Raw genomic sequence first — 72089 nt, 5'->3', positions numbered from 1 at the left:
CATTTTCTCCTATTCAGAAGCTTCTATTTCGACCAATTTCAGGCATGAAAGTGACTCTAAACACACTTATTTTTGTTCCAAAAGTGATAATTTACATGGAATAGTCATTTACAGTCAAAAAATTAAATATTAAAAAATTTCCATTTCTGACCATCTGGAGAAACTTCGACAGGTCACGGGTCATCGTTTTTCATCAGAAAATTGATTTTTAGGACTGTAGAAAAATTGATTCAAAATGTCATTAAGATTGTGCCTCTTGTTGAATAACTACATTTTAAAGCCTCAATGTGACCAAAATTGCCATTATTACAGACTTTTTCTCCTATTCAGAAGCTTCTATTTCGACCAATTTCAGGCATTAAAGTGAATCTAAACACACTTATTTTTGTTCCAAAAGTGATAATTTACATGGAATAGTCATTTACAGTCAAAAAATTAAACATGAAAAAATTTCCATTTCCGACCATCTGGAGAAATTTCGACATGTCACGGGTCATCGTTTTTCATCAGAAAATTTATTTTTTGGACTGTAGAAAAATTCATTCTAAATGTCATTTGGAATGTGCCTCATGTTGAATGACTACTTTTTAAAGCCTCAATGTGACCAAAATTGCCATTATTACAGACTCTTTCCTCTATTCAGAAGCTTTTGTTTCAACCAATTTCAGGCATTAAAGTGACTCTAAACACACTTATTTTTGTTCCAAAAGTGATAATTTACATGGAATAGTAATTTGCAGTCAAAAAATTAAACATTAAAAAATTTCAATTGCTGACCATCTGGAGAAATTTCGACAGGTCACGGGTCATCGTTTTTCATCAGAAAATTGATTTTTTGGACTGTAGAAAAATTGATTCAAAATGTCATTTGGATTGTGCCTCATGTTGAATAACTACTTTTTAAAGCCTCAATGTGACCAAAATTTCCATTTTTACAGGCATTTTCTCCTATTAAGGCTTCTATTTTGACCAATTTCAGGCATTAAAGTGACTCTAAACACACTTATTTTTGTTCCAAAAGTGATAATTTACATGGAGTAATCATTTGCAGTCAAAAAATTAAACATTACAAATTTTCCATTTCTGACCATCTGGAGAAATTTCGACAGGTCATCGTTTTTAATCAGAAAATTGATTTTTTGGACTGTAGAAAAATTGATTCAAAATGTCATTTGGAATGTGCCTCATGTTGAATAGCTACTTTTTAAAGCCTCAATGTGACCAAAATTGCCATTATTACAGACTTTTTCTCCTATTCAGAAACTTCTATTTCAACCAATTTCAGGCATTAAAGTGACTCTAAACACACTTATTTTTGTTCCAAAAGTGGTAATTTACATGGAATAGTCATTTACAGTCAAAAAAGTTAAACATTAAAAAATCTCCATTTCTGACCATCTGGAGAAATTTCGACAGGTCACGGGTCATCGTTTTTCATCAGAAAATGGATTTTTTTTGGACTGTAGAAAAATTGATTCAAAATGTCATTTGGATTGTGCCTCATGTTGAATAACTCTTTTTTAAAGCCTCAATGTGACCAAAATTGCCATTTTTACATGCATTTTCTCCTATTCAGAAGCTTCTATTTCGACCAATTTCAGGCATGAAAGTGACTCTAAACACACTTATTTTTGTTCCAAAAGTGATAATTTACATGGAATAGTCATTTGCAGTCAAAAAATTAAGCATTAAAAAATTTCCATTTCTGACCATCTGGAGAAATTTCGACAGGTCACGGGTCATCGTTTTTCATCTTAAAATTGATTTTTTGGACTGTAGAAAAATTGATTCAAAATGTCATTTGGATTGTGCCTCATGTTGAATAACTACTTTTTGAAGATTCAATGTGACCTAAATTGCCATTTCTACAGATATTTTCTCTGATTCAGAAGCTTCTATTTCGACCAATTTCAGGCATTAAAGTGACTCTAAACACACTTATTTTGTTCCAAAAGTGATAATTTACATGGAATAGTCATTTGCAGTCAAAAAATTAAATATTAAAAAATTTCCATTTCTGACCATCTGGAGAAATTTCGACAAGTTACGGGTCATCGTTTTTCATCAGAAAATTGATTTTTAGGACTGTAGAAAAATTGATTCAAAATGTCATTAAGATTGTGCCTCTTGTTGAATAACTACATTTTAAAGCCTCAATGTGACCAAAATTGCCATTATTACAGACTTTTTCTCCTATTCAGAAGCTTCTATTTCGACCAATTTCAGGCATTAAAGTGAATCTAAACACACTTATTTTTGTTCCAAAAGTGATAATTTACATGGAATAGTCATTTACAGTCAAAAAATTAAACATGAAAAAATGTCCATTTCTGACCATCTGGAGAAATTTCGACATGTCACGGGTCATCGTTTTTCATCAGAAAATTTATTTTTTGGACTGTAGAAAAATTCATTCTAAATGTCATTTGGAATGTGCCTCATGTTGAATGACTACTTTTTAAAGCCTCAATGTGACCAAAATTGCCATTATTACAGACTCTTTCCTCTATTCAGAAGCTTTTGTTTCAACCAATTTCAGGCATTAAAGTGACTCTAAACACACTTATTTTTGTTCCAAAAGTGATAATTTACATGGAATAGTAATTTGCAGTCAAAAAATTAAACATTAAAAAATTTCAATTGCTGACCATCTGGAGAAATTTCGACAGGTCACGGGTCATCGTTTTTCATCAGAAAATTGATTTTTTGGACTGTAGAAAAATTGATTCAAAATGTCATTTGGATTGTGCCTCATGTTGAATAACTACTTTTTAAAGCCTCAATGTGACCAAAATTGCCATTTTTACAGGCATTTTCTCCTATTAAGGCTTCTATTTTGACCAATTTCAGGCATTAAAGTGACTCTAAACACACTTATTTTTGTTCCAAAAGTGATAATTTACATGGAGTAATCATTTACAGTCAAAAAATTAAACATGAAAAAATGTCCATTTCTGACCATCTGGAGAAATTTCGACATGTCACGGGTCATCGTTTTTCATCAGAAAATTTATTTTTTGGACTGAAGAAAAATTCATTCTAAATGTCATTTGGAATGTGCCTCATGTTGAATGACTACTTTTTAAAGCCTCAATGTGACCAAAATTGCCATTATTACAGACTTTTTCTCCTATTCAGAAACTTCTATTTCAACCAATTTCAGGCATTAAAGTGACTCTAAACACACTTATTTTTGTTCCAAAAGTGGTAATTTACATGGAATAGTCATTTGCAGTCAAAAAATTAAACATTAAAAAATTTCCATTTCTGACCATCTGGAGAAATTTCGACAGGTCACGGGTCATCGTTTTTCATCAGAAAATTGATTTTTTGGACTGTAGAAAAATTGATTCAAAATGTCATTTGGATTGTGCCTCATGTTGAATAACTACTTTTTAAAGCCTCAATGTGACCTAAATTTCAATTTTTACAGACATTTTCTCCTATTCAGAAGCTTCTATTTCGACCAATTTCAGGCATTAAAGTGACTCTAAACACACTTATTTTTCTTCCATAAGTGATAATTTACATGGAATAGTCATTTGCAGTCAAAAAATTAAACATTAAAAAATTTCCATTTCTGACCATCTGGAGAAATTTCGACAGGTCACGGGTCATCGTTTTTCATCGGAAAATTGATTTTTTGGACTGTAGAAAAATTGATTCAAAATGTCATTTGGATTGTGCATCATGTTGAATAACTACTTTTTGAAGCCTCAATGTGACCAAAATTGCCATTTTTACAGACATTTTCTCCTACTCAGAAGTTTCTTTTTCGACCAATTTCAGTCATTAAAATTACTCTAAACACACTTATTTTTGTTCCTAAAATGATAATTTACATGGAATAGTCATTTACAGTCAAAAAATTAAATATCAAAAAATTTCCACTTCTGACGATCTGGAGAAATTTCGACGGGTCATCGTTTTTCATCAGACAATTGATTTTTTGGACTGTAGAAAAATTGATTCAAAATGTCATTAAGATTGTGCCTCTTGTTGAATAACTACATTTTAAAGCCTCAATGTGACCAAAATTGCCATTATTACAGACTTTTTCTCCTATTCAGAAGCTTCTATTTCGACCAATTTCAGGCATTAAGGTGAATCTAAACACACTTATTTTTGTTCCAAAAGTGATAATTTACATGGAATAGTCATTTACAGTCAAAAAATTAAACATGAAAAAATGTCCATTTCTGACCATCTGGAGAAATTTCGACATGTCACGGGTCATCGTTTTTCATCAGAAAATTTATTTTTTGGACTGTAGAAAAATTCATTCTAAATGTCATTTGGAATGTGCCTCATGTTGAATGACTACTTTTTAAAGCCTCAATGTGACCAAAATTGCCATTATTACAGACTCTTTCCTCTATTCAGAAGCTTTTGTTTCAACCAATTTCAGGCTTTAAAGTGACTCTAAACACACTTATTTTTGTTCCAAAATTGATAATTTACATGGAATAGTAATTTGCAGTCAAAAAATTAAACATTAAAAAATTTCAATTGCTGACCATCTGGAGAAATTTCGACAGGTCACGGGTCATCGTTTTTCATCAGAAAATTGATTTTTTGGACTGTAGAAAAATTGATTTAAAATGTCGTTTCGAATGGTCCTCATGTTGAATAACTACTTTTTAAAGCCTCAATGTGACCAAAATTGCCATTATTACAGACATTTTCTCCTATTCAGAAGCTTCTATTTCGACCAATTTCAGGCATTAAAGTGACTCTAAACACAATTATTTTGTTCCAAAAGTGATAATTTACATGGAATAGTCATTTGCAGTCAAAAAATTAAACATTAAAAAATTTCCATTTCTGACCATCTGGAGAAATTTCGACAGGTCACGGGTCATCATTTTTCATCAGAAAATTGATTTTTTGGACTGTAGAAAAATTGATTCAAAATGTCATTTGGATTGTGCCTCATGTTGAATAACTCTTTTTTAAAGCCTCAATGTGACCAAAATTGCCATTTTTACATGCATTTTCTCCTATTCAGAAGCTTCTATTTCGACCAATTTCAGGCATGAAAGTGACTCTAAACACACTTATTTTTGTTCCTAAAATGATAATTTACATGGAATAGTCATTTACAGTCAAAAAATTAAATATCAAAAAATTTCCACTTCTGACGATCTGGAGAAATTTCGACAGGTCACGGGTCATCGTTTTTCATCAGACAATTGATTTTTTGGACTGTAGAAAAATTGATTCAAAATGTCATTAAGATTGTGCCTCTTGTTGAATAACTACATTTTAAAGCCTCAATGTGACCAAAATTGCCATTATTACAGACTTTTTCTCCTATTCAGAAGCTTCTATTTCGACCAATTTCAGGCATTAAAGTGAATCTAAACACACTTATTTTTGTTCCAAAAGTGATAATTTACATGGAATAGTCATTTACAGTCAAAAAATTAAACATGAAAAAATGTCCATTTCTGACCATCTGGAGAAATTTCGACATGTCACGGGTCATCGTTTTTCATCAGAAAATTGATTTTTTGGACTGTAGAAAAATTCATTCTAAATGTCATTTGGAATGTGCCTCATGTTGAATGACTACTTTTTAAAGCCTCAATGTGACCAAAATTGCCATTATTACAGACTCTTTCCTCTATTCAGAAGCTTTTGTTTCAACCAATTTCAGGCATTAAAGTGACTCTAAACACACTTATTTTTGTTCCAAAAGTGATAATTTACATGGAATAGTAATTTGCAGTCAAAAAATTAAACATTAAAAAATTTCAATTGCTGACCATCTGGAGAAATTTCGACAGGTCACGGGTCATCGTTTTTCATCAGAAAATTGATTTTTTGGACTGTAGAAAAATTGATTCAAAATGTCATTTGGATTGTGCCTCATGTTGAATAACTACTTTTTAAAGCCTCAATGTGACCAAAATTTCCATTTTTACAGGCATTTTCTCCTATTAAGGCTTCTATTTTGACCAATTTCTGGCATTAAAGTGACTCTAAACACACTTATTTTTGTTCCAAAAGTGATAATTTACATGGAGTAATCATTTGCAGTCAAAAAATTAAACATTACAAATTTTCCATTTCTGACCATCTGGAGAAATTTCGACAGGTCACGGGTCATCGTTTTTCATCAGAAAATTGATTTTTTGGACTGTAGAAAAATTGATTCAAAATGTCATTTGGAATGTGCCTCATGTTGAATAGCTACTTTTTAAAGCCTCAATGTGACCAAAATTGCCATTATTACAGACTTTTTCTCCTATTCAGAAACTTCTATTTCAACCAATTTCAGGCATTAAAGTGACTCTAAACACACTTATTTTTCTTCCATAAGTGATAATTTACATGGAATAGTCATTTACAGTCAAAAAAGTTAAACATTAAAAAATCTCCATTTCTGACTATCTGGAGAAATTTCGACAGGTCACGGGTCATCGTTTTTCATCAGAAAATGGATTTTTTTTGGACTGTAGAAAAATTGATTCAAAATGTCATTTGGATTGTGCCTCATGTTGAATAACTCTTTTTTAAAGCCTCAATGTGACCAAAATTGCCATTTTTACATGCATTTTCTCCTATTCAGAAGCTTCTATTTCGACCAATTTCAGGCATGAAAGTGACTCTAAACACACTTATTTTTGTTCCAAAAGTGATAATTTACATGGAATAGTCATTTGCAGTCAAAAAATTAAACATTAAAAAATTTCCATTTCTGACCATCTGGAGAAATTTCGACAGGTCACGGGTCATCGTTTTTCATCTTAAAATTGATTTTTTGGACTGTAGAAAAATTGATTCAAAATGTCATTTGGATTGTGCCTCATGTTGAATAACTACTTTTTGAAGACTCAATGTGACCTAAATTGCCATTTCTACAGATATTTTCTCTGATTCAGAAGCTTCTATTTCGACCAATTTCAGGCATTAAAGTGACTCTAAACACACTTATTTTGTTCCAAAAGTGATAATTTACATGGAATAGTCATTTGCAGTCAAAAAATTAAATATTAAAAAATTTCCATTTCTGACCATCTGGAGAAATTTCGACAAGTTACGGGTCATCGTTTTTCATCAGAAAATTGATTTTTAGGACTGTAGAAAAATTGATTCAAAATGTCATTAAGATTGTGCCTCTTGTTGAATAACTACATTTTAAAGCCTCAATGTGACCAAAATTGCCATTATTACAGACTTTTTCTCCTATTCAGAAGCTTCTATTTCGACCAATTTCAGGCATTAAAGTGAATCTAAACACACTTATTTTTGTTCCAAAAGTGATAATTTACATGGAATAGTCATTTACAGTCAAAAAATTAAACATGAAAAAATGTCCATTTCTGACCATCTGGAGAAATTTCGACATGTCACGGGTCATCGTTTTTCATCAGAAAATTTATTTTTTGGACTGTAGAAAAATTCATTCTAAATGTCATTTGGAATGTGCCTCATGTTGAATGACTACTTTTTAAAGCCTCAATGTGACCAAAATTGCCATTATTACAGACTCTTTCCTCTATTCAGAAGCTTTTGTTTCAACCAATTTCAGGCATTAAAGTAACTCTAAACACACTTATTTTTGTTCCAAAAGTGATAATTTACATGGAATAGTAATTTGCAGTCAAAAAATTAAACATTAAAAAATTTCAATTGCTGACCATCTGGAGAAATTTCGACAGGTCACGGGTCATCGTTTTTCATCAGAAAATTGATTTTTTGGACTGTAGAAAAATTGATTCAAAATGTCATTTGGATTGTGCCTCATGTTGAATAACTACTTTTTAAAGCCTCAATGTGACCTAAATTTCAATTTTTACAGACATTTTCTCCTATTCAGAAGCTTCTATTTCGACCAATTTCAGGCATTAAAGTGACTCTAAACACACTTATTTTTGTTCCAAAAGTGATAATTTACATGGAATAGTCATTTGCAGTCAAAAAATTAAACATTAAAAAATTTCCATTTCTGACCATCTGGAGAAATTTCGACAGGTCACGGGTCATCGTTTTTCATCGGAAAATTGATTTTTTGGACTGTAGAAAAATTGATTCAAAATGTCATTTGGATTGTGCATCATGTTTAATAACTACTTTTTGAAGCCTCAATGTGACCAAAATTGCCATTTTTACAGACATTTTCTCCTACTCAGAAGTTTCTTTTTCGACCAATTTCAGTCATTAAAATTACTCTAAACACACTTATTTTTGTTCCTAAAATGATAATTTACATGGAATAGTCATTTACAGTCAAAAAATTAAATATCAAAAAATTTCCACTTCTGACGATCTGGAGAAATTTCGACAGGTCACGGGTCATCGTTTTTCATCAGACAATTGATTTTTTGGACTGTAGAAAAATTGATTCAAAATGTCATTAAGATTGTGCCTCTTGTTGAATAACTACATTTTAAAGCCTCAATGTGACCAAAATTGCCATTATTACAGACTTTTTCTCCTATTCAGAAGCTTCTATTTCGACCAATTTCAGGCATTAAAGTGAATCTAAACACACTTATTTTTGTTCCAAAAGTGATAATTTACATGGAATAGTCATTTGCAGTCAAAAAATTAAACATTAAAAAATTTCCATTTCTGACCATCTGGAGAAATTTCGACAGGTCACGGGTCATCGTTTTTCATCGGAAAATTGATTTTTTGGACTGTAGAAAAATTGATTCAAAATGTCATTTGGATTGTGCATCATGTTGAATAACTACTTTTTGAAGCCTCAATGTGACCAAAATTGCCATTTTTACAGACATTTTCTCCTACTCAGAAGTTTCTTTTTCGACCAATTTCAGTCATTAAAATTACTCTAAACACACTTATTTTTGTTCCTAAAATGATAATTTACATGGAATAGTCATTTACAGTCAAAAAATTAAATATCAAAAAATTTCCACTTCTGACGATCTGGAGAAATTTCGACAGGTCACGGGTCATCGTTTTTCATCAGACAATTGATTTTTTGGACTGTAGAAAAATTGATTCAAAATGTCATTAAGATTGTGCCTCTTGTTGAATAACTACATTTTAAAGCCTCAATGTGACCAAAATTGCCATTATTACAGACTTTTTCTCCTATTCAGAAGCTTCTATTTCGACCAATTTCAGGCATTAAAGTGAATCTAAACACACTTATTTTTGTTCCAAAAGTGATAATTTACATGGAATAGTCATTTACAGTCAAAAAATTAAACATGAAAAAATGTCCATTTCTGACCATCTGGAGAAATTTCGACATGTCACGGGTCATCGTTTTTCATCAGAAAATTTATTTTTTGGACTGTAGAAAAATTCATTCTAAATGTCATTTGGAATGTGCCTCATGTTGAATGACTACTTTTTAAAGCCTCAATGTGACCAAAATTGCCATTATTACAGACTCTTTCCTCTATTCAGAAGCTTTTGTTTCAACCAATTTCAGGCATTAAAGTGACTCTAAACACACTTATTTTTGTTCCAAAAGTGATAATTTACATGGAATAGTAATTTGCAGTCAAAAAATTAAACATTAAAAAATTTCAATTGCTGACCATCTGGAGAAATTTCGACAGGTCACGGGTCATCGTTTTTCATCAGAAAATTGATTTTTTGGACTGTAGAAAAATTGATTCAAAATGTCATTTGGATTGTGCCTCATGTTGAATAACTACTTTTTAAAGCCTCAATGTGACCAAAATTGCCATTTTTACAGGCATTTTCTCCTATTAAGGCTTCTATTTTGACCAATTTCAGGCATTAAAGTGACTCTAAACACACTTATTTTTGTTCCAAAAGTGATAATTTACATGGAGTAATCATTTACAGTCAAAAAATTAAACATGAAAAAATGTCCATTTCTGACCATCTGGAGAAATTTCGACATGTCACGGGTCATCGTTTTTCATCAGAAAATTTATTTTTTGGACTGTAGAAAAATTCATTCTAAATGTCATTTGGAATGTGCCTCATGTTGAATGACTACTTTTTAAAGCCTCAATGTGACCAAAATTGCCATTATTACAGACTTTTTCTCCTATTCAGAAACTTCTATTTCAACCAATTTCAGGCATTAAAGTGACTCTAAACACACTTATTTTTGTTCCAAAAGTGGTAATTTACATGGAATAGTCATTTGCAGTCAAAAAATTAAACATTAAAAAATTTCCATTTCTGACCATCTGGAGAAATTTCGACAGGTCACGGGTCATCGTTTTTCATCAGAAAATTGATTTTTTGGACTGTAGAAAAATTGATTCAAAATGTCATTTAGATTGTGCCTCATGTTGAATAACTACTTTTTAAAGCCTCAATGTGACCTAAATTTCAATTTTTACAGACATTTTCTCCTATTCAGAAGCTTCTATTTCGACCAATTTCAGGCATTAAAGTGACTCTAAACACACTTATTTTTGTTCCAAAAGTGATAATTTACATGGAATAGTCATTTGCAGTCAAAAAATTAAACATTAAAAAATTTCCATTTCTGACCATCTGGAGAAATTTCGACAGGTCACGGGTCATCGTTTTTCATCGGAAAATTGATTTTTTGGACTGTAGAAAAATTGATTCAAACTGTCATTTGGATTGTGCATCATGTTGAATAACTACTTTTTGAAGCCTCAATGTGACCAAAATTGCCATTTTTACAGACATTTTCTCCTACTCCGAAGTTTCTTTTTCGACCAATTTCAGTCATTAAAATTACTCTAAACACACTTATTTTTGTTCCTAAAATGATAATTTACATGGAATAGTCATTTACAGTCAAAAAATTAAATATCAAAAAATTTCCACTTCTGACGATCTGGAGAAATTTCGACAGGTCACGGGTCATCGTTTTTCATCAGACAATTGATTTTTTGGACTGTAGAAAAATTGATTCAAAATGTCATTAAGATTGTGCCTCTTGTTGAATAACTACATTTTAAAGCCTCAATGTGACCAAAATTGCCATTATTACAGACTTTTTCTCCTATTCAGAAGCTTCTATTTCGACCAATTTCAGGCATTAAAGTGAATCTAAACACACTTATTTTTGTTCCAAAAGTGATAATTTACATGGAATAGTCATTTACAGTCAAAAAATTAAACATGAAAAAATGTCCATTTCTGACCATCTGGAGAAATTTCGACATGTCACGGGTCATCGTTTTTCATCAGAAAATTTATTTTTTGGACTGTAGAAAAATTCATTCTAAATGTCATTTGGAATGTGCCTCATGTTGAATGACTACTTTTTAAAGCCTCAATGTGACCAAAATTGACATTATTACAGACTCTTTCCTCTATTCAGAAGCTTTTGTTTCAACCAATTTCATACATTAAAGTGACTCTAAACACACTTATTTTTGTTCCAAAAGTGATAATTTACATGGAATAGTAATTTGCAGTCAAAAAATTAAACATTAAAAAATTTCAATTGCTGACCATCTGGAGAAATTTCGACAGGTCACGGGTCATCGTTTTTCATCAGAAAATTGATTTTTTGGACTGTAGAAAAATTGATTCAAAATGTCATTTGGATTGTGCCTCATGTTGAATAACTACTTTTTAAAGCCTCAATGTGACCAAAATTGCCATTTTTACAGACATTTTCTCCTACTCAGAAGTTTCTTTTTCGACCAATTTCAGTCATTAAAATTACTCTAAACACACTTATTTTTGTTCCTAAAATGATAATTTACATGGAATAGTCATTTACAGTCAAAAAATTAAATATCAAAAAATTTCCACTTCTGACGATCTGGAGAAATTTCGACAGGTCACGGGTCATCGTTTTTCATCAGACAATTGATTTTTTGGACTGTAGAAAAATTGATTCAAAATGTCATTTGGATTGTGCCTCATGTTGAATAACTACTTTTTAAAGCCTCTATGTGACCAAAATTGCCATTTTTACAGACTTTTTTGCCTATTCAGAAGCTTCTATTTCGACCAATTTCAGGCATTAAAGTGACTCTAAACACACTTATTTTTCTTCCAAAAGTGATAATTTACATGGAATAGTCATTTGCAGTCAAAAAATTAAACATTAAATAATTTCCATTTTTGACCATCTGGAGAAATTTCGACAGGCCACGGGTCATCGTTTTTCATCAGAAAATGGATTTTTTGGACTGTAGAAAAATTGATTCAAAATGTCATCTCGAATGTGCCTGCCTCATGTTGAATAACTACTTTTTAAAGCCTCAATGTGACCAAAATTGCCATTATTACAAACATTTTCTCCTATTCAGAAGCTTCTATTTCGACCAATTTCAGGCATTAAAGTGACTCTAAACACACTTATTTTTGTTCCAAAATTGATAATTCACATGGAATAGTCATTTGCAGTCAAAAACCTTAAACATTAAAAAAATTCCATTTCTGACCATCCGGAGAAATTTCGACAGGTCACGGGTCATCGTTTTTCATCAGAAAATTGATTTTTTGGACTGTAGAAAAATTGATTTAAAATGTCGTTTCGAATGGTCCTCATGTTGAATAACTACTTTTTAAAGCCTCAATGTGACCAAAATTGCCATTATTACAGACATTTTCTCCTATTCAGAAGCTTCTATTTCGACCAATTTCAGGCATTAAAGTGACTCTAAACACAATTATTTTGTTCCAAAAGTGATAATTTACATGGAATAGTCATTTGCAGTCAAAAAATGAAACATTAAAAAAAAACTCCATTTCTGACCATCTGGAGAAATTTCGACAAGTCACGGGTCATCGTTTTTCATCAGAAAATTGATTTTTTGGACTGTAGAAAAATTGATTCAAAATGTCATTTGGAATGTGCCTCATGTTGAATGACTACTTTTTAAAGCCTCAATGTGACCAAAATTGGCATTATTACAGACTTTTTCTCCTATTCAGAGCTTTTGTTTCAACCAATTTCAGGCATTAAAGTGACTCTAAACACACTTATTTTTCTTCCATAAGTGATAATTTACATGGAATAGTCATTTACAGTCAAAAAATTAAACATTAAAAAATTTCCATTTCTGACCATGTGGAGAAATTTCGACAGGTCACGGGTCATCATTTTTCATCAGAAAATTGATTTTTTGGACTGTAGAAAAATTGATTCAAAATGTCATTTGGATTGTGCCTCATGTTGAATAACTCTTTTTTAAAGCCTCAATGTGACCAAAATTGCCATTTTTACATGCATTTTCTCCTATTCAGAAGCTTCTATTTCGACCAATTTCAGGCATGAAAGTGACTCTAAACACACTTATTTTTGTTCCAAAAGTGATAATTTACATGGAATAGTCATTTACAGTCAAAAAATTAAATATTAAAAAATTTCCATTTCTGACCATCTGGAGAAACTTCGACAGGTCACGGGTCATCGTTTTTCATCAGAAAATTGATTTTTAGGACTGTAGAAAAATTGATTCAAAATGTCATTAAGATTGTGCCTCTTGTTGAATAACTACATTTTAAAGCCTCAATGTGACCAAAATTGCCATTATTACAGACTTTTTCTCCTATTCAGAAGCTTCTATTTCGACCAATTTCAGGCATTAAAGTGAATCTAAACACACTTATTTTTGTTCCAAAAGTGATAATTTACATGGAATAGTCATTTACAGTCAAAAAATTAAACATGAAAAAATTTCCATTTCCGACCATCTGGAGAAATTTCGACATGTCACGGGTCATCGTTTTTCATCAGAAAATTTATTTTTTGGACTGTAGAAAAATTCATTCTAAATGTCATTTGGAATGTGCCTCATGTTGAATGACTACTTTTTAAAGCCTCAATGTGACCAAAATTGCCATTATTACAGACTCTTTCCTCTATTCAGAAGCTTTTGTTTCAACCAATTTCAGGCATTAAAGTGACTCTAAACACACTTATTTTTGTTCCAAAAGTGATAATTTACATGGAATAGTAATTTGCAGTCAAAAAATTAAACATTAAAAAATTTCAATTGCTGACCATCTGGAGAAATTTCGACAGGTCACGGGTCATCGTTTTTCATCAGAAAATTGATTTTTTGGACTGTAGAAAAATTGATTCAAAATGTCATTTGGATTGTGCCTCATGTTGAATAACTACTTTTTAAAGCCTCAATGTGACCAAAATTTCCATTTTTACAGGCATTTTCTCCTATTAAGGCTTCTATTTTGACCAATTTCAGGCATTAAAGTGACTCTAAACACACTTATTTTTGTTCCAAAAGTGATAATTTACATGGAGTAATCATTTGCAGTCAAAAAATTAAACATTACAAATTTTCCATTTCTGACCATCTGGAGAAATTTCGACAGGTCATCGTTTTTCATCAGAAAATTGATTTTTTGGACTGTAGAAAAATTGATTCAAAATGTCATTTGGAATGTGCCTCATGTTGAATAGCTACTTTTTAAAGCCTCAATGTGACCAAAATTGCCATTATTACAGACTTTTTCTCCTATTCAGAAACTTCTATTTCAACCAATTTCAGGCATTAAAGTGACTCTAAACACACTTATTTTTGTTCCAAAAGTGGTAATTTACATGGAATAGTCATTTACAGTCAAAAAAGTTAAACATTAAAAAATCTCCATTTCTGACCATCTGGAGAAATTTCGACAGGTCACGGGTCATCGTTTTTCATCAGAAAATGGATTTTTTTTGGACTGTAGAAAAATTGATTCAAAATGTCATTTGGATTGTGCCTCATGTTGAATAACTCTTTTTTAAAGCCTCAATGTGACCAAAATTGCCATTTTTACATGCATTTTCTCCTATTCAGAAGCTTCTATTTCGACCAATTTCAGGCATGAAAGTGACTCTAAACACACTTATTTTTGTTCCAAAAGTGATAATTTACATGGAATAGTCATTTGCAGTCAAAAAATTAAGCATTAAAAAATTTCCATTTCTGACCATCTGGAGAAATTTCGACAGGTCACGGGTCATCGTTTTTCATCTTAAAATTGATTTTTTGGACTGTAGAAAAATTGATTCAAAATGTCATTTGGATTGTGCCTCATGTTGAATAACTACTTTTTGAAGATTCAATGTGACCTAAATTGCCATTTCTACAGATATTTTCTCTGATTCAGAAGCTTCTATTTCGACCAATTTCAGGCATTAAAGTGACTCTAAACACACTTATTTTGTTCCAAAAGTGATAATTTACATGGAATAGTCATTTGCAGTCAAAAAATTAAATATTAAAAAATTTCCATTTCTGACCATCTGGAGAAATTTCGACAAGTTACGGGTCATCGTTTTTCATCAGAAAATTGATTTTTAGGACTGTAGAAAAATTGATTCAAAATGTCATTAAGATTGTGCCTCTTGTTGAATAACTACATTTTAAAGCCTCAATGTGACCAAAATTGCCATTATTACAGACTTTTTCTCCTATTCAGAAGCTTCTATTTCGACCAATTTCAGGCATTAAAGTGAATCTAAACACACTTATTTTTGTTCCAAAAGTGATAATTTACATGGAATAGTCATTTACAGTCAAAAAATTAAACATGAAAAAATGTCCATTTCTGACCATCTGGAGAAATTTCGACATGTCACGGGTCATCGTTTTTCATCAGAAAATTTATTTTTTGGACTGTAGAAAAATTCATTCTAAATGTCATTTGGAATGTGCCTCATGTTGAATGACTACTTTTTAAAGCCTCAATGTGACCAAAATTGCCATTATTACAGACTCTTTCCTCTATTCAGAAGCTTTTGTTTCAACCAATTTCAGGCATTAAAGTGACTCTAAACACACTTATTTTTGTTCCAAAAGTGATAATTTACATGGAATAGTAATTTGCAGTCAAAAAATTAAACATTAAAAAATTTCAATTGCTGACCATCTGGAGAAATTTCGACAGGTCACGGGTCATCGTTTTTCATCAGAAAATTGATTTTTTGGACTGTAGAAAAATTGATTCAAAATGTCATTTGGATTGTGCCTCATGTTGAATAACTACTTTTTAAAGCCTCAATGTGACCAAAATTGCCATTTTTACAGGCATTTTCTCCTATTAAGGCTTCTATTTTGACCAATTTCAGGCATTAAAGTGACTCTAAACACACTTATTTTTGTTCCAAAAGTGATAATTTACATGGAGTAATCATTTACAGTCAAAAAATTAAACATGAAAAAATGTCCATTTCTGACCATCTGGAGAAATTTCGACATGTCACGGGTCATCGTTTTTCATCAGAAAATTTATTTTTTGGACTGAAGAAAAATTCATTCTAAATGTCATTTGGAATGTGCCTCATGTTGAATGACTACTTTTTAAAGCCTCAATGTGACCAAAATTGCCATTATTACAGACTTTTTCTCCTATTCAGAAACTTCTATTTCAACCAATTTCAGGCATTAAAGTGACTCTAAACACACTTATTTTTGTTCCAAAAGTGGTAATTTACATGGAATAGTCATTTGCAGTCAAAAAATTAAACATTAAAAAATTTCCATTTCTGACCATCTGGAGAAATTTCGACAGGTCACGGGTCATCGTTTTTCATCAGAAAATTGATTTTTTGGACTGTAGAAAAATTGATTCAAAATGTCATTTGGATTGTGCCTCATGTTGAATAACTACTTTTTAAAGCCTCAATGTGACCTAAATTTCAATTTTTACAGACATTTTCTCCTATTCAGAAGCTTCTATTTCGACCAATTTCAGGCATTAAAGTGACTCTAAACACACTTATTTTTCTTCCATAAGTGATAATTTACATGGAATAGTCATTTGCAGTCAAAAAATTAAACATTAAAAAATTTCCATTTCTGACCATCTGGAGAAATTTCGACAGGTCACGGGTCATCGTTTTTCATCGGAAAATTGATTTTTTGGACTGTAGAAAAATTGATTCAAAATGTCATTTGGATTGTGCATCATGTTGAATAACTACTTTTTGAAGCCTCAATGTGACCAAAATTGCCATTTTTACAGACATTTTCTCCTACTCAGAAGTTTCTTTTTCGACCAATTTCAGTCATTAAAATTACTCTAAACACACTTATTTTTGTTCCTAAAATGATAATTTACATGGAATAGTCATTTACAGTCAAAAAATTAAATATCAAAAAATTTCCACTTCTGACGATCTGGAGAAATTTCGACGGGTCATCGTTTTTCATCAGACAATTGATTTTTTGGACTGTAGAAAAATTGATTCAAAATGTCATTAAGATTGTGCCTCTTGTTGAATAACTACATTTTAAAGCCTCAATGTGACCAAAATTGCCATTATTACAGACTTTTTCTCCTATTCAGAAGCTTCTATTTCGACCAATTTCAGGCATTAAGGTGAATCTAAACACACTTATTTTTGTTCCAAAAGTGATAATTTACATGGAATAGTCATTTACAGTCAAAAAATTAAACATGAAAAAATGTCCATTTCTGACCATCTGGAGAAATTTCGACATGTCACGGGTCATCGTTTTTCATCAGAAAATTTATTTTTTGGACTGTAGAAAAATTCATTCTAAATGTCATTTGGAATGTGCCTCATGTTGAATGACTACTTTTTAAAGCCTCAATGTGACCAAAATTGCCATTATTACAGACTCTTTCCTCTATTCAGAAGCTTTTGTTTCAACCAATTTCAGGCATTAAAGTGACTCTAAACACACTTATTTTTGTTCCAAAATTGATAATTTACATGGAATAGTAATTTGCAGTCAAAAAATTAAACATTAAAAAATTTCAATTGCTGACCATCTGGAGAAATTTCGACAGGTCACGGGTCATCGTTTTTCATCAGAAAATTGATTTTTTGGACTGTAGAAAAATTGATTTAAAATGTCGTTTCGAATGGTCCTCATGTTGAATAACTACTTTTTAAAGCCTCAATGTGACCAAAATTGCCATTATTACAGACATTTTCTCCTATTCAGAAGCTTCTATTTCGACCAATTTCAGGCATTAAAGTGACTCTAAACACAATTATTTTGTTCCAAAAGTGATAATTTACATGGAATAGTCATTTGCAGTCAAAAAATTAAACATTAAAAAATTTCCATTTCTGACCATCTGGAGAAATTTCGACAGGTCACGGGTCATCATTTTTCATCAGAAAATTGATTTTTTGGACTGTAGAAAAATTGATTCAAAATGTCATTTGGATTGTGCCTCATGTTGAATAACTCTTTTTTAAAGCCTCAATGTGACCAAAATTGCCATTATTACAGACTCTTTCCTCTATTCAGAAGCTTTTGTTTCAACCAATTTCAGGCATTAAAGTGACTCTAAACACACTTATTTTTGTTCCAAAAGTGATAATTTACATGGAATAGTAATTTGCAGTCAAAAAATTAAACATTAAAAAATTTCAATTGCTGACCATCTGGAGAAATTTCGACAGGTCACGGGTCATCGTTTTTCATCAGAAAATTGATTTTTTGGACTGTAGAAAAATTGATTCAAAATGTCATTTGGATTGTGCCTCATGTTGAATAACTACTTTTTAAAGCCTCAATGTGACCAAAATTTCCATTTTTACAGGCATTTTCTCCTATTAAGGCTTCTATTTTGACCAATTTCTGGCATTAAAGTGACTCTAAACACACTTATTTTTGTTCCAAAAGTGATAATTTACATGGAGTAATCATTTGCAGTCAAAAAATTAAACATTACAAATTTTCCATTTCTGACCATCTGGAGAAATTTCGACAGGTCACGGGTCATCGTTTTTCATCAGAAAATTGATTTTTTGGACTGTAGAAAAATTGATTCAAAATGTCATTTGGAATGTGCCTCATGTTGAATAGCTACTTTTTAAAGCCTCAATGTGACCAAAATTGCCATTATTACAGACTTTTTCTCCTATTCAGAAACTTCTATTTCAACCAATTTCAGGCATTAAAGTGACTCTAAACACACTTATTTTTCTTCCATAAGTGATAATTTACATGGAATAGTCATTTACAGTCAAAAAAGTTAAACATTAAAAAATCTCCATTTCTGACCATCTGGAGAAATTTCGACAGGTCACGGGTCATCGTTTTTCATCAGAAAATGGATTTTTTTTGGACTGTAGAAAAATTGATTCAAAATGTCATTTGGATTGTGCCTCATGTTGAATAACTCTTTTTTAAAGCCTCAATGTGACCAAAATTGCCATTTTTACATGCATTTTCTCCTATTCAGAAGCTTCTATTTCGACCAATTTCAGGCATGAAAGTGACTCTAAACACACTTATTTTTGTTCCAAAAGTGATAATTTACATGGAATAGTCATTTGCAGTCAAAAAATTAAACATTAAAAAATTTCCATTTCTGACCATCTGGAGAAATTTCGACAGGTCACGGGTCATCGTTTTTCATCTTAAAATTGATTTTTTGGACTGTAGAAAAATTGATTCAAAATGTCATTTGGATTGTGCCTCATGTTGAATAACTACTTTTTGAAGACTCAATGTGACCTAAATTGCCATTTCTACAGATATTTTCTCTGATTCAGAAGCTTCTATTTCGACCAATTTCAGGCATTAAAGTGACTCTAAACACACTTATTTTGTTCCAAAAGTGATAATTTACATGGAATAGTCATTTGCAGTCAAAAAATTAAATATTAAAAAATTTCCATTTCTGACCATCTGGAGAAATTTTGACAAGTTACGGGTCATCGTTTTTCATCAGAAAATTGATTTTTAGGACTGTAGAAAAATTGATTCAAAATGTCATTAAGATTGTGCCTCTTGTTGAATAACTACATTTTAAAGCCTCAATGTGACCAAAATTGCCATTATTACAGACTTTTTCTCCTATTCAGAAGCTTCTATTTCGACCAATTTCAGGCATTAAAGTGAATCTAAACACACTTATTTTTGTTCCAAAAGTGATAATTTACATGGAATAGTCATTTACAGTCAAAAAATTAAACATGAAAAAATGTCCATTTCTGACCATCTGGAGAAATTTCGACATGTCACGGGTCATCGTTTTTCATCAGAAAATTTATTTTTTGGACTGTAGAAAAATTCATTCTAAATGTCATTTGGAATGTGCCTCATGTTGAATGACTACTTTTTAAAGCCTCAATGTGACCAAAATTGCCATTATTACAGACTCTTTCCTCTATTCAGAAGCTTTTGTTTCAACCAATTTCAGGCATTAAAGTAACTCTAAACACACTTATTTTTGTTCCAAAAGTGATAATTTACATGGAATAGTAATTTGCAGTCAAAAAATTAAACATTAAAAAATTTCAATTGCTGACCATCTGGAGAAATTTCGACAGGTCACGGGTCATCGTTTTTCATCAGAAAATTGATTTTTTGGACTGTAGAAAAATTGATTCAAAATGTCATTTGGATTGTGCCTCATGTTGAATAACTACTTTTTAAAGCCTCAATGTGACCAAAATTGCCATTTTTACAGGCATTTTCTCCTATTAAGGCTTCTATTTTGACCAATTTCAGGCATTAAAGTGACTCTAAACACACTTATTTTTGTTCCAAAAGTGATAATTTACATGGAGTAATCATTTACAGTCAAAAAATTAAACATGAAAAAATGTCCATTTCTGACCATCTGGAGAAATTTCGACATGTCACGGGTCATCGTTTTTCATCAGGAAATTTATTTTTTGGACTGTAGAAAAATTCATTCTAAATGTCATTTGGAATGTGCCTCATGTTGAATGACTACTTTTTAAAGCCTCAATGTGACCAAAATTGCCATTATTACAGACTTTTTCTCCTATTCAGAAACTTCTATTTCAACCAATTTCAGGCATTAAAGTGACTCTAAACACACTTATTTTTGTTCCAAAAGTGGTAATTTACATGGAATAGTCATTTGCAGTCAAAAAATTAAACATTAAAAAATTTCCATTTCTGACCATCTGGAGAAATTTCGACAGGTCACGGGTCATCGTTTTTCATCAGAAAATTGATTTTTTGGACTGTAGAAAAATTGATTCAAAATGTCATTTGGATTGTGCCTCATGTTGAATAACTACTTTTTAAAGCCTCAATGTGACCTAAATTTCAATTTTTACAGACATTTTCTCCTATTCAGAAGCTTCTATTTCGACCAATTTCAGGCATTAAAGTGACTCTAAACACACTTATTTTTGTTCCAAAAGTGATAATTTACATGGAATAGTCATTTGCAGTCAAAAAATTAAACATTAAAAAATTTCCATTTCTGACCATCTGGAGAAATTTCGACAGGTCACGGGTCATCGTTTTTCATCGGAAAATTGATTTTTTGGACTGTAGAAAAATTGATTCAAAATGTCATTTGGATTGTGCATCATGTTGAATAACTACTTTTTGAAGCCTCAAAGTGACCAAAATTGCCATTTTTACAGACATTTTCTCCTACTCAGAAGTTTCTTTTTCGACCAATTTCAGTCATTAAAATTACTCTAAACACACTTATTTTTGTTCCTAAAATGATAATTTACATGGAATAGTCATTTACAGTCAAAAAATTAAATATCAAAAAATTTCCACTTCTGACGATCTGGAGAAATTTCGACAGGTCACGGGTCATCGTTTTTCATCAGACAATTGATTTTTTGGACTGTAGAAAAATTGATTCAAAATGTCATTAAGATTGTGCCTCTTGTTGAATAACTACATTTTAAAGCCTCAATGTGACCAAAATTGCCATTATTACAGACTTTTTCTCCTATTCAGAAGCTTCTATTTCGACCAATTTCAGGCATTAAGGTGAATCTAAACACACTTATTTTTGTTCCAAAAGTGATAATTTACATGGAATAGTCATTTACAGTCAAAAAATTAAACATGAAAAAATGTCCATTTCTGACCATCTGGAGAAATTTCGACATGTCACGGGTCATCGTTTTTCATCAGAAAATTTATTTTTTGGACTGTAGAAAAATTCATTCTAAATGTCATTTGGAATGTGCCTCATGTTGAATGACTACTTTTTAAAGCCTCAATGTGACCAAAATTGCCATTATTACAGACTCTTTCCTCTATTCAGAAGCTTTTGTTTCAACCAATTTCAGGCATTAAAGTGACTCTAAACACACTTATTTTTGTTCCAAAAGTGATAATTTACATGGAATAGTAATTTGCAGTCAAAAAATTAAACATTAAAAAATTTCAATTGCTGACCATCTGGAGAAATTTCGACAGGTCACGGGTCATCGTTTTTCATCAGAAAATTGATTTTTTGGACTGTAGAAAAATTGATTCAAAATGTCATCTCGAATGTGCCTGCCTCATGTTGAATAACTACTTTTTAAAGCCTCAATGTGACCAAAATTGCCATTATTACAAACATTTTCTCCTATTCAGAAGCTTCTATTTCGACCAATTTCAGGCATTAAAGTGACTCTAAACACACTTATTTTTGTTCCAAAATTGATAATTCACATGGAATAGTCATTTGCAGTCAAAAACCTTAAACATTAAAAAAATTCCATTTCTGACCATCCGGAGAAATTTCGACAGGTCACGGGTCATCGTTTTTCATCAGAAAATTGATTTTTTGGACTGTAGAAAAATTGATTTAAAATGTCGTTTCGAATGGTCCTCATGTTGAATAACTACTTTTTAAAGCCTCAATGTGACCAAAATTGCCATTATTACAGACATTTTCTCCTATTCAGAAGCTTCTATTTCGACCAATTTCAGGCATTAAAGTGACTCTAAACACAATTATTTTGTTCCAAAAGTGATAATTTACATGGAATAGTCATTTGCAGTCAAAAAATGAAACATTAAAAAAAAACTCCATTTCTGACCATCTGGAGAAATTTCGACAAGTCACGGGTCATCGTTTTTCATCAGAAAATTGATTTTTTGGACTGTAGAAAAATTGATTCAAAATGTCATTTGGAATGTGCCTCATGTTGAATGACTACTTTTTAAAGCCTCAATGTGACCAAAATTGGCATTATTACAGACTTTTTCTCCTATTCAGAGCTTTTGTTTCAACCAATTTCAGGCATTAAAGTGACTCTAAACACACTTATTTTTCTTCCATAAGTGATAATTTACATGGAATAGTCATTTACAGTCAAAAAATTAAACATTAAAAAATTTCCATTTCTGACCATCTGGAGAAATTTCGACAGGTCACGGGTCATCATTTTTCATCAGAAAATTGATTTTTTGGACTGTAGAAAAATTGATTCAAAATGTCATTTGGATTGTGCCTCATGTTGAATAACTCTTTTTTAAAGCCTCAATGTGACCAAAATTGCCATTTTTACAGACTTTTTCTCCTATTCAGAAGCTTCTATTTCGACCAATTTCAGGCATTAAAGTGAATCTAAACACACTTATTTTTGTTCCAAAAGTGATAATTTACATGGAATAGTCATTTACAGTCAAAAAATTAAACATGAAAAAATTTCCATTTCTGACCATCTGGAGAAATTTCGACATGTCACGGGTCATCGTTTTTCATCAGAAAATTTATTTTTTGGACTGTAGAAAAATTCATTCTAAATGTCATTTGGAATGTGCCTCATCTTGAATGACTACTTTTTAAAGCCTCAATGTGACCAAAATTGCCATTATTACAGACTCTTTCCTCTATTCAGAAGCTTTTGTTTCAACCAATTTCAGGCATTAAAGTGACTCTAAACACACTTATTTTTGTTCCAAAAGTGATAATTTACATGGAATAGTAATTTGCAGTCAAAAAATTAAACATTAAAAAATTTCAATTGCTGACCATCTGGAGAAATTTCGACAGGTCACGGGTCATCGTTTTTCATCAGAAAATTGATTTTTTGGACTGTAGAAAAATTGATTCAAAATGTCATTTGGATTGTGCCTCATGTTGAATAACTACTTTTTAAAGCCTCAATGTGACCAAAATTTCCATTTTTACAGGCATTTTCTCCTATTAAGGCTTCTATTTTGACCAATTTCAGGCATTAAAGTGACTCTAAACACACTTATTTTTGTTCCAAAAGTGATAATTTACATGGAGTAATCATTTGCAGTCAAAAAATTAAACATTACAAATTTTCCATTTCTGACCATCTGGAGAAATTTCGACAGGTCACGGGTCATCGTTTTTCATCAGAAAATTGATTTTTTGGACTGTAGAAAAATTGATTCAAAATGTCATTTGGATTGTGCCTCATGTTGAATAACTACTTTTTAAAGCCTCAATGTGACCAAAATTTCCATTTTTACAGGCATTTTCTCCTATTAAGGCTTCTATTTTGACCAATTTCAGGCATTAAAGTGACTCTAAACACACTTATTTTTGTTCCAAAAGTGATAATTTACATGGAGTAATCATTTGCAGTCAAAAAATTAAACATTACAAATTTTCCATTTCTGACCATCTGGAGAAATTTCGACAGGTCACGGGTCATCGTTTTTCATCAGAAAATTGATTTTTTGGACTGTAGAAAAATTCATTCTAAATGTCATTTGGAATGTGCCTCATCTTGAATGACTACTTTTTAAAGCCTCAATGTGACCAAAATTGCCATTATTACAGACTCTTTCCTCTATTCAGAAGCTTTTGTTTCAACCAATTTCAGGCATTAAAGTGACTCTAAACACACTTATTTTTGTTCCAAAAGTGATAATTTACATGGAATAGTAATTTGCAGTCAAAAAATTAAACATTAAAAAATTTCAATTGCTGACCATCTGGAGAAATTTCGACAGGTCACGGGTCATCGTTTTTCATCAGAAAATTGATTTTTTGGACTGTAGAAAAATTGATTCAAAATGTCATTTGGATTGTGCCTCATGTTGAATAACTACTTTTTAAAGCCTCAATGTGACCAAAATTTCCATTTTTACAGGCATTTTCTCCTATTAAGGCTTCTATTTTGACCAATTTCAGGCATTAAAGTGACTCTAAACACACTTATTTTTGTTCCAAAAGTGATAATTTACATGGAGTAATCATTTGCAGTCAAAAAATTAAACATTACAAATTTTCCATTTCTGACCATCTGGAGAAATTTCGACAGGTCACGGGTCATCGTTTTTCATCAGAAAATTGATTTTTTGGACTGTAGAAAAATTGATTCAAAATGTCATTTGGATTGTGCCTCATGTTGAATAACTACTTTTTAAAGCCTCAATGTGACCAAAATTTCCATTTTTACAGGCATTTTCTCCTATTAAGGCTTCTATTTTGACCAATTTCAGGCATTAAAGTGACTCTAAACACACTTATTTTTGTTCCAAAAGTGATAATTTACATGGAGTAATCATTTGCAGTCAAAAAATTAAACATTACAAATTTTCCATTTCTGACCATCTGGAGAAATTTCGACAGGTCACGGGTCATCGTTTTTCATCAGAAAATTGATTTTTTGGACTGTAGAAAAATTGATTCAAAATGTCATTTGGAATGTGCCTCATGTTGAATAGCTACTTTTTAAAGCCTCAATGTGACCAAAATTGCCATTATTACAGACTTTTTCTCCTATTCAGAAACTTCTATTTCAACCAATTTCAGGCATTAAAGTGACTCTAAACACACTTATTTTTGTTCCAAAAGTGGTAATTTACATGGAATAGTCATTTACAGTCAAAAAAGTTAAACATTAAAAAATCTCCATTCCTGACCATCTGGAGAAATTTCGACAGGTCACGGGTCATCGTTTTTCATCAGAAAATGGATTTTTTTTGGACTGTAGAAAAATTGATTCAAAATGTTATTTGGAATGTGCCTCATGTTGAATAACTACTTTTTGAAGACTCAATGTGACCTAAATTGCCATTTTTACAGGCATTTTCTCCTATTCAGAAGCTTCTATTTCGACCAATTTCAGGCATTAAAGTGACTCTAAACACACTTATTTTTGTTCCAAAAGTGATAATTTACATGGAATAGTCATTTACAGTCAAGAAATTAAACATTAAATAATTTCCATTTTTGACCATCTGGAGAAATTTCGACAGGCCACGGGTCATCGTTTTTCATCAGAAAATTGATTTTTTGGACTGTAGAAAAATTGATTCAAAATGTCATCTCGAATGTGCCTGCCTCATGTTGAATAACTACTTTTTAAAGCCTCAATGTGACCAAAATTGCCATTATTACAAACATTTTCTCCTATTCAGAAGCTTCTATTTCGACCAATTTCAGGCATTAAAGTGACTCTAAACACACTTATTTTTGTTCCAAAATTGATAATTCACATGGAATAGTCATTTGCAGTCAAAAAATGAAACATTAAAAAAAAACTCCATTTCTGACCATCTGGAGAAATTTCGACAAGTCACGGGTCATCGTTTTTCATCAGAAAATTGATTTTTTGGACTGTAGAAAAATTGATTCAAAATGTCATTTGGAATGTGCCTCATGTTGAATGACTACTTTTTAAAGCCTCAATGTGACCAAAATTGGCATTATTACAGACTTTTTCTCCTATTCAGAGCTTTTGTTTCAACCAATTTCAGGCATTAAAGTGACTCTAAACACACTTATTTTTCTTCCATAAGTGATAATTTACATGGAATAGTCATTTACAGTCAAAAAATTAAACATTAAAAAATTTCCATTTCTGACCATCTGGAGAAATTTCGACAGGTCACGGGTCATCATTTTTCATCAGAAAATTGATTTTTTGGACTGTAGAAAAATTGATTCAAAATGTCATTTGGAATGTGCCTCATGTTGAATGACTATTTTTTAAAGCCTCAATGTGACCAAAGTTGGCATTATTGCAGACTTTTTCTCCTATTCAGAGCTTTTGTTTCAACCAATTTCAGGCATTAAAGTGACTCTAAACACACTTATTTTTCTTCCATAAGTGATAATTTACATGGAAAAGTCATTTACAGTCAAAAAATTAAACATTAAAAAATTTCCATTTCTGACCATCTGGAGAAATTTCGACAGGTCACGGGTCATCGTTTTTCATCGGAAAATTGATTTTTTGGACTGTAGAAAAATTGATTCAAAATGTCATTTGGATTGTGCCTCATGTTGAATAACTCTTTTTTAAAGCCTCAATGTGACCAAAATTGCCATTTTTACATGCATTTTCTCCTATTCAGAAGCTTCTATTTCGACCAATTTCAGGCATGAAAGTGACTCTAAACACACTTATTTTTGTTCCAAAAGTGATAATTTACATGGAATAGTCATTTGCAGTCAAAAAATTAAACATTAAAAAATTTCCATTTCTGACCATCTGGAGAAATTTCGACAGGTCACGGGTCATCGTTTTTCATCTTAAAATTGATTTTTTGGACTGTAGAAAAATTGATTCAAAATGTCATTTGGATTGTGCCTCATGTTGAATAACTACTTTTTGAAGACTCAATGTGACCTAAATTGCCATTTCTACAGATATTTTCTCTGATTCAGAAGCTTCTATTTCGACCAATTTCAGGCATGAAAGTGACTCTAAACACACTTATTTTGTTCCAAAAGTGATAATTTACATGGAATAGTCATTTGCAGTCAAAAAATTAAATATTAAAAAATTTCCATTTCTGACCATCTGGAGAAATTTCGACAAGTTACGGGTCATCGTTTTTCATCAGAAAATTGATTTTTAGGACTGTAGAAAAATTGATTCAAAATGTCATTAAGATTGTGCCTCTTGTTGAATAACTACATTTTAAAGCCTCAATGTGACCAAAATTGCCATTATTAGAGACTTTTTCTCCTATTCAGAAGCTTCTATTTCGACCAATTTCAGGCATTAAAGTGAATCTAAACACACTTATTTTTGTTCCAAAAGTGATAATTTACATGGAATAGTCATTTACAGTCAAAAAATTAAACATGAAAAAATGTCCATTTCTGACCATCTGGAGAAATTTCGACATGTCACGGGTCATCGTTTTTCATCAGAAAATTTATTTTTTGGACTGTAGAAAAATTCATTCTAAATGTCATTTGGAATGTGCCTCATGTTGAATGACTACTTTTTAAAGCCTCAATGTGACCAAAATTGCCATTATTACAGACTCTTTCCTCTATTCAGAAGCTTTTGTTTCAACCAATTTCAGGCATTAAAGTGACTCTAAACACACTTATTTATGTTCCAAAAGTGATAATTTACATGGAATAGTAATTTGCAGTCAAAAAATTAAACATTAAAAAATTTCAATTGCTGACCATCTGGAGAAATTTCGACAGGTCACGGGTCATCGTTTTTCATCAGAAAATTGATTTTTTGGACTGTAGAAAAATTGATTCAAAATGTCATTTGGATTGTGCCTCATGTTGAATAACTACTTTTTAAAGCCTCAATGTGACCAAAATTGCCATTTTTACAGGCATTTTCTCCTATTAAGGCTTCTATTTTGACCAATTTCAGGCATTAAAGTGACTCTAAACACACTTATTTTTGTTCCAAAAGTGATAATTTACATGGAGTAATCATTTACAGTCAAAAAATTAAACATGAAAAAATGTCCATTTCTGACCATCTGGAGAAATTTCGACATGTCACGGGTCATCGTTTTTCATCAGAAAATTCATTTTTTGGACTGTAGAAAAATTCATTCTAAATGTCATTTGGAATGTGCCTCATGTTGAATGACTACTTTTTAAAGCCTCAATGTGACCAAAATTGCCATTATTACAGACTTTTTCTCCTATTCAGAAACTTCTATTTCAACCAATTTCAGGCATTAAAGTGACTCTAAACACACTTATTTTTGTTCCAAAAGTGGTAATTTACATGGAATAGTCATTTACAGTCAAAAAAGTTAAACATTAAAAAATCTCCATTTCTGACCATCTGGAGAAATTTCGACAGGTCACGGGTCATCGTTTTTCATCAGAAAATGGATTTTTTTTGGACTGTAGAAAAATTGATTCAAAATGTTATTTGGAATGTGCCTCATGTTGAATAACTACTTTTTGAAGACTCAATGTGACCTAAATTGCCATTTTTACAGACATTTTCTCTGATTCAGAAGCTTCTATTTCGACCAATTTCAGGCATTAAAGTGACTCTAAACACACTTATTTTGTTCCAAAAGTGATAATTTACATGGAATAGTCATTTGCAGTCAAAAAATTAAACATTAAAAAATTTCCATTTCTGACCATCTGGAGAAATTTCGACAGGTCACGGGTCATCGTTTTTCATCAGAAAATTGATTTTTTGGACTGTAGAAAAATTGATTCAAAATGTCATTTGGATTGTGCCTCATGTTGAATAACTACTTTTTAAAGCCTCAATGTGACCTAAATTTCAATTTTTACAGACATTTTCTCCTATTCAGAAGCTTCTATTTCGACCAATTTCAGGCATTAAAGTGACTCTAAACACACTTATTTTTGTTCCAAAAGTGATAATTTACATGGAATAGTCATTTGCAGTCAAAAAATTAAACATTAAAAAATTTCCATTTCTGACTATCTGGAGAAATTTCGACAGGTCACGGGTCATCGTTTTTCATCGGAAAATTGATTTTTTTGGACTGTAGAAAAATTGATTCAAAATGTCATTTGGATTGTGCATCATGTTGAATAACTACTTTTTGAAGCCTCAATGTGACCAAAATTGCCATTTTTACAGACATTTTCTCCTACTCAGAAGTTTCTTTTTCGACCAATTTCAGTCATTAAAATTACTCTAAACACACTTATTTTTGTTCCTAAAATGATAATTTACATGGAATAGTCATTTACAGTCAAAAAACTTAAATATCAAAAAATTTCCACTTCTGACGATCTGGAGAAATTTCGACAGGTCACGGGTCATCGTTTTTCATCAGACAATTGATTTTTTGGACTGTAGAAAAATTGATTCAAAATGTCATTAAGATTGTGCCTCTTGTTGAATAACTACATTTTAAAGCCTCAATGTGACCAAAATTGCCATTATTACAGACTTTTTCTCCTATTCAGAAGCTTCTATTTCGACCAATTTCAGGCATTAAAGTGAATCTAAACACACTTATTTTTGTTCCAAAAGTGATAATTTACATGGAATAGTCATTTACAGTCAAAAAATTAAACATGAAAAAATGTCCATTTCTGACCATCTGGAGAAATTTCGACATGTCACGGGTCATCGTTTTTCATCAGAAAATTTATTTTGTGGACTGTAGAAAAATTCATTCTAAATGTCATTTGGAATGTGCCTCATGTTGAATGACTACTTTTTAAAGCCTCAATGTGACCAAAATTGCCATTATTACAGACTCTTTCCTCTATTCAGAAGCTTTTGTTTCAACCAATTTCAGGCATTAAAGTGACTCTAAACACACTTATTTTTGTTCCAAAAGTGATAATTTACATGGAATAGTAATTTGCAGTCAAAAAATTAAACATTAAAAAATTTCTATTGCTGACCATCTGGAGAAATTTCGACAGGTCACGGGTCATCATTTTTCATCAGAAAATTGATTTTTTGGACTGTAGAAAAATTGATTCAAAATATCATCTCGAATGTGCCTGCCTCATGTTGAATAACTACTTTTTAAAGCCTCAATGTGACCAAAATTGCCATTATTACAAACATTTTCTCCTATTCAGAAGCTTCTATTTCGACCAATTTCAGGCATTAAAGTGACTCTAAACACACTTATTTTTGTTCCAAAATTGATAATTCACATGGAATAGTCATTTGCAGTCAAAAACCTTAAACATTAAAAAAATTCCATTTCTGACCATCCGGAGAAATTTCGACAGGTCACGGGTCATCGTTTTTCATCAGAAAATTGATTTTTTGGACTGTAGAAAAATTGATTTAAAATGTCGTTTCGAATGGTCCTCATGTTGAATAACTACTTTTTAAAGCCTCAATGTGACCAAAATTGCCATTATTACAGACATTTTCTCCTATTCAGAAGCTTCTATTTCGACCAATTTCAGGCATTAAAGTGACTCTAAACACAATTATTTTGTTCCAAAAGTGATAATTTACATGGAATAGTCATTTGCAGTCAAAAAATGAAACATTAAAAAAAACCTCCATTTCTGACCATCTGGAGAAATTTCGACAAGTCACGGGTCATCGTTTTTCATCAGAAAATTGATTTTTTGGACTGTAGAAAAATTGATTCAAAATGTCATTTGGAATGTGCCTCATGTTGAATGACTACTTTTTAAAGCCTCAATGTGACCAAAATTGGCATTATTACAGACTTTTTCTCCTATTCAGAGCTTTTGTTTCAACCAATTTCAGGCATTAAAGTGACTCTAAACACACTTATTTTTCTTCCATAAGTGATAATTTACATGGAATAGTCATTTACAGTCAAAAAATTAAACATTAAAAAATTTCCATTTCTGACCATCTGGAGAAATTTCGACAGGTCACGGGTCATCATTTTTCATCAGAAAATTGATTTTTTGGACTGTAGAAAAATTGATTCAAAATGTCATTTGGATTGTGCCTCATGTTGAATAACTCTTTTTTAAAGCCTCAATGTGACCAAAATTGCCATTTTTACATGCATTTTCTCCTATTCAGAAGCTTCTATTTCGACCAATTTCAGGCATGAAAGTGACTCTAAACACACTTATTTTTGTTCCAAAAGTGATAATTTACATGGAATAGTCATTTACAGTCAAAAAATTAAATATTAAAAAATTTCCATTTCTGACCATCTGGAGAAACTTCGACAGGTCACGGGTCATCGTTTTTCATCAGAAAATTGATTTTTAGGACTGTAGAAAAATTGATTCAAAATGTCATTAAGATTGTGCCTCTTGTTGAATAACTACATTTTAAAGCCTCAATGTGACCAAAATTGCCATTATTACAGACTTTTTCTCCTATTCAGAAGCTTCTATTTCGACCAATTTCAGGCATTAAAGTGAATCTAAACACACTTATTTTTGTTCCAAAAGTGATAATTTACATGGAATAGTCATTTACAGTCAAAAAATTAAACATGAAAAAATTTCCATTTCTGACCATCTGGAGAAATTTCGACATGTCACGGGTCATCGTTTTTCATCAGAAAATTTATTTTTTGGACTGTAGAAAAATTCATTCTAAATGTCATTTGGAATGTGCCTCATGTTGAATGACTACTTTTTAAAGCCTCAATGTGACCAAAATTGCCATTATTACAGACTCTTTCCTCTATTCAGAAGCTTTTGTTTCAACCAATTTCAGGCATTAAAGTGACTCTAAACACACTTATTTTTGTTCCAAAAGTGATAATTTACATGGAATAGTAATTTGCAGTCAAAAAATTAAACATTAAAAAATTTCAATTGCTGACCATCTGGAGAAATTTCGACAGGTCACGGGTCATCGTTTTTCATCAGAAAATTGATTTTTTGGACTGTAGAAAAATTGATTCAAAATGTCATTTGGATTGTGCCTCATGTTGAATAACTACTTTTTAAAGCCTCAATGTGACCAAAATTTCCATTTTTACAGGCATTTTCTCCTATTAAGGCTTCTATTTTGACCAATTTCAGGCATTAAAGTGACTCTAAACACACTTATTTTTGTTCCAAAAGTGATAATTTACATGGAGTAATCATTTGCAGTCAAAAAATTAAACATTACAAATTTTCCATTTCTGACCATCTGGAGAAATTTCGACAGGTCACGGGTCATCGTTTTTCATCAGAAAATTGATTTTTTGGACTGTAGAAAAATTGATTCAAAATGTCATTTGGAATGTGCCTCATGTTGAATAGCTACTTTTTAAAGCCTCAATGTGACCAAAATTGCCATTATTACAGACTTTTTCTCCTATTCAGAAACTTCTATTTCAACCAATTTCAGGCATTAAAGTGACTCTAAACACACTTATTTTTGTTCCAAAAGTGGTAATTTACATGGAATAGTCATTTACAGTCAAAAAAGTTAAACATTAAAAAATCTCCATTTCTGACCATCTGGAGAAATTTCGACAGGTCACGGGTCATCGTTTTTCATCAGAAAATGGATTTTTTTTGGACTGTAGAAAAATTGATTCAAAATGTTATTTGGAATGTGCCTCATGTTGAATAACTACTTTTTGAAGACTCAATGTGACCTAAATTGCCATTTTTACAGGCATTTTCTCCTATTCAGAAGCTTCTATTTCGACCAATTTCAGGCATTAAAGTGACTCTAAACACACTTATTTTTGTTCCAAAAGTGATAATTTACATGGAATAGTCATTTACAGTCAAGAAATTAAACATTAAATAATTTCCATTTTTGACCATCTGGAGAAATTTCGACAGGCCACGGGTCATCGTTTTTCATCAGAAAATTGATTTTTTGGACTGTAGAAAAATTGATTCAAAATGTCATCTCGAATGTGCCTGCCTCATGTTGAATAACTACTTTTTAAAGCCTCAATGTGACCAAAATTGCCATTATTACAAACATTTTCTCCTATTCAGAAGCTTCTATTTCGACCAATTTCAGGCATTAAAGTGACTCTAAACACACTTATTTTTGTTCCAAAATTGATAATTCACATGGAATAGTCATTTGCAGTCAAAAAATGAAACATTAAAAAAAAACTCCATTTCTGACCATCTGGAGAAATTTCGACAAGTCACGGGTCATCGTTTTTCATCAGAAAATTGATTTTTTGGACTGTAGAAAAATTGATTCAAAATGTCATTTGGAATGTGCCTCATGTTGAATGACTACTTTTAAAAGCCTCAATGTGACCAAAATTGGCATTATTACAGACTTTTTCTCCTATTCAGAGCTTTTGTTTCAACCAATTTCAGGCATTAAAGTGACTCTAAACACACTTATTTTTCTTCCATAAGTGATAATTTACATGGAATAGTCATTTACAGTCAAAAAATTAAACATTAAAAAATTTCCATTTCTGACCATCTGGAGAAATTTCGACAGGTCACGGGTCATCATTTTTCTTCAGAAAATTGATTTTTTGGACTGTAGAAAAATTGATTCAAAATGTCATTTGGAATGTGCCTCATGTTGAATGACTATTTTTTAAAGCCTCAATGTGACCAAAGTTGGCATTATTGCAGACTTTTTCTCCTATTCAGAGCTTTTGTTTCAACCAATTTCAGGCATTAAAGTGACTCTAAACACACTTATTTTTCTTCCATAAGTGATAATTTACATGGAAAAGTCATTTACAGTCAAAAAATTAAACATTAAAAAATTTCCATTTCTGACCATCTGGAGAAATTTCGACAGGTCACGGGTCATCGTTTTTCATCAGAAAATTGATTTTTTGGACTGTAGAAAAATTGATTCAAAATGTCATTTGGATTGTGCCTCATGTTGAATAACTCTTTTTTAAAGCCTCAATGTGACCAAAATTGCCATTTTTACATGCATTTTCTCCTATTCAGAAGCTTCTATTTCGACCAATTTCAGGCATGAAAGTGACTCTAAACACACTTATTTTTGTTCCAAAAGTGATAATTTACATGGAATAGTCATTTGCAGTCAAAAAATTAAACATTAAAAAATTTCCATTTCTGACCATCTGGAGAAATTTCGACAGGTCACGGGTCATCGTTTTTCATCTTAAAATTGATTTTTTGGACTGTAGAAAAATTGATTCAAAATGTCATTTGGATTGTGCCTCATGTTGAATAACTACTTTTTGAAGACTCAATGTGACCTAAATTGCCATTTCTACAGATATTTTCTCTGATTCAGAAGCTTCTATTTCGACCAATTTCAGGCATTAAAGTGACTCTAAACACACTTATTTTGTTCCAAAAGTGATAATTTACATGGAATAGTCATTTGCAGTCAAAAAATTAAATATTAAAAAATTTCCATTTCTGACCATCTGGAGAAATTTCGACAAGTTACGGGTCATCGTTTTTCATCAGAAAATTGATTTTTAGGACTGTAGAAAAATTGATTCAAAATGTCATTAAGATTGTGCCTCTTGTTGAATAACTACATTTTAAAGCCTCAATGTGACCAAAATTGCCATTATTACAGACTTTTTCTCCTATTCAGAAGCTTCTATTTCGACCAATTTCAGGCATTAAAGTGAATCTAAACACACTTATTTTTGTTCCAAAAGTGATAATTTACATGGAATAGTCATTTACAGTCAAAAAATGAAACATGAAAAAATGTCCATTTCTGACCATCTGGAGAAATTTCGACATGTCACGGGTCATCGTTTTTCATCAGAAAATTTATTTTTTGGACTGTAGAAAAATTCATTCTAAATGTCATTTGGAATGTGCCTCATGTTGAATGACTACTTTTTAAAGCCTCAATGTGACCAAAATTGCCATTATTACAGACTCTTTCCTCTATTCAGAAGCTTTTGTTTCAACCAATTTCAGGCATTAAAGTGACTCTAAACACACCTATTTTTGTTCCAAAAGTGATAATTTACATGGAATAGTAATTTGCAGTCAAAAAATTAAACATTAAAAAATTTCAATTGCTGACCATCTGGAGAAATTTCGACAGGTCACGGGTCATCGTTTTTCATCAGAAAATTGATTTTTTGGACTGTAGAAAAATTCATTCAAAATGTCATTTGGATTGTGCCTCATGTTGAATAACTACTTTTTAAAGCCTCAATGTGACCAAAATTGCCATTTTTACAGGCATTTTCTCCTATTAAGGCTTCTATTTTGACCAATTTCAGGCATTAAAGTGACTCTAAACACACTTATTTTTGTTCCAAAAGTGATAATTTACATGGAGTAATCATTTGCAGTCAAAAAATTAAACATGAAAAAATGTCCATTTCTGACCATCTGGAGAAATTTCGACATGTCACGGGTCATCGTTTTTCATCAGAAAATTTATTTTTTGGACTGTAGAAAAATTCATTCTAAATGTCATTTGGAATGTGCCTCATGTTGAATGACTACTTTTTAAAGCCTCAATGTGACCAAAATTGCCATTATTACAGACTTTTTCTCCTATTCAGAAACTTCTATTTCAACCAATTTCAGGCATTAAAGTGACTCTAAACACACTTATTTTTGTTCCAAAAGTGGTAATTTACATGGAATAGTCATTTACAGTCAAAAAAGTTAAACATTAAAAAATCTCCATTTCTGACCATCTGGAGAAATTTCGACAGGTCACGGGTCATCGTTTTTCATCAGAAAATAGATTTTTTGGACTGTAGAAAAATTGATTCAAAATGTCATTTGGATTGTGCCTCATGTTGAATAACTACTTTTTAAAGCCTCAATGTGACCTAAATTTCAATTTTTACAGACATTTTCTCCTATTCAGAAGCTTCTATTTCGACCAATTTCAGGCATTAAAGTGACTCTAAACACACTTATTTTTGTTCCAAAAGTGATAATTTACATGGAATAGTCATTTGCAGTCAAAAAATTAAACATTAAAAAATTTCCATTTCTGACCATCTGGAGAAATTTCGACAGGTCACGGGTCATCGTTTTTCATCGGAAAATTGATTTTTTGGACTGTAGAAAAATTGATTCAAAATGTCATTTGGATTGTGCATCATGTTGAATAACTACTTTTTGAAGCCTCAATGTGACCAAAATTGCCATTTTTACAGACATTTTCTCCTACTCAGAAGTTTCTTTTTCGACCAATTTCAGTCATTAAAATTACTCTAAACACACTTATTTTTGTTCCTAAAATGATAATTTACATGGAATAGTCATTTACAGTCAAAAAATTAAATATCAAAAAATTTCCACTTCTGACGATCTGGAGAAATTTCGACAGGTCACGGGTCATCGTTTTTCATCAGACAATTGATTTTTTGGACTGTAGAAAAATTGATTCAAAATGTCATTAAGATTGTGCCTCTTGTTGAATAACTACATTTTAAAGCCTCAATGTGACCAAAATTGCCATTATTACAGACTTTTTCTCCTATTCAGAAGCTTCTATTTCGACCAATTTCAGGCATTAAAGTGAATCTAAACACACTTATTTTTGTTCCAAAAGTGATAATTTACATGGAATAGTCATTTACAGTCAAAAAATTAAACATGAAAAAATGTCCATTTCTGACCATCTGGAGAAATTTCGACATGTCACGGGTCATCGTTTTTCATCAGAAAATTTATTTTTTGGACTGTAGAAAAATTCATTCTAAATGTCATTTGGAATGTGCCTCATGTTGAATGACTACTTTTTAAAGCCTCAATGTGACCAAAATTGCCATTATTACAGACTCTTTCCTCTATTCAGAAGCTTTTGTTTCAACCAATTTCAGGCATTAAAGTGACTCTAAACACACTTATTTTTGTTCCAAAAGTGATAATTTACATGGAATAGTAATTTGCAGTCAAAAAATTAAACATTAAAAAATTTCAATTGCTGACCATCTGGAGAAATTTCGACAGGTCACGGGTCATCATTTTTCATCAGAAAATTGATTTTTTGGACTGTAGAAAAATTGATTCAAAATGTCATCTCGAATGTGCCTGCCTCATGTTGAATAACTACTTTTTAAAGCCTCAATGTGACCAAAATTGCCATTATTACAAACATTTTCTCCTATTCAGAAGCTTCTATTTCGACCAATTTCAGGCATTAAAGTGACTCTAAACACACTTATTTTTGTTCCAAAATTGATAATTCACATGGAATAGTCATTTGCAGTCAAAAACCTTAAACATTAAAAAAATTCCATTTCTGACCATCCGGAGATATTTCGACAGGTCACGGGTCATCGTTTTTCATCAGAAAATTGATTTTTTGGACTGTAGAAAAATTGATTTAAAATGTCGTTTCGAATGGTCCTCATGTTGAATAACTACTTTTTAAAGCCTCAATGTGACCAAAATTGCCATTATTACAGACATTTTCTCCTATTCAGAAGCTTCTATTTCGACCAATTTCAGGCATTAAAGTGACTCTAAACACAATTATTTTGTTCCAAAAGTGATAATTTACATGGAATAGTCATTTGCAGTCAAAAAATGAAACATTAAAAAAAAACTCCATTTCTGACCATCTGGAGAAATTTCGACAAGTCACGGGTCATCGTTTTTCATCAGAAAATTGATTTTTTGGACTGTAGAAAAATTGATTCAAAATGTCATTTGGAATGTGCCTCATGTTGAATGACTACTTTTTAAAGCCTCAATGTGACCAAAATTGGCATTATTACAGACTTTTTCTCCTATTCAGAGCTTTTGTTTCAACCAATTTCAGGCATAAAGTGACTCTAAACACACTTATTTTTCTTCCATAAGTGATAATTTACATGGAATAGTCATTTACAGTCAAAAAATTAAACATTAAAAAATTGCCATTTCTGACCATCTGGAGAAATTTCGACAGGTCACGGGTCATCATTTTTCATCAGAAAATTGATTTTTTTGGACTGTAGAAAAATTGATTCAAAATGTCATTTGGAATGTGCCTCATGTTGAATGACTATTTTTTAAAGCCTCAATGTGACCAAAGTTGGCATTATTGCAGACTTTTTCTCCTATTCAGAGCTTTTGTTTCAACCAATTTCAGGCATTAAAGTGACTCTAAACACACTTATTTTTCTTCCATAAGTGATAATTTACATGGAAAAGTCATTTACAGTCAAAAAATTAAACATTAAAAAATTTCCATTTCTGACCATCTGGAGAAATTTCGACAGGTCACGGGTCATCATTTATCATCAGAAAATTGATGTTTTGGACTGTAGAAAAATTGATTCAAAATGTCATTTGGATTGTGCCTCATGTTGAATAACTCTTTTTTAAAGCCTCAATGTGACCAAAATTGCCATTTTTACATGCATTTTCTCCTATTCAGAAGCTTCTATTTCGACCAATTTCAGGCATGAAAGTGACTCTAAACACACTTATTTTTGTTCCAAAAGTGATAATTTACATGGAATAGTCATTTACAGTCAAAAAATTAAATATTAAAAAATTTCCATTTCTGACCATCTGGAGAAACTTCGACAGGTCACGTTTTTCATCAGAAAATTGATTTTTAGGACTGTAGAAAAATTGATTCAAAATGTCATTAAGATTGTGCCTCTTGTTGAATAACTACATTTTAAAGCCTCAATGTGACCAAAATTGCCATTATTACAGACTTTTTCTCCTATTCAGAAGCTTCTATTTCGACCAATTTCAGGCATTAAAGTGAATCTAAACACACTTATTTTTGTTCCAAAAGTGATAATTTACATGGAATAGTCATTTACAGTCAAAAAATTAAACATGAAAAAATTTCCATTTCTGACCATCTGGAGAAATTTCGACATGTCACGGGTCATCGTTTTTCATCAGAAAATTAATTTTTTGGACTGTAGAAAAATTCATTCTAAATGTCATTTGGAATGTGCCTCATGTTGAATGACTACTTTTTAAAGCCTCAATGTGACCAAAATTGCCATTATTACAGACTCTTTCCTCTATTCAGAAGCTTTTGTTTCAACCAATTTCAGGCATTAAAGTGACTCTAAACACACTTATTTTTGTTCCAAAAGTGATAATTTACATGGAATAGTAATTTGCAGTCAAAAAATTAAACATTAAAAAATTTCAATTGCTGACCATCTGGAGAAATTTCGACAGGTCACGGGTCATCGTTTTTCATCAGAAAATTGATTTTTTGGACTGTAGAAAAATTGATTCAAAATGTCATTTGGATTGTGCCTCATGTTGAATAACTACTTTTTAAAGCCTCAATGTGACCAAAATTGCCATTTTTACAGGCATTTTCTCCTATTAAGGCTTCTATTTCGACCAATTTCAGGCATTAAAGTGACTCTAAACACACTTATTTTTGTTCCAAAAGTGATAATTTACATGGAGTAATCATTTGCAGTCAAAAAATTAAACATTAAAAAATTTCAATTGCTGACCATCTGGAGAAATTTCGACAGGTCACGGGTCATCGTTTTTCATCAGAAAATTGATTTTTTGGACTGTAGAAAAATTGATTCAAAATGTCATTTGGAATGTGCCTCATGTTGAATAGCTACTTTTTTAAAGCCTCAATGTGACCAAAATTGCCATTATTACAGACTTTTTCTCCTATTCAGAAACTTCTATTTCAACCAATTTCAGGCATTAAAGTGACACTAAACACACTTATTTTTGTTCCAAAAGTGGTAATTTACATGGAATAGTCATTTACAGTCAAAAAAGTTAAACATTAAAAAATCTCCATTTCTGACCATCTGGAGAAATTTCGACAGGTCACGGGTCATCGTTTTTCATCAGAAAATAGATTTTATTTGGACTGTAGAAAAATTGATTCAAAATGTTATTTGGAATGTGCCTCATGTTGAATAACTACTTTTTGAAGACTCAATGTGACCTAAATTGCCATTTTTACAGACATTTTCTCTGATTCAGAAGCTTCTATTTCGACCAATTTCAGGCATTAAAGTGACTCTAAACACAATTATTTTGTTCCAAAAGTGATAATATGGAATAGTCATTTGCAGTCAAAAAATTAAACATTAAAAAATTTCCATTTCTGACCATCTGGAGAAATTTCGACAGGTCACGGGTCATAGTTTTTCATCAGAAAATTGATTTTTTGGACTGTAGAAAAATTGATTCAAAATGACATTTGGATTGTGCCTCATGTTGAATAACTTCTTTTTAAAGCCTCAATGTGACCAAAATTGCCATTTTTACAGGCATTTTCTCCTATTAAGAAGCTTCTATTTCGACCAATTTCAGGCATTAAAGTGACTCTAAACACACTTATTTTTGTTCCAAAAGTGATAATTTACATGGAGTAATCATTTGCAGTCAAAAAATTAAACATTACAAATTTTCCATTTCTGACCATCTGGAGAAATTTCGACAGGTCACGGGTCATCGTTTTTCATCAGAAAATTGATTTTTTGGACTGTAGAAAAATTGATTCAAAATGTCATTTGGAATGTGCCTCATGTTGAATAGCTACTTTTTAAAGCCTCAATGTGACCAAAATTGCCATTATTACAGACTTTTTCTCCTATTCAGAAACTTCTATTTCAACCAATTTCAGGCATTAAAGTGACTCTAAACACACTTATTTTTGTTCCAAAAGTGGTAATTTACATGGAATAGTCATTTACAGTCAAAAAACTTAAACATTAAAAAATCTCCATTTCTGACCATCTGGAGAAATTTTGACAGGTCACGGGTCATCGTTTTTCATCAGAAAAGGAATTTTTTTGGACTGTAGAAAAATTGATTCAAAATGTTATTTGGAATGTGCCTCATGTTGAATAACTACTTTTTGAAGACTCAATGTGACCAAAATTGCCATTATTACAGACTTTTTCTCCTATTCAGAAACTTCTATTTCAACCAATTTCAGGCATTAAAGTGACTCTAAACACACTTATTTTGTTCCAAAAGTGATAATTTACATGGAATAGTCATTTGCAGTCAAAAAATTAAACATTAAAAAATTTCCATTTCTGACCATCTGGAGAAATTTCGACAGGTCACGGGTCATCGTTTTTCATCAGAAAATTGATTTTTTGGACTGTAGGAAAATTGATTTAAAATGTCATTTGGAATGTTCCTCATGTTGAATAACTACATTTTAAAGCCTCACTGTGACCAAAATTGCCATTATTACAGACGTTTTCTCTTATTCAGAAGCTTCTATTTCGACTAATTTCAGGCATTAAAGTGACTCTAAACACACTTATTTTTGTTCCAAAAGTGAAAATTTACATGGAATAGTCATTTGAAGCCCAAAAATTAAACATTAAAAAATTTCCATTTCTGACCATCTGGAGAAATTTCGACAGGTCACGGGTCATTGTTTTTCATCAGACAATTGATTTTTTGGACTGTAGAAAAATTGATTCAAAATGTCATTTGGATTGTGCCTCATGTTGAATAACTACTTTTTAAAGCCTCTATGTGACCAAAATTGCCATTTTTACAGACTTTTTTGCCTATTCAGAAGCTTCTATTTCGACCAATTTCAGGCATTAAAGTGACTCTAAACACACTTATTTTTCTTCCAAAAGTGATAATTTATATGGAATATTCATTTGCAGTCAAAAAATTAAACATTAAAAAATTTCCATTTCTGACCATCTGGAGAAATTTCGACAGGTCACGGGTCATCGTTTTTCATCAGAAAATTGATTTTTTGGACTGTAGAAAAATTGATTCAAAATGTCATTTGGATTGTGCCTCATGTTGAATAACTACTTTTTAAAGCATCAATGTGACCAAAATTGCCATTTTTACAGGCATTTTCTCCTATTCAGAAGCTTCTATTTCGACCAATTTCAGGCATTAAAGTGACTCTAAACACACTTATTTTTGTTCCAAAATTGATAATTCACATGGAATAGTCATTTGCAGTCAAAAAATTAAACATTAAAAAATTTCCATTTCTGACCATCTGGAGAAATTTCGACAGGTCACGGGTCATCGTTTTTCATCAGAAAATTGATTTTTTGGACTGTAGAAAAATTGATTTAAAATGTCGTTTCGAATGGTCCTCATGTTGAATAACTACTTTTTAAAGCCTCAATGTGACCAAAATTGCCATTATTACAGACTTTTTCTCCTATTCAGAAGCTTCTATTTCGACCAATTTCAGGCATTAAAGTGACTCTAAACACACTTATTTTGTTCCAAAAGTGATAATTTACATGGAATAGTCATTTGCAGTCAAAAAAGTGAAACATTAAAAAAAAACTCCATTTCTGACCATCTGGAGAAATTTCAACAAGTCACGGGTCATCGTTTTTCATCAGAAAATTGATTTTTTGGACTGTAGAAAAATTGATTCAAAATGTCATTTGGAATGTGCCTCATGTTGAATGACTACTTTTTAAAGCCTCAATGTGACCAAAATTGGCATTATTACAGACTTTTTCTCCTATTCAGAGCTTTTGTTTCAACCAATTTCAGGCATTAAAGGGACTCTAAACACACTTATTTTTCTTCCATAAGTGATAATTTACATGGAATAGTCATTTACAGTCAAAAAATTAAACATTAAAAAATTTCCATTTCTGACCATCTGGAGAAATTTCGACAGGTCACGGGTCATCGTTTTTCATCAGAAAATTGATTTTTTGGACTGTAGAAAAATTGATTCAAAATGTCATTTGGAATGTGCCTCATGTTGAATGACTACTTTTTAAAGCCTCAATGTGACCAAAGTTGGCATTATTGCAGACTTTTTCTCCTATTCAGAGCTTTTGTTTCAACCAATTTCAGGCATTAAAGGGACTCTAAACACACTTATTTTTCTTCCATAAGTGATAATTTACATGGAAAAGTCATTTACAGTCAAAAAATTAAACATTAAAAAATTTCCATTTCTGACCATCTGGAGAAATTTCGACAGGTCACGGGTCATCATTTATCATCAGAAAATTGATGTTTTGGACTGTAGAAAAATTGATTCAAAATGTCATTTGGATTGTGCCTCATGTTGAATAACTCTTTTTTAAAGCCTCAATGTGACCAAAATTGCCATTTTTACATGCATTTTCTCCTATTCAGAAGCTTCTATTTCGACCAATTTCAGGCATGAAAGTGACTCTAAACACACTTATTTTTGTTCCCAAAGTGATAATTTACATGGAATAGTCATTTACAGTCAAAAAATTAAATATTAAAAAATTTCCATTTCTGACCATCTGGAGAAACTTCGACAGGTCACGGGTCATCGTTTTTCATCAGAAAATTGATTTTTAGGACTGTAGAAAAATTGATTCAAAATGTCATTAAGATTGTGCCTCTTGTTGAATAACTACATTTTAAAGCCTCAATGTGACCAAAATTGCCATTATTACAGACTTTTTCTCCTATTCAGAAGCTTCTATTTCGACCAATTTCAGGCATTAAAGTGAATCTAAACACACTTATTTTTGTTCCAAAAGTGATAATTTACATGGAATAGTCATTTACAGTCAAAAAATTAAACATGAAAAAATTTCCATTTCTGACCATCTGGAGAAATTTCGACATGTCACGGGTCATCGTTTTTCATCAGAAAATGTATTTTTTGGACTGTAGAAAAATTCATTCTAAATGTCATTTGGAATGTGCCTCATGTTGAATGACTACTTTTTAAAGCCTCAATGTGACCAAAATTGCCATTATTACAGACCCTTTCCTCTATTCAGAAGCTTTTGTTTCAACCAATTTCAGGCATTAAAGTGACTCTAAACACACTTATTTTTGTTCCAAAAGTGATAATTTACATGGAATAGTAATTTGCAGTCAAAAAATTAAACATTAAAAAATTTCAATTGCTGACCATCTGGAGAAATTTCGACAGGTCACGGGTCATCGTTTTTCATCAGAAAATTGATTTTTTGGACTGTAGAAAAATTGATTCAAAATGTCATTTGGATTGTGCCTCATGTTGAATAACTACTTTTTAAAGCCTCAATGTGACCAAAATTGCCATTTTTACAGGCATTTTCTCCTATTACGGCTTCTATTTCGACCAATTTCAGGCATTAAAGTGACTCTAAACACACTTATTTTTGTTCCAAAAGTGATAATTTACATGGAGTAATCATTTGCAGTCAAAAAATTAAACATTACAAATTTTCCATTTCTGACCATCTGGAGAAATTTCGACAGGTCACGGGTCATCGTTTTTCATCAGAAAATTGATTTTTTGGACTGTAGAAAAATTGATTCAAAATGTCATTTGGAATGTGCCTCATGTTGAATAGCTACTTTTTTAAAGCCTCAATGTGACCAAAATTGCCATTATTACAGACTTTTTCTCCTATTCAGAAACTTCTATTTCAACCAATTTCAGGCATTAAAGTGACTCTAAACACACTTATTTTTGTTCCAAAAGTGGTAATTTACATGGAATAGTCATTTACAGTCAAAAAAGTTAAACATTAAAAAATCTCCATTTCTGACCATCTGGAGAAATTTCGACAGGTCACGGGTCATCGTTTTTCATCAGAAAATGGATTTTTTTGGACTGTAGAAAAATTGATTCAAAATGTTATTTGGAATGTGCCTCATGTTGAATAACTACTTTTTGAAGACTCAATGTGACCTAAATTGCCATTTTTACAGACATTTTCTCTGATTCAGAAGCTTCTATTTCGACCAATTTCAGGCATTAAAGTGACTCTAAACACACTTATTTTTGTTCCAAAAGTGATAATTTACATGGAATAGTTTTTTGCAGTCAAAAAATTAAACATTAAAAAATTTCCATTTCTGACCATCTGGAGAAATTTCGACAGGTCACGGGTCATCGTTTTTCAGCGGAAAATTGATTTTTTGGACTGTAGAAAAATTGATTCAAAATGTCATTTGGATTGTGCCTCATGTTGAATAACTACTTTTTGAAGCCTCAATGTGACCAAAATTGCCATTTTTACAGACATTTTCTCCTACTCAGAAGTTTCTTTTTCGACCAATTTCAGTCATTAAAATTACTCTAAACACACTTATTTTTGTTCCTAAAATGATAATTTACATGGAATAGTCATTTACAGTCAAAAAATTAAATATCAAAAAATTTCCACTTCTGACGATCTGGAGAAATTTCGACAGGTCACGGGTCATCGTTTTTCATCAGACAATTGATTTTTTGGACTGTAGAAAAATTGATTCAAAATGTCATTTGGATTGTGCCTCATGTTGAATAACTACTTTTTAAAGCCTCTATGTGACCAAAATTGCCATTTTTACAGACTTTTTTGCCTATTCAGAAGCTTCTATTTCGACCAATTTCAGGCATTAAAGTGACTCTAAACACACTTATTTTTGTTCCAAAAGTGTTAATTTACATGGAATAGTCATTTACAGTCAAGAAATTAAACATTAAATAATTTCCATTTTTGACCATCTGGAGAAATTTCGACAGGAACACGGGTCATCGTTTTTCATCAGAAAATTGATTTTTTGGACTGTAGAAAAATTGATTCAAAATGTCGTTTCGAATGGTCCTCATGTTGAATAACTACTTTTTAAAGCCTCAATGTGACCAAAATTGCCATTATTACAGACATTTTCTCCTATTCAGAAGCTTCTATTTCGACCAATTTCAGGCATTAAAGTGACTCTAAACACAATTATTTTGTTCCAAAAGTGATAATTTACATGGAATAGTCATTTGCAGTCAAAAAATGAAACATTAAAAAAAACTCTATTTCTGACCATCTGGAGAAATTTCGACAAGTCACGGGTCATCGTTTTTCATCAGAAAATTGATTTTTTGGACTGTAGAAAAATTGATTCAAAATGTCATTTGGAATGTGCCTCATGTTGAATGACTACTTTTTAAAGCCTCAATGTGACCAAAATTGGCATTATTACAGACTTTTTCTCCTATTCAGAGCTTTTGTTTCAACCAATTTCAGGCATTAAAGTGACTCTAAACACACTTATTTTTCTTCCATAAGTGATAATTTACATGGAATAGTCATTTACAGTCAAAAAATTAAACATTAAAAAATTTCCATTTCTGACCATCTGGAGAAATTTCGACAGGTCACGGGTCATCATTTTTCATCAGAAAATTGATTTTTTGGACTGTAGAAAAATTGATTCAAAATGCCATTTGGAATGTGCCTCATGTTGAATGACTACTTTTTAAAGCCTCAATGTGACCAAAGTTGGCATTATTGCAGACTTTTTCTCCTATTCAGAGCTTTTGTTTCAACCAATTTCAGGCATTAAAGTGACTCTAAACACAATTATTTTTCTTCCATAAGTGATAATTTACATGGAAAAGTCATTTACAGTCAGAAAATTAAACATTAAAAAATTTCCATTTCTGACCATCTGGAGAAATTTCGACAGGTCACGGGTCATCGTTTTTCATCTTAAAATTGATTTTTTGGACTGTAGAAAAATTGATTCAAAATGTCATTTGGATTGTGCCTCATGTTGAATAACTACTTTTTGAAGACTCAATGTGACCTAAATTGCCATTTCTACAGATATTTTCTCTGATTCAGAAGCTTCTATTTCGACCAATTTCAGGCATTAAAGTGACTCTAAACACACTTATTTTGTTCCAAAAGTGATAATTTACATGGAATAGTCATTTGCAGTCAAAAAATTAAACATTAAAAAATTTCCATTTCTGACCATCTGGAGAAATTTCGACAAGTTACGGGTCATCGTTTTTCATCAGAAAATTGATTTTTTGGACTGTAGAAAAATTGATTCAAAATGTCATTTGGATTGTGCCTCATGTTGAGTAACTAATTTTTGAAGCCTCAACGTGACCAAAATTGCCATTTTTACAGACATTTTCTCCTACTCAGAAGTTTCTTTTTCGACCAATTTCAGTCATTAAAATTACTCTAAACACACTTATTTTAGTTCCAAAAGTGATAATTCACATTGAATAGTCATTTACAGTAAAAAAACGTAAACATTAAAAAATTTCCATTTCTGACCATCTGGAGAAACTTCGACAGGTCACGGGCCATCGTTTTTCATCAGAAAATTGATTTTTTGGACTGTAGAAAAATTGATTCAAAATGTGATTTGGAATGTGCCTCATGTTGAATAACTAGTCTTTAAAGCCTCAATGTGACCTAAATTGCCATTATTACAGACTTTTTACCCAATTCAGAAGCTTTTATTTCGACCAATTTCAGGCATTAAAGTGACTCTCAACACACTTATTTTTGTTCCTAAAATGATAATTTACATGGAATAGTCATTTACAGTCAAAAAATTAAATATTAAAAAATTTCCACTTCTGACGATCTGGAGAAATTTCGACAGGTCACGGGTCATCGTTTTTCATCAGACAATTGATTTTTTGGACTGTAGAAAAATTGATTCAAAATGTCATTTGGATTGTGCCTCATGTTGAATAACTACTTTTTAAAGCCTCTATGTGACCAAAATTGCCATTTTTACAGACTTTTTTGCCTATTCAGAAGCTCCTATTTCGACCAATTTCAGGCATTAAAGTGACTCTAAACGCACTTATTTTTGTTCCAAAAGTGATAATTTACATGGAATAGTCATTTGCAGTCAAAAAATTAAACATTAAAAAATTTCCATTTCTGACCATCTGGAGAAATTTCGACAGGTCACGGGTCATCGTTTTTCATCAGAAAATTGATTTTTTGGACTGTAGAAAAATTGATTTAAAATGTCGTTTCGAATGGTCCTCATGTTGAATAACTACTTTTTAAAGCCTCAATGTGACCAAAATTGCCATTATTACAGACTTTTTCTCCTATTCAGAAGCTTCTATTTCGACCAATTTCAGGCATTAAAGTGACTCTAAACACACTTATTTTGTTCCAAAAGTGATAATTTACATGGAATAGTCATTTGCAGTCAAAAAAGTGAAACATTAAAAAAAAACTCCATTTCTGACCATCTGGAGAAATTTCAACAAGTCACGGGTCATCGTTTTTCATCAGAAAATTGATTTTTTGGACTGTAGAAAAATTGATTCAAAATGTCATTTGGAATGTGCCTCATGTTGAATGACTACTTTTTAAAGCCTCAATGTGACCAAAATTGGCATTATTACAGACTTTTTCTCCTATTCAGAGCTTTTGTTTCAACCAATTTCAGGCATTAAAGGGACTCTAAACACACTTATTTTTCTTCCATAAGTGATAATTTACATGGAATAGTCATTTACAGTCAAAAAATTAAACATTAAAAAATTTCCATTTCTGACCATCTGGAGAAATTTCGACAGGTCACGGGTCATCGTTTTTCATCAGAAAATTGATTTTTTGGACTGTAGAAAAATTGATTCAAAATGTCATTTGGAATGTGCCTCATGTTGAATGACTACTTTTTAAAGCCTCAATGTGACCAAAGTTGGCATTATTGCAGACTTTTTCTCCTATTCAGAGCTTTTGTTTCAACCAATTTCAGGCATTAAAGGGACTCTAAACACACTTATTTTTCTTCCATAAGTGATAATTTACATGGAAAAGTCATTTACAGTCAAAAAATTAAACATTAAAAAATTTCCATTTCTGACCATCTGGAGAAATTTCGACAGGTCACGGGTCATCATTTATCATCAGAAAATTGATGTTTTGGACTGTAGAAAAATTGATTCAAAATGTCATTTGGATTGTGCCTCATGTTGAATAACTCTTTTTTAAAGCCTCAATGTGACCAAAATTGCCATTTTTACATGCATTTTCTCCTATTCAGAAGCTTCTATTTCGACCAATTTCAGGCATGAAAGTGACTCTAAACACACTTATTTTTGTTCCCAAAGTGATAATTTACATGGAATAGTCATTTACAGTCAAAAAATTAAATATTAAAAAATTTCCATTTCTGACCATCTGGAGAAACTTCGACAGGTCACGGGTCATCGTTTTTCATCAGAAAATTGATTTTTAGGACTGTAGAAAAATTGATTCAAAATGTCATTAAGATTGTGCCTCTTGTTGAATAACTACATTTTAAAGCCTCAATGTGACCAAAATTGCCATTATTACAGACTTTTTCTCCTATTCAGAAGCTTCTATTTCGACCAATTTCAGGCATTAAAGTGAATCTAAACACACTTATTTTTGTTCCAAAAGTGATAATTTACATGGAATAGTCATTTACAGTCAAAAAATTAAACATGAAAAAATTTCCATTTCTGACCATCTGGAGAAATTTCGACATGTCACGGGTCATCGTTTTTCATCAGAAAATTTATTTTTTGGACTGTAGAAAAATTCATTCTAAATGTCATTTGGAATGTGCCTCATGTTGAATGACTACTTTTTAAAGCCTCAATGTGACCAAAATTGCCATTATTACAGACCCTTTCCTCTATTCAGAAGCTTTTGTTTCAACCAATTTCAGGCATTAAAGTGACTCTAAACACACTTATTTTTGTTCCAAAAGTGATAATTTACATGGAATAGTAATTTGCAGTCAAAAAATTAAACATTAAAAAATTTCAATTGCTGACCATCTGGAGAAATTTCGACAGGTCACGGGTCATCGTTTTTCATCAGAAAATTGATTTTTTGGACTGTAGAAAAATTGATTCAAAATGTCATTTGGATTGTGCCTCATGTTGAATAACTACTTTTTAAAGCCTCAATGTGACCAAAATTGCCATTTTTACAGGCATTTTCTCCTATTACGGCTTCTATTTCGACCAATTTCAGGCATTAAAGTGACTCTAAACACACTTATTTTTGTTCCAAAAGTGATAATTTACATGGAGTAATCATTTGCAGTCAAAAAATTAAACATTACAAATTTTCCATTTCTGACCATCTGGAGAAATTTCGACAGGTCACGGGTCATCGTTTTTCATCAGAAAATTGATTTTTTGGACTGTAGAAAAATTGATTCAAAATGTCATTTGGAATGTGCCTCATGTTGAATAGCTACTTTTTTAAAGCCTCAATGTGACCAAAATTGCCATTATTACAGACTTTTTCTCCTATTCAGAAACTTCTATTTCAACCAATTTCAGGCATTAAAGTGACTCTAAACACACTTATTTTTGTTCCAAAAGTGGTAATTTACATGGAATAGTCATTTACAGTCAAAAAAGTTAAACATTAAAAAATCTCCATTTCTGACCATCTGGAGAAATTTCGACAGGTCACGGGTCATCGTTTTTCATCAGAAAATGGATTTTTTTTGGACTGTAGAAAAATTGATTCAAAATGTTATTTGGAATGTGCCTCATGTTGAATAACTACTTTTTGAAGACTCAATGTGACCTAAATTGCCATTTTTACAGACATTTTCTCTGATTCAGAAGCTTCTATTTCGACCAATTTCAGGCATTAAAGTGACTCTAAACACACTTATTTTTGTTCCAAAAGTGATAATTTACATGGAATAGTTTTTTGCAGTCAAAAAATTAAACATTAAAAAATTTCCATTTCTGACCATCTGGAGAAATTTCGACAGGTCACGGGTCATCGTTTTTCAGCGGAAAATTGATTTTTTGGACTGTAGAAAAATTGATTCAAAATGTCATTTGGATTGTGCCTCATGTTGAATAACTACTTTTTGAAGCCTCAATGTGACCAAAATTGCCATTTTTACAGACATTTTCTCCTACTCAGAAGTTTCTTTTTCGACCAATTTCAGTCATTAAAATTACTCTAAACACAATTATTTTTGTTCCTAAAATGATAATTTACATGGAATAGTCATTTACAGTCAAAAAATTAAATATCAAAAAATTTCCACTTCTGACGATCTGGAGAAATTTCGACAGGTCACGGGTCATCGTTTTTCATCAGACAATTGATTTTTTGGACTGTAGAAAAATTGATTCAAAATGTCATTTGGATTGTGCCTCATGTTGAATAACTACTTTTTAAAGCCTCTATGTGACCAAAATTGCCATTTTTACAGACTTTTTTGCCTATTCAGAAGCTTCTATTTCGACCAATTTCAGGCATTAAAGTGACTCTAAACACACTTATTTTTGTTCCAAAAGTGTTAATTTACATGGAATAGTCATTTACAGTCAAGAAATTAAACATTAAATAATTTCCATTTTTGACCATCTGGAGAAATTTCGACAGGAACACGGGTCATCGTTTTTCATCAGAAAATTGATTTTTTGGACTGTAGAAAAATTGATTCAAAATGTCGTTTCGAATGGTCCTCATGTTGAATAACTACTTTTTAAAGCCTCAATGTGACCAAAATTGCCATTATTACAGACATTTTCTCCTATTCAGAAGCTTCTATTTCGACCAATTTCAGGCATTAAAGTGACTCTAAACACAATTATTTTGTTCCAAAAGTGATAATTTACATGGAATAGTCATTTGCAGTCAAAAAATGAAACATTAAAAAAAAACTCTATTTCTGACCATCTGGAGAAATTTCGACAAGTCACGGGTCATCGTTTTTCATCAGAAAATTGATTTTTTGGACTGTAGAAAAATTGATTCAAAATGTCATTTGGAATGTGCCTCATGTTGAATGACTACTTTTTAAAGCCTCAATGTGACCAAAATTGGCATTATTACAGACTTTTTCTCCTATTCAGAGCTTTTGTTTCAACCAATTTCAGGCATTAAAGTGACTCTAAACACACTTATTTTTCTTCCATAAGTGATAATTTACATGGAATAGTCATTTACAGTCAAAAAATTAAACATTAAAAAATTTCCATTTCTGACCATCTGGAGAAATTTCGACAGGTCACGGGTCATCATTTTTCATCAGAAAATTGATTTTTTGGACTGTAGAAAAATTGATTCAAAATGCCATTTGGAATGTGCCTCATGTTGAATGACTACTTTTTAAAGCCTCAATGTGACCAAAGTTGGCATTATTGCAGACTTTTTCTCCTATTCAGAGCTTTTGTTTCAACCAATTTCAGGCATTAAAGTGACTCTAAACACAATTATTTTTCTTCCATAAGTGATAATTTACATGGAAAAGTCATTTACAGTCAGAAAATTAAACATTAAAAAATTTCCATTTCTGACCATCTGGAGAAATTTCGACAGGTCACGGGTCATCGTTTTTCATCTTAAAATTGATTTTTTGGACTGTAGAAAAATTGATTCAAAATGTCATTTGGATTGTGCCTCATGTTGAATAACTACTTTTTGAAGACTCAATGTGACCTAAATTGCCATTTCTACAGATATTTTCTCTGATTCAGAAGCTTCTATTTCGACCAATTTCAGGCATTAAAGTGACTCTAAACACACTTATTTTGTTCCAAAAGTGATAATTTACATGGAATAGTCATTTGCAGTCAAAAAATTAAACATTAAAAAATTTCCATTTCTGACCATCTGGAGAAATTTCGACAAGTTACGGGTCATCGTTTTTCATCAGAAAATTGATTTTTTGGACTGTAGAAAAATTGATTCAAAATGTCATTTGGATTGTGCCTCATGTTGAGTAACTAATTTTTGAAGCCTCAACGTGACCAAAATTGCCATTTTTACAGACATTTTCTCCTACTCAGAAGTTTCTTTTTCGACCAATTTCAGTCATTAAAATTACTCTAAACACACTTATTTTAGTTCCAAAAGTGATAATTCACATTGAATAGTCATTTACAGTAAAAAAACGTAAACATTAAAAAATTTCCATTTCTGACCATCTGGAGAAACTTCGACAGGTCACGGGCCATCGTTTTTCATCAGAAAATTGATTTTTTGGACTGTAGAAAAATTGATTCAAAATGTGATTTGGAATGTGCCTCATGTTGAATAACTAGTCTTTAAAGCCTCAATGTGACCTAAATTGCCATTATTACAGACTTTTTACCCAATTCAGAAGCTTTTATTTCGACCAATTTCAGGCATTAAAGTGACTCTCAACACACTTATTTTTGTTCCTAAAATGATAATTTACATGGAATAGTCATTTACAGTCAAAAAATTAAATATTAAAAAATTTCCACTTCTGACGATCTGGAGAAATTTCGACAGGTCACGGGTCATCGTTTTTCATCAGACAATTGATTTTTTGGACTGTAGAAAAATTGATTCAAAATGTCATTTGGATTGTGCCTCATGTTGAATAACTACTTTTTAAAGCCTCTATGTGACCAAAATTGCCATTTTTACAGACTTTTTTGCCTATTCAGAAGCTCCTATTTCGACCAATTTCAGGCATTAAAGTGACTCTAAACGCACTTATTTTTGTTCCAAAAGTGATAATTTACATGGAATAGTCATTTGCAGTCAAAAAATTAAACATTAAAAAATTTCCATTTCTGACCATCTGGAGAAATTTCGACAGGTCACGGGTCATCGTTTTTCATCAGAAAATTGATTTTTAGGACTGTAGAAAAATTGATTCAAAATGTCATTAAGATTGTGCCTCTTGTTGAATAACTACATTTTAAAGCCTCAATGTGACCAAAATTGCCATTATTACAGACTTTTTCTCCTATTCAGAAGCTTCTATTTCGACCAATTTCAGGCATTAAAGTGAATCTAAACACACTTATTTTTGTTCCAAAAGTGATAATTTACATGGAATAGTCATTTACAGTCAAAAAATTAAACATGAAAAAATTTCCATTTCTGACCATCTGGAGAAATTTCGACATGTCACGGGTCATCGTTTTTCATCAGAAAATTTATTTTTTGGACTGTAGAAAAATTGATTCAAAATGTCATTTGGAATGTGCCTCATGTTGAATGACTACTTTTTAAAGCCTCAATATGACCAAAATTGCCATTATTACAGACTCTTTCTTCTATTCAGAAGCTTTTGTTTCAACCAATTTCAGGCATTAAAGTGACTCTAAACACACTTATTTTTGTTGCAAAAGTGATAATTTACATGGAATAGTAATTTGCAGTCAAAAAATTAAACATTAAAAAATTTCAATTGCTGACCATCTGGAGAAATTTCGACAGGTCACGGGTCATCGTTTTTCATCAGAAAATTGATTTTTTGGACTGTAGAAAAATGTATTCAAAATGTCATTTGGATTGTGCCTCATGTTGAATAACTACTTTTTAAAGCCTCAATGTGACCAAAATTGCCATTTTTACAGGCATTTTCTCCTATTAAGAAGCTTCTATTTCGACCAATTTCAGGCATTAAAGTGACTCTAAACACACTTATTTTTGTTCCAAAAGTGATAATTTACATGGAATAGTCATTTACAGTCAAAAAATTAAACATTACAAATTTTCCATTTCTGACCATCTGGAGAAATTTCGACAGGTCACGGGTCATCGTTTTTCATCAGAAAATTGATTTTTTGGACTGTAGAAAAATTGATTCAAAATGTCATTTGGAATGTGCCTCATGTTGAATAGCTACTTTTTTAAAGCCTCAATGTGACCAAAATTGCCATTATTACAGACTTTTTCTCCTATTCAGAAACTTCTATTTCAACCAATTTCAGGCATTAAAGTGACTCTAAACACACTTATTTTGTTCCAAAAGTGATAATTTACATGGAATAGTCATTTGCAGTCAAAAAATTAAACTTTAAAAAATTTCCATTTCTGACCATCTGGAGAAATTTCGACAGGTCACGGGTCATCGTTTTTCATCAGAAAATTGATTTTTTGGACTGTAGAAAAATTGATTCAAAATGTCATTTGGATTGTGCCTCATGTTGAAAAACTACTTTTTAAAGCCTCAATGTGACCTAAATTTCAATTTTTACAGACATTTTCTCCTATTCAGAAGCTTCTATTTCGACCAATTTCAGGCATTAAAGTGACTCTAAACACACTTATTTTTGTTCCAAAAGTGATAATGTACATGGAATAGTCATTTGCAGTCAAAAAATTAAACATTAAAAAATTTCCATTTCTGACCATCTGGAGAAATTTCGACAGGTCACGGGTCATCGTTTTTCATCGGAAAATTGATTTTTTGGACTGTAGAAAAATTGATTCAAAATGTCATTTGGATTGTGCCTCATGTTGAATAACTACTTTTTGAAGCCTCAATGTGACCAAAATTGCCATTTTTACAGATATTTTCTCCTACTCAGAAGTTTCTTTTTTGACCAATTTCAGGCATTAAAGTGACTCTAAACACACTTATTTTTGTTCCAAAAGTGGTAATTTACATGGAATAGTCATTTACAGTCAAAAAATTAAACATTACAAATTTTCCATTTCTGACCATCTGGAGAAATTTCGACAGGTCACGGGTCATCGTTTTTCATCAGAAAATTGATTTTTTGGACTGTAGAAAAATTGATTCAAAATGTCATTTGGATTGTGCCTCATGTTGAATAGCTACTTTTTTAAAGCCTCAATGTGACCAAAATTGCCATTATTACAGACTTTTTCTCCTATTCAGAAACTTCTATTTCAACCAATTTCAGGCATTAAAGTGACTCTAAACACACTTATTTTTGTTCCAAAAGTGGTAATTTACATGGAATAGTCATTTACAGTCAAAAAAGTTAAACATTAAAAAATCTCCATTTCTGACCATCTGGAGAAATTTCGACAGGTCACGGGTCATCGTTTTTCATCAGAAAATGGATTTTTTTTGGACTGTAGAAAAATTGATTCAAAATGTTATTTGGAATGTGCCTCATGTTGAATAACTACTTTTTGAAGACTCAATGTGACCTAAATTGCCATTTTTACAGACATTTTCTCTGATTCAGAAGCTTCTATTTCGACCAATTTCAGGCATTAAAGTGACTCTAAACACACTTATTTTGTTCCAAAAGTGATAATTTACATGGAATAGTCATTTGCAGTCAAAAAATTAAACATTAAAAAATTTCCATTTCTGACCATCTGGAGAAATTTCGACAGGTCACGGGTCATCGTTTTTCATCAGAAAATTGATTTTTTGGACTGTAGAAAAATTGATTCAAAATGTCATTTGGATTGTGCCCCATGTTGAATAACTACTTTTTAAAGCCTCAATGTGACCTAAATTTCAATTTTTACAGACATTTTCTCCTATTCAGAAGCTTCTATTTCGACCAATTTCAGGCATTAAAGTGACTCTAAACACACTTATTTTTGTTCCAAAAGTGATAATTTACATGGAATAGTCATTTGCAGTCAAAAAATTAAACATTAAAAAATTTCCATTTCTGACCATCTGGAGAAATTTCGACAGGTCACGGGTCATCGTTTTTCATCGGAAAATTGATTTTTTGGACTGTAGAAAAATTGATTCAAAATGTCATTTGGATTGTGCCTCATGTTGAATAACTACTTTTTGAAGCCTCAATGTGACCAAAATTGCCATTTTTACAGACATTTTCTCCTACTCAGAAGTTTCTTTTTCGACCAATTTCAGTCATTAAAATTACTCTAAACACACTTATTTTTGTTCCTAAAATGATAATTTACATGGAATAGTCATTTACAGTCAAAAAATTAAATATCAAAAAATTTCCACTTCTGACGATCTGGAGAAATTTCGACAGGTCACGGGTCATCGTTTTTCATCAGACAATTGATTTTTTGGACTGTAGAAAAATTGATTCAAAATGTCATTTGGATTGTGCCTCATGTTGAATAACTACTTTTTAAAGCCTCTATGTGACCAAAATTGCCATTTTTACAGACATTTTCTCCTATTCAGAAGCTTCTATTTCGACCAATTTCAGGCATTAAAGTGACTCTAAACACAATTATTTTGTTCCAAAAGTGATAATTTACATGGAATAGTCATTTGCAGTCAAAAAATGAAACATTAAAAAAAAACTCCATTTCTGACCATCTGGAGAAATTTCGACAAGTCACGGGTCATCGTTTTTCATCAGAAAATTGATTTTTTGGACTGTAGAAAAATTGATTCAAAATGTCATTTGGAATGTGCCTCATGTTGAATGACTACTTTTTAAAGCCTCAATGTGACCAAAATTGGCATTATTACAGACTTTTTCTCCTATTCAGAGCTTTTGTTTCAACCAATTTCAGGCATTAAAGTGACTCTAAACACACTTATTTTTCTTCCATAAGTGATAATTTACATGGAATAGTCATTTACAGTCAAAAAATGAAACATTAAAAAATTTCCATTTCTGACCATCTGGAGAAATTTCGACAGGTCACGGGTCATCATTTTTCATCAGAAAATTGATTTTTTGGACTGTAGAAAAATTGATTCAAAATGTCATTTGGAATGTGCCTCATGTTGAATGACTACTTTTTAAAGCCTCAATGTGACCAAAGTTGGCATTATTGCAGACTTTTTCTCCTATTTAGAGCTTTTGTTTCAACCAATTTCAGGCATTACAGTGACTCTAAACACACTTATTTTTCTTCCATAAGTGATAATTTACATGGAAAAGTCATTTACAGTCAAAAAATTAAACATTAAAAAATTTCCATTTCTGACCATCTGGAGAAATTTCGACAGGTCACGGGTCATCGTTTTTCATCAGAAAATTGATTTTTTGGACTGTAGAAAAATTGATTCAAAATGTCATTTGGATTGTGCCTCATGTTGAATAACTCTTTTTTAAAGCCTCAATGTGACCAAAATTGCCATTTTTACATGCATTTTCTCCTATTCAGAAGCTTCTATTTCGACCAATTTCAGGCATGAAAGTGACTCTAAACACACTTATTTTTGTTCCAAAAGTGATAATTTACATGGAATAGTCATTTGCAGTCAAAAAATTAAACATTAAAAAATCTCCATTTCTGACCATCTGGAGAAATTTCGACAGGTCACGGGTCATCGTTTTTCATCAGAAAATTGATTTTTTGGACTGTAGAAAAATTGATTCAAAATGTCATTTGGAATGTGCCTCATGTTGAATAGCTACTTTTTTAAAGCCTCAATGTGACCAAAATTGCCATTATTACAGACTTTTTCTCCTATTCAGAAACTTCTATTTCAACCAATTTCAGGCATTAAAGTGACTCTAAACACACTTATTTTTGTTCCAAAAGTGGTAATTTACATGGAATAGTCATTTACAGTCAAAAAAGTTAAACATTAAAAAATCTCCATTTCTGACCATCTGGAGAAATTTCGACAGGTCACGGGTCATCGTTTTTCATCAGAAAATGGATTTTTTTTGGACTGTAGAAAAATTGATTCAAAATGTTATTTGGAATGTGCCTCATGTTGAATAACTACTTTTTGAAGACTCAATGTGACCTAAATTTCAATTTTTACAGACATTTTCTCCTATTCAGAAGCTTCTATTTCGACCAATTTCAGGCATTAAAGTGACTCTAAACACACTTATTTTTGTTCCAAAAGTGATAATTTACATGGAATAGTCATTTGCAGTCAAAAAATTAAACATTAAAAAATTTCCATTTCTGACCATCTGGAGAAATTTCGACAGGTCACGGGTCATCGTTTTTCATCGGAAAATTGATTTTTTGGACTGTAGAAAAATTGATTCAAAATGTCATTTGGATTGTGCCTCATGTTGAATAACTACTTTTTGAAGCCTCAATGTGACCAAAATTGCCATTTTTACAGATATTTTCTCCTACTCAGAAGTTTCTTTTTCGACCAATTTCAGGCATTAAAGTGACTCTAAACACACTTATTTTTGTTCCAAAAGTGGTAATTTACATGGAATAGTCATTTACAGTCAAAAAATTAAACATTACAAATTTTCCATTTCTGACCATCTGGAGAAATTTCGACAGGTCACGGGGTCATCGTTTTTCATCAGAAAATTGATTTTTTGGACTGTAGAAAAATTGATTCAAAATGTCATTTGGAATGTGCCTCATGTTGAATAGCTACTTTTTTAAAGCCTCAATGTGACCAAAATTGCCATTATTACAGACTTTTTCTCCTATTCAGAAACTTCTATTTCAACCAATTTCAGGCATTAAAGTGACTCTAAACACACTTATTTTTGTTCCAAAAGTGGTAATTTACATGGAATATTCATTTACAGTCAAAAAAGTTAAACATTAAAAAATCTCCATTTCTGACCATCTGGAGAAATTTCGACAGGTCACGGGTCATCGTTTTTCATCAGAAAATGGATTTTTTTTGGACTGTAGAAAAATTGATTCAAAATGTTATTTGGAATGTGCCTCATGTTGAATAACTACTTTTTGAATACTCAATGTGACCTAAATTGCCATTTTTACAGACATTTTCTCTGATTCAGAAGCTTCTATTTCGACCAATTTCAGGCATTAAAGTGACTCTAAACACACTTATTTTGTTCCAAAAGTGATAATTTACATGGAATAGTCATTTGCAGTCAAAAAATTAAACATTAAAAAATTTCCATTTCTGACCATCTGGAGAAATTTCGACAGGTCACGGGTCATCGTTTTTCATCAGAAAATTGATTTTTTGGACTGTAGAAAAATTGATTCAAAATGTCATTTGGATTGTGCCCCATGTTGAATAACTTCTTTTTAAAGCCTCAATGTGACCTAAATTTCAATTTTTACAGACATTTTCTCCTATTCAGAAGCTTCTATTTCGACCAATTTCAGGCATTAAAGTGACTCTAAACACACTTATTTTTGTTCCAAAAGTGATAATTTACATGGAATAGTCATTTGCAGTCAAAAAATTAAACATTAAAAAATTTCCATTTCTGACCATCTGGAGAAATTTCGACAGGTCACGGGTCATCGTTTTTCATCGGAAAATTGATTTTTTGGACTGTAGAAAAATTGATTCAAAATGTCATTTGGATTGTGCCTCATGTTGAATAACTACTTTTTGAAGCCTCAATGTGACCAAAATTGCCATTTTTACAGACATTTTCTCCTACTCAGAAGTTTCTTTTTCGACCAATTTCAGTCATTAAAATTACTCTAAACACACTTATTTTTGTTCCTAAAATGATAATTTACATGGAATAGTCATTTACAGTCAAAAAATTAAATATCAAAAAATTTCCACTTCTGACGATCTGGAGAAATTTCGACAGGTCAAAATGTCATCTCGAATGTGCCTGCCTCATGTTGAATAACTACTTTTTGAAGCCTCAATGTGACCAAAATTGCCATTATTACAAACATTTTCTCCTATTCAGAAGCTTCTATTTCGACCAATTTCAGGCATTAAAGTGACTCTAAACACACTTATTTTTGTTCCAAAATTGATAATTCACATGGAATAGTCATTTGCAGTCAAAAACCTTAAACATTAAAAAAATTCAATTTCTGACCATCCGGAGAAATTTCGACAGGTCACGGGTCATCGTTTTTCATCAGAAAATCGATTTTTTGGACTGTAGAAAAATTGATTTAAAATGTCGTTTCGAATGGTCCTCATGTTGAATAACTACTTTTTAAAGCCTCAATGTGACCAAAATTGCCATTATTACAGACATTTTCTCCTATTCAGAAGCTTCTATTTCGACCAATTTCAGGCATTAAAGTGACTCTAAACACAATTATTTTGTTCCAAAAGTGATCATTTACATGGAATAGTCATTTGCAGTCAAAAAATGAAACATTAAAAAAAAACTCCATTTCTGACCATCTGGAGAAATTTCGACAAGTCACGGGTCATCGTTTTTCATCAGAAAATTGATTTTTTGGACTGTAGAAAAATTGATTCAAAATGTCATTTGGAATGTGCCTCATGTTGAATGACTACTTTTTAAAGCCTCAATGTGACCAAAATTGGCATTATGACAGACTTTTTCTCCTATTCAGAGCTTTTGTTTCAACCAATTTCAGGCATTAAAGTGACTCTAAACACACTTATTTTTCTTCCATAAGTGATAATTTACATGGAATAGTCATTTACAGTCAAAAAATTAAACATTAAAAAATTTCCATTTCTGACCATCTGGAGAAATTTCGACAGGTCACGGGTCATCATTTTTCATCAGAAAATTGATTTTTTGGACTGTAGAAAAATTGATTCAAAATGTCATTTGGAATGTGCCTCATGTTGAATGACTACTTTTTAAAGCCTCAATGTGACCAAAGTTGGCATTATTGCAGACTTTTTCTCCTATTCAGAGCTTTTGTTTCAACCAATTTCAGGCATTAAAGTGACTCTAAACACACTTATTTTTCTTCCATAAGTGATAATTTACATGGAAAAGTCATTTACAGTCAAAAAATTAAACATTAAAAAATTTCCATTTCTGACCATCTGGAGAAATTTCGACAGGTCACGGGTCATCGTTTTTCATCAGAAAATTGATTTTTTGGACTGTAGAAAAATTGATTCAAAATGTCATTTGGATTGTGCCTCATGTTGAATAACTCTTTTTTAAAGCCTCAATGTGACCAAAATTGCCATTTTTACATGCATTTTCTCCTATTCAGAAGCTTCTATTTCGACCAATTTCAGGCATGAAAGTGACTCTAAACACACTTATTTTTGTTCCAAAAGTGATAATTTACATGGAATAGTCATTTGCAGTCAAAAAATTAAATATCAAAAAATGTCCACTTCTGACGATCTGGAGAAATTTCGACAGGTCACGGGTCATCGTTTTTCATCAGACAATTGATTTTTTGGACTGTAGAAAAATTGATTCAAAATGTCATTTGGATTGTGCCTCATGTTGAATAACTACTTTTTAAAGCCTCTATGTGACCAAAATTGCCATTTTTACAGACTTTTTTGCCTATTCAGAAGCTTCTATTTCGACCAATTTCAGGCATTAAAGTGACTCTAAACACACTTATTTTTCTTCCAAAAGTGATAATTTACATGGAATAGTCATTTGCAGTCAAAAAATTAAACATTAAAAAATTTCCATTTCTGACCATCTGGAGAAATTTCGACAGGTCACGGGTCATCGTTTTTCATCAGAAAATTGATTTTTCGGACTGTAGAAAAATTGATTCAAAATGTCATTTGGATTGTGCCTCATGTTGAATAACTACTTTTTAAAGCCTCAATGTGACCAAAATTGCCATTATTACAAACATTTTCTCCTATTCAGAAGCTTCTATTTCAACCAATTTCAGGCATTAAAGTGACTCTAAACACACTTATTTTTGTTCCAAAATTGATAATTCACATGGAATAGTCATTTGCAGTCAAAAAATTAAACATTAAAAAATTTCCATTTCTGACCATCTGGAGAAATTTCGACAGGTCACGGGTCATCGTTTTTCATCAGAAAATTGATTTTTTGGACTGTAGAAAAATTGATTTAAAATGTCGTTTCGAATGGTCCTCATGTTGAATAACTACTTTTTAAAGCCTCAATGTGACCAAAATTGCCATTATTACAGACATTTTCTCCTATTCAGAAGCTTCTATTTCGACCAATTTCAGGCATTAAAGTGACTCTAAACACACTTATTTTGTTCCAAAAGTGATAATTTACATGGAATAGTCATTTGCAGTCAAAAAATGAAACATTAAAAAAAAACTCCATTTCTGACCATCTGGAGAAATTTCGACATGTCACGGGTCATCGTTTTTCATCAGAAAATTTATTTTTTGGACTGTAGAAAAATTGATTCAAAATGTCATTTGGAATGTGCCTCATGTTGAATGACTACTTTTTAAAGCCTCAATGTGACCAAAATTGCCATTATTACAGACTCTTTCTTCTTTTCAGAAGCTTTTGTTTCAACCAATTTCAGGCATTAAAGTGACTCTAAACACACTTATTTTTGTTCCAAAAGTGATAATTTACATGGAATAGTAATTTGCAGTCAAAAAATTAAACATTAAAAAATTTCGATTGCTGACCATCTGGAGAAATTTCGACAGGTCACGGGTCATCGTTTTTCATCAGAAAATTGATTTTTTGGACTGTAGAAAAATTGATTCAAAATGTCATTTGGATTGTGCCTCATGTTGAATAACTACTTTTTAAAGCCTCAATGTGACCAAAATTGCCATTTTTACAGGCATTTTCTCCTATTAAGAAGCTTCTATTTCGACCAATTTCAGGCATTAAAGTGACTCTAAACACACTTATTTTGTTCCAAAAGTGATAATTTACATGGAATAGTCATTTGCAGTCAAAAAATTAAACATTAAAAAATTTCCATTTCTGACCATCTGGAGAAATTTCGACAGGTCACGGGTCATCGTTTTTCATCCGAAAATTGATTTTTTGGACTGTAGAAAAATTGATTTAAAATGTCATTTGGAATGTTCCTCATGTTGAATAACTACATTTTAAAGCCTCACTGTGACCAAAATTGCCATTATTACAGACGTTTTCTCTTATTCAGAAGCTTCTATTTCGACTAATTTCAGGCATTAAAGTGACTCTAAACACACTTATTTTTGTTCCAAAAGTGATAATTTACATGGAATAGTCATTTGAAGCCCAAAAATTAAACATTAAAAAATTTCCATTTCTGACCATCTGGAGAAATTTCGACAGGTCACGGGTCATTGTTTTTCATCAGACAATTGATTTTTTGGACTGTAGAAAAATTGATTCAAAATGTCATTTGGATTGTGCCTCATGTTGAATAACTACTTTTTAAAGCCTCTATGTGACCAAAATTGCCATTTTTACAGACTTTTTTGCCTATTCAGAAGCTTCTATTTCGACCAATTTCAGGCATTAAAGTGACTCTAAACACACTTATTTTTCTTCCAAAAGTGATAATTTACATGGAATAGTCATTTGCAGTCAAAAAATTAAACATTAAAAAATTTCCATTTCTGACCATCTGGAGAAATTTCGACAGGTCACGGGTCATTGTTTTTCATCAGAAAATTGATTTTTTGGACTGTAGAAAAATTGATTCAAAATGTCATTTGGATTGTGCCTCATGTTGAATAACTACTTTTTAAAGCATTAATGTGACCAAAATTGCCATTTTTACAGGCATTTTCTCCTATTCAGAAGCTTCTATTTCGACCAATTTCAGGCATTAAAGTGACTCTAACACACTTATTTTTGTTCCAAAATTGATAATTCACATGGAATAGTCATTTGCAGTCAAAAAATTAAACATTAAAAAATTTCCATTTCTGACCATCTGGAGAAATTTCGACAGGTCACGTGATTTTTTGGACTGTAGAAAAATTGATTTAAAATGTCGTTTCGAATGGTCCTCATGTTGAATAACTACTTTTTAAAGCCTCAATGTGACCAAAATTGCCATTTTTACAGACATTTTCTCCTATTCAGAAGCTTCTATTTCGACCAATTTCAGGCATTAAAGTGACTCTAAACACACTTATTTTGTTCCAAAAGTGATAATTTACATGGAATAGTCATTTGCAGTCAAAAAATTAAACATTAAAAAAAAACTCCATTTCTGACCATCTGGAGAAATTTCAACAAGTCACGGGTCATCGTTTATCATCAGAAAATTGATGTTTTGGACTGTAGAAAAATTGATTCAAAATGTCATTTGGAATGTGCCTCATGTTGAATGACTACTTTTTAAAGCCTCAATGTGACCAAAATTGGCATTATTACAGACTTTTTCTCCTATTCAGAGCTTTTGTTTCAACCAATTTCAGGCATTAAAGTGACTCTAAACACACTTATTTTTCTTCCATAAGTGATAATTTACATGGAATAGTCATTTACAGTCTCAAAATTAAACATTAAAAAATTTCCATTTCTGACCATCTGGAGAAATTTCGACAGGTCACGGGTCATCGTTTTTCATCAGAAAATTGATTTTTTGGACTGTAGAAAAATTGATTCAAAATGTCATTTGGAATGTGCCTCATGTTGAATGACTACTTTTTAAAGCCTCAATGTGACCAAAGTTGGCATTATTGCAGACTTTTTCTCCTATTCAGAGCTTTTGTTTCAACCAATTTCAGGCATTAAAGTGACTCTAAACACACTTTTTTTTCTTCCATAAGTGATAATTTACATGGAAAAGTCATTTACAGTCAAAAAATTAAACATGAAAAAATTTCCATTTCTGACCATCTGGAGAAATTTCGACATGTCACGGGTCATCGTTTTTCATCAGAAAATTTATTTTTTGGACTGTAGAAAAATTCATTCTAAATGTCATTTGGATTGTGCCTCATGTTGAATAACTACTTTTTAAAGCCTCAATGTGACCAAAATTGCCATTTTTACAGGCATTTTCTCCTATTAAGGCTTCTATTTCGACCAATTTCAGGCATTAAAGTGACTCTAAACACACTTATTTTTGTTCCAAAAGTGATAATTTACATGGAGTAATCATTTGCAGTCAAAAAATTAAACATTACAAATTTTCCATTTCTGACCATCTGGAGAAATTTCGACAGGTAACGGGTCATCGTTTTTCATCAGAAAATTGATTTTTTGGACTGTAGAAAAATTGATTCAAAATGTCATTTGGAATGTGCCTCATGTTGAATAGCTACTTTTTTAAAGCCTCAATGTGACCAAAATTGCCATTATTACAGACTTTTTCTCCTATTCAGAAACTTCTATTTCAACCAATTTCAGGCATTAAAGTGACTCTAAACACACTTATTTTTGTTCCAAAAGTGGTAATTTACATGGAATAGTCATTTACAGTCAAAAAAGTTAAACATTAAAAAATCTCCATTTCTGACCATCTGGAGAAATTTCGACAGGTCACGGGTCATCGTTTTTCATCAGAAAATGGATTTTTTTTGGACTGTAGAAAAATTGATTCAAAATGTTATTTGGAATGTGCCTCATGTTGAATAACTACTTTTTGAAGACTCAATGTGACCTAAATTTCAATTTTTACAGACATTTTCTCCTATTCAGAAGCTTCTATTTCGACCAATTTCAGGCATTAAAGTGACTCTAAACACACTTATTTTTGTTCCAAAAGTGATAATTTACATGGAATAGTCATTTGCAGTCAAAAAATTAAACATTAAAAAATTTCCATTTCTGACCATCTGGAGAAATTTCGACAGGTCACGGGTCATCGTTTTTCATCGGAAAATTGATTTTTTGGACTGTAGAAAAATTGATTCAAAATGTCATTTGGATTGTGCCTCATGTTGAATAACTACTTTTTGAAGCCTCAATGTGACCAAAATTGCCATTTTTACAGATATTTTCTCCTACTCAGAAGTTTCTTTTTCGACCAATTTCAGGCATTAAAGTGACTCTAAACACACTTATTTTTGTTCCAAAAGTGGTAATTTACATGGAATAGTCATTTACAGTCAAAAAATTAAACATTACAAATTTTCCATTTCTGACCATCTGGAGAAATTTCGACAGGTCACGGGTCATCGTTTTTCATCAGAAAATTGATTTTTTGGACTGTAGAAAAATTGATTCAAAATGTCATTTGGAATGTGCCTCATGTTGAATAGCTACTTTTTTAAAGCCTCAATGTGACCAAAATTGCCATTATTACAGACTTTTTCTCCTATTCAGAAACTTCTATTTCAACCAATTTCAGGCATTAAAGTGACTCTAAACACACTTATTTTTGTTCCAAAAGTGGTAATTTACATGGAATAGTCATTTACAGTCAAAAAAGTTAAACATTAAAAAATCTGCATTTCTGACCATCTGGAGAAATTTCGACAGGTCACGGGTCATCGTTTTTCATCAGAAAATGGATTTTTTTTGGACTGTAGAAAAATTGATTCAAAATGTTATTTGGAATGTGCCTCATGTTGAATAACTACTTTTTGAAGACTCAATGTGACGAAAATTGCCATTTTTAAAGACATTTTCTCCTATTCAGAGGCTTCTATTTCGACCAATTTCAGGCATTAAAGTGACTCTAAACACCCTTATTTTTGTTCCAAAAGTGATAATTCACATGGAATAGTCATTTACAGAAAAAAAATGTAAACATTAAAAAATTTCCATTTCTGACCATCTGGAGAAATTTCGACAGGTCACGGGTCATCGTTTTTCATCACAAAAATTGATTTTATGGACTGTAGAAAAATTGATTAAAAATGTCATTTGGAATGTGCCTCATGTTGAATAACTACTTTTTAAATGTTTTTAAATGTGGCCAAAATTGCCATTAATACAGACTTTTTCTCCTATTCAGAAGCTTCTATTTTGACCAATTTCAGGCATTAAAGTGATTCTAAACACATTTATTTTAGTTCCAAAAGTGATAATTTACATGGAATAGTCATGTGCAGTCAAAAAATTAAACATTACAAAATTTCCATTTCTGACCATCTGGAGAAATTTTGACTGGTCACGGGTCATCGTTTTTTATCAGAAAATTGATTGTTTGGACTGTAGAAAAATTGATTCAAAATGTCATTTGGAATGTGACTCATGTTGAATAACTACTTTTTAAAGCCTCAATGTGACCAGAATTGCCATTTTTACAGACGTTTTCTCCTACTCAGAGGCTTCTTTTTCGACCAATTTCAGTCATTAAACTTACTCTAAACACACTTATTTTAATTCCAAAAGTGATAATTCACATGGAATAGTCATTTACAGTAAAAAAAATTACAATTAAAAAATTTCCATTTCTGACCATCTGGAGAGATTTCGACAGGTCACGGGTCATCGTTTTTCATCAGAAAATTGAGTTTTTGGGCTGTAGAAAAATTTATTCAAAATGTCATTTGAATTGTGCCTCATGTTGAATAACTACTTTTTAAAGCCTCAAAGTGATGAAAATTGCCATTTTTAAAGACATTTTCTCCTATTCAGAAGCTTCTATTTGACCAATTTCAGGCATTAAAGTGACTCTAAACACCCTTATTTTTGTTCCAAAAGTGATAATTCACATGGAATAGTCCTTTACAGAAAAAAAATGTAAACATAAAAAAATTTCCATTTCTGACCATCTGGAGAAATTTCGACAGGTCACGGGTCATCGTTTTTCATCAGAAAATTGATTTTTTGGACCGTAGAAAAATTGATTCAAAATTTTATTTGGAATGTGTCTCATGTTGAATACCTACTTTTTAAAGCCTCAATGTGACCAAAATAGCCATTAATACAGACATTTTTTCCTATTCAGAAGCTTCTATTTCGACCAAATTCAGCCTTTAAAGTGACTCTAAACACACCTGTTTTTGTTCCAAAAGTGATAATTTGCATGGAATAGTTATTTGCAGTCAAAAAATTAAACATTAAAAAATTTCCTTTTCTGACCATCTGGAGAAATTTCGACAGGTCACGGGTCATCGTTTTTCATCACAAAAATTGATTTTATGGACTGTAGAAAAATTGATTAAAAATGTCATTTGGAATGCGCCTCATGTTGAATGACTACTTTTTAAATCCTCAATGTGACGAAAATTGCCATTTTGAAAGACATTTTCTCCTATTCAGAAGCTACTATTTCGACCAATTTCAGGCATTAAAGTGACTTAAACACCCTTATTTTTGTTCCAAAAGTGATAATTCACATGGAATAGTCATTTACAGTCAAAAAATTAAACATTAAAAAATTTCCATTTCTGACGATCTGGAGAAATTTCGACAGGTCACGGGGCATCGTTTTTCATCAGAAAATTGAGTTTTTTGGACTGTAGAAAAATTGATTCAAAATGTCATTTGGAATACGCCTCATGTTGTATAACTACTTTTTAAAGCCTCAATGTGACCAAAATTGCCATAATTACAGACTTTTTCTCCTAGTCAGAAGCTTCTATTTCGACCAATTTCAGGCATTAAAGTGACTCTAAACACACTTATTTTTGTTCCAAAAGTGATAATTTACATGGAATAGTCATTTGCAGTCAAAAAATTAAACATGAAATAATTTCCATTTCTGACTATCTGGAGAAATTTCAACAGGTCACGGGTCATCATTTTTCATCAGAAAATTGATTTTTTTAGACTGTAGAAAAATTGATTCAAAATGTCATTTGGATTGTGCCTCATGTTGAATAACTACTTTTTGTAGCCTCAATGTGACCAAAATTGCCATTTTTACAGACATTTTCTCCTACTCAGAAGCTTCTTTTTCGACCAATTTCAGTCATTAAACTTACTCTAAACACACTTATTTTAAGTGCAAAAGTGACAATTCACATGGAATAGTCATTTACAGTAAAAAAATTAAACATGAAAAAATTTCCATTTCTGACCATCTGGAGAAATTTCGACAAGTCACGGGTCATCGTTTTTCATCAGAAAATTTATTTTTTGGACTGTAGAAAAATTGATTCAAAATGTCATTTGGAATGTGCCTCATGTTGAATAACTACTTTTTAAAGCCTCAAAGTGACCAAAATTGCCATTAATACAGACATTTTCTCCAATTCAGAAGCTTCTATTTCGACCAATTTCAGGTATTAAAGTGACTCGAAACACACCTGTTTTTGTTCCAAAAGTGATAATTTACATGGAATAGTCATTTGCAGTCAAAAAATTAAACATTGAAAAATTTCCATTTCTGACGATCTGGAGAAATTTCGACAGGTCACGGGGCATCGTTTTTCATCAGAAAATTGATTTTTTGGACTGTAGAAAAATTGATTCAAAATGTCATTTGGATTGTGCCTCATGTTGAATAACTACTTTTTAAATCCTCAATGTGACGAAAATTGCCATTTTTAAAGACATTTTCTCCTATTCAGAAGCTACTATTTCGACCAATTTCAGGCATTAAAGTGACTCTAAACACCCTTATTTTTGTTCCAAAAGTGATAATTCACATGGAATAGTCATTTACAGTAAAAAAAATTAAACATTAAAAAATTTCCATTTCTGACCATCTGGAGAAATTTCGACAGGTCACGGGGCATCGTTTTTCATCAGAAAATTGATTTTTTTGGACTGTAGAAAAATTGATTTAAAATGTCATTTGGAATACGCCTCATGTTGAATAACTACTTTTTAAAGCCTCAATGTGACCAAAATTGCCATAATTACAGACTTTTTCTCCTATTCAGAAGCTTCTATTTCGACCAATTTCAGGCATTAAAGTGACTCTAAACACACTTATTTTTGTTCCAAAAGTGATAATTTACATGGAATAGTCATTTGCAGTCAAAAAATTAAACATGAAATAATTTCCATTTCTGACTATCTGGAGAAATTTCAACAGGTCACGGGTCATCATTTTTCATCAGAAAATTGATTTTTTTAGACTGTAGAAAAATTGATTCAAAATGTCATTTGGATTGTGCCTCATGTCGAATAACTACTTTTTGTAGCCTCAATGTGACCAAAATTGCCATTTTTACAGACATTTTCTCCTACTCATAAGCTTCTTTTTCGACCAATTTCAGTCATTAAACTTACTCTAAACACACTTATTTTAAGTGCAAAAGTGACAATTCACATGGAATAGTCATTTACAGTAAAAAAATTGAACATGAAAAAATTTCCATTTCTGACGATCTGGAGAAATTTCGACAGGTCACGGGGCATCGTTTTTCATCAGAAAATAGTTTTTTTGGACTGTAGAAAAATTGATTAAAAATGTCATTTGGAATGCGCCTCATGTTGAATGACTACTTTTTAAAGCCTCAATGTGACGAAAATTGCCATTTTTAAAGACATTTTCTCCTATTCAGAAGCTTCTATTTCGACCAATTTCAGGCATTAAAGTGACTCTAAACACCCTTATTTTTGTTCCAAAAGTGATAATTCACATGGAATAGTCATTTACAGAAAAAAAATTTAAACATTAAAAAATTTCCATTTCTGACCATCTGGAGAAATTTCGACAGGTCACGGGTCATCGTTTTTCATCAGAAAATTGATTTTTTGGACCGTAGAAAAATTGATTCAAAATTTTCTTTGGAATGTGTCTCATGTTGAATAACTACTTATTAAGCCTCAATGTGACCAAAATTGCCATTAATACAGACATTTACTCCTATTCAGAAGCTTCTATTTCGACCAATTTCAGGCATTAAAGTGACTCTAAACACACCTGTTTTTGTCCCCAAAGTGATAATTTACATGGAATAGTCATGTGCAGTCAAAAAATGAAACATGAAAAAATTTCCATTTCTGACCATCTGGAGAAATTTCGACAGGTCACGGGTCATCGTTTTTCATCACAAAAATTGATTTTATGGACTGTGGAAACATTGATTAAAAATGTCATTTGGAATGTGCCTCATGTTGAATAACTACTTTTTAAATGTTTTTAAATGCGGACAAAATTGCCATTAATACAGACTTTTTCTCCTATTCAGAAGCTACTATTTCGACCAATTTCAGGCATTAAAGTGACTCTAAACACCCTTATTTTTGTTCCAAAAGTGATAATTCACATGGAATAGTCATTTACAGTCAAAAAATTAAACATTAAAAAATTTCCATTTCTGACGATCTGGAGAAATTTCGACAGGTCACGGGGCATCGTTTTTCATCAGAAAATTGATTTTTTGGACTGTAGAAAAATTGATTCAAAATGTCATTTGGAATACGCCTCATGTTGTATAACTACTTTTTAAAGCCTCAATGTGACCAAAATTGCCATAATTACAGACTTTTTCTCCTATTCAGAAGCTTCTATTTCGACCAATTTCAGTCATTAAACTTACTCTAAACACACTTATTTTAAGTGCAAAAGTGACAATTCACATGGAATGGTCATTTACAGTAAAAAAATTAAACATGAAAAAATTTCCATTTCTGACCATCTGGAGAAATTTCGACAGGTCACGGGTCATCGTTTTTCATCAGAAAATTGATTTTTTGGACTGTAGAAAAATTGATTCAAAATGTCATTTGGAATGTGCCTCATGTTGAATAACTACTTTTTAAAGCCTCAAAGTGACCAAAATTGCCATTAATACAGACATTTTCTCCAATTCAGAAGCTTCTATTTCGACCAATTTCAGGTATTAAAGTGACTCTAAACACACCTGTTTTTGTTCCAAAAGTGATAATTTACATGGAATAGTCATTTGCAGTTAAAAAATTAAACATTGAAAAATTTCCATTTCTGACGATCTGGAGAAATTTCGACAGGTCACGGGGCATCGTTTTTTATCAGAAAATAGTTTTTTTGGACTGTAGAAAAATTGATTCAAAATGTAATTTGGAATGCGCCTCATGTTGAATAACTACTTTTTAAAGCCTCAATGTGACGAAAATTGCCATTTTTAAAGACATTTTCTCCTATTCAGAGGCTTCTATTTCGACCAATTTCAGGCATTAAAGTGACTCTAAACACCCTTATTTTTGTTCCAAAAGTGATAATTCACATGGAATAGTCATTTACAGAAAAAAAATGTAAACATTAAAAAATTTCCATTTCTGACCATCTGGAGAAATTTCGACA

This window comes from Triturus cristatus, chromosome 10 (genome assembly GCF_964204655.1).
Source record: "Triturus cristatus chromosome 10, aTriCri1.1, whole genome shotgun sequence".
In the NCBI taxonomy this organism is placed as follows: domain Eukaryota; kingdom Metazoa; phylum Chordata; class Amphibia; order Caudata; family Salamandridae; genus Triturus; species Triturus cristatus.
The sequence above is the reverse complement of the archived record's forward strand: the minus strand, read 5'-3'. Positions refer to the sequence as shown.